Source organism: Schistocerca piceifrons, chromosome 2 (genome assembly GCF_021461385.2).
Source record: "Schistocerca piceifrons isolate TAMUIC-IGC-003096 chromosome 2, iqSchPice1.1, whole genome shotgun sequence".
NCBI lineage: Eukaryota > Metazoa > Arthropoda > Insecta > Orthoptera > Acrididae > Schistocerca > Schistocerca piceifrons.
Window position 1 is genome coordinate 91819210 of NC_060139.1, and position 72089 is coordinate 91891298.

Here is a 72089-nt window from a genome sequence, read left to right on the forward strand (position 1 = left end):
CCACCAGTGGGAAGACTGACGACCGACAGTGATGTAAGTGCCCACAATCAGCTGGTTGTAGGGCTTCACGACCCTCCTCAGTCACGGAGACTGACTCGGTGAAGCCCTCCCAGCCAGTTGAACCCAATGAGCAGAGTGAGAAATCAAAGAAGTAGAGCTCTAAGCCCAAGGAACTCGGGGTGGCAGCCACCCCACCGCAACCATCCAATTCTTCATCTGAGGACGAGGTGGAGATTCTGGCGTCCACTGAGGTTGTCGCCGGTCCCAGAGACACCATGGATAGCACTAGCACAGGTGCTCAATCGGAGGCAGCAGGTGACCGAGCGGCGTAATCCGCCTTCCCAGTCCCGTCACGCCTTTCTCAGCCATGGACAATAACATCCTCCAGTGGAACTGCAGCGGTTTCTTCCACCATCTGGCTGAGCTCCGCCAACTTATCAGCCTTCATCCTTTCCTTTGCAATGCGAACCCCCGCCCTCCGTGGCTATCGGGGTTATTATAGGAACCGAGCAGCTTATGAAAGGGTGTCTGGTGGCGTCTGTATCTATGTCCTTCCCTCTCTTCAAAGCGAGTCTGTCCCGCTACAAGCAGCTTTAGAGGCTGTCGGTTTTAGGGTGTGGACGCCGCAGGCTGTTAACGTCTGCAGTCTTTACCTTCCACTGGATGGTGATGTTGCGCAGCATGTCCTGGCTGCACTGATACCCCAATTGCCGCCTCCTTTCTTGTTACTGGGCGACTTCAACTCCCATAACCCTCTGTGGGGTGGGTCAATGGCGACAGGTCGAGGCGCCACCGTTGAGCACTTACTGGCGCATATCAATCTTCGAATTTTAAATGGTGGCGCATGGCACATACTCCGCGATTGACCTTTTGTTCAGCAGCCCTAGCCTCTTACCGTCTGTCCAATGGAGTGTGCATGACGTCCTGTGTGGTAGTGACCACTTTCCGATCTTTCTGTCATTGCCACAGCATCACTCTTCTGGGCGCCCCAGCAGATGTGTTATGAATAAGGCTGACTGGGACTTGTTCTACTCCATTGCCGCTTTTGCGCCTCTGTTAAATGACGACATTGATGCGGTGGTTCACTCGATCACCACCAGCATCGTAACTGCCACAGTATCAGCCATTCCACGTTCTTCTTTGTCCCTCGGCGGAGGACTTTGCCTTAGTGGTCGCCTGAGATCGCTGCAGCGATTAAAGATCGCCGGCGGGCGCTTCAGCGGCACAAGCGACATCGCTACATAGAACGCCTCTTCACCTTCAAACGGCTGCGTGCGCAGGCCCACCGCCTTATCCGCAAACGCAAGCAGGAGTGCTGGGAGCGGTGTGTTTCTACCATTGGCATCCATGTCTCTCCCTCGCAGGTCTGGGCCAAGATCCGACGCCTCTATGGCTATCGGACACCTGAGTGGAACAGTTTTTACAGACTCCGACGAAATTGTCAGCAGCGTGGCAGAGCATTTTGCTCTGGGTTCTGGTTCTTCCAATTACCCACTGGCCTTCCGCTCCATTAAAGAGCGGATGGAACATCGGAACCTTTCTTTTCGCGCCCACCATTCTGAATCCTACAATGCTCCATTCAGTGAGTGGGATTTCACAGTGCACTTGCCGCTTGCCCTGATACCGCTCCAAGGCCAGATGGCATCCAATGTCAGATGCTGAAACACCTTTCAGTGGACTGCAAGCGACGCCTCCTCGACCTTTACAACCGTCTCTGGGTCGAGGGTGAGTTTCTGTCGCAATGGCGGGAGAGCATTATCATCCCCGTTTTGAAACGGGGCAAGAGCTCTTTGGAGGTGGACAGCTACTGCCCCATTAGCCTCACCAACGTTGTTTGCAAGCTTCTGGAACGGATGCTGAGCCGGCGCTTGAATTGGGTACTGGAGTCTCTGGGCCTTCTGGCTCCGTCTCGGGGTGGGTTCCGTAAAGGCCGATCCACCACTGACAATATGGTGAGTCTGGAGTTGGCCATCCGTACTGCCTTAGCCCGCCGCCAGCACCTGATCGCTGTCTTTTTCGACATGCAGAAGGCGTACGATACGACATGGCGTCATCACATCCTTTCTACACTCCATGGATGGGGCCTTTCGGGGCACTCTGCCGATCTATATCCATCTATGTTGGTATCCCGGGCAATTAACGTGTTAACCGCCTGGCGGAAGAGGCCACCAGTAAATCATACCTGGAGATTGGCCTCCCAGTGACTGATTTGCGGGCAATCTTATGCCGCGAAGTTCTATCGCTTTGGGACACTGAATGGCGCAATCTGCCCACGCCCAACAAACTCCGTCCAATCAAGGCGGCGACGACTGTGTGGCTGTCGTCCATGCGGGTCTCCCACCAGGAGTCTGTTGTCCTTTGCCGGCTGCGCATGGGGCACACTCGGCTGACGCACGGCCACTTTTTGCGCCGTGAGGACCCACCCCTGTCACTGCGGCTCCGTTTTGACTGTGGACCGCATTTTATTGGAGTGTCTGCTTTTAGCTGTACTCAGGCAGACGTTCGCACTGCCTGACTCGCTCCCTGTCCTTTTAACAGATGACCCTGCTAGGCTGGCTTAGTTTTGCGTTTTATTCGGGCAGTGGTTTTTTATCATTTAATCTGAGTGTTTGTTTTCTAGTGTTGATTCTGGCTGAATTGAAACTGAGTTTTTAATGTGTTCTCGGTGGTTGGCTTTTCCTTTTCTTTTCTATGGTCGGCCAACCACCGTCACACTGTGTGATTTTGGTTTGCCCGATCTCTGTCGGAGTATTTCTTGACCTGTGTCGTCTGCCGTCTTTCCTGTTGTTCGTTTTTATTCTCTAGGGGTGGTTTTAATTTTTTTTGGAAAAAGGGACAGATGACCGTTGCAGTCTGGTCCCTTTAATCCCAACAACCAACCAAAATTCCCACTAAAGCTGCGTGACCTATCTGGCGATGCACAGTAAAAACGAAAATAATAGTGTTGTAAATAGCGAAAAGCGACTGAGATTTTAAATCGCTGGGTGTAGCTTCATCGAAATTGTGCGTGATCGCTGACAACATCGTGGATTACGCAGATACGATATGTACGGTGGGAGAATATTCCTTATTTTACCCCATAATTATGTCTTACTAACGGAGGAACGTGTGGTAAGTGTTAAACAAAGAGGCCTTCGGTGTGACGAGGCACTTAATAGTTTCACAAATCATAAAATTCCCCACAACATTTTTCACGGACCGGTAAAGCTGCATGTTCATACATGGTGGGGTAATGGAATGGCTTCCCCTTCAATTTCCATTTCGAAACAAGCAGCATTCTGATCGCGTGTGGTTCTATGCGAAGAGTCGGAAACAAAATGTAGGCAAGTGACTAGCCATCTGCAACTGGACGCGTCATTGTGAACGCAGCTGTACACCTTCAGAACATCAAAACTTAATTGGCTCACGTGTCACCTGTGCAGCAGCGTGATGATTCATTGTTGAGTCATACAGAGGAGACTGCGTGCCATACCTGGTCATGATCTCAGAACAACGTATATATGTATTTGATATGCATTTCCGAAAACAAAATTACATAATTATCCTCACTGTAATGCCAGAAAAGCTATTTAATACAATTTCTTTCTGAAAATTAGTCTTCAGTCCCTATTATTTATCAGTGAAAGATCTAATTAGCACAGGTCTTAAAATATGACTCGGTCCTTTTTAGATTCTATACGGTTAAAGTCTTCAAACTAGTGCTATTGATATCACTATCGGAGTAATATTGCCTCATTTATTACTTCATCAGCATTTTCCTCCTCTAAGGTAAGAAATGACACGCAAAATTCAGCATGTCTTACAGAACCGCATCACAGTAGATTCAGGCCGGAGACGCATTCTTTAAATTCAGTTTCCAAAATAGCCCAATCAGGAACTGTGTCAGTTATGCTTAGTATCGCAAATAGAGCTGATTCCTGAACAGTTTCTTTTTTTCGGCCATGGCACTGCCGGGATCAACTACTGCGGTAAAAATTGTCGTTGTCGACATTGGTGCGAATTGCATTTCAGTCAAGTCTTCCGGCTGCACTTCGATCTGACTGGTCCCGCCTTCAGAGGTTTATAAAATTCCGCCCTCGGCGCTGTCCATCAAATTGACGCTCTCTGGCGGCTGTTTCTACGATCTGAGTCTTGCAGTGGCCATGAGCGTAGTCTTGTTTCTTCTGGTGTGCAGTAGGGCGGAGTCGGCCTCTTAGAACGTAGATGGTGTTGTGGCGCATCACCATCTCGCCCCCATGTGGAGTCCAGTGGAGCTGCATACTGGTGAGGATTCTCCTAAGAACCAAAAGTGTTTATTTTACTCAGTAGTTCGGTGCGATGATTACTCAGTTGCACAGTGGTTGTGTTGGCGAGATGTGTTGAACTAGCTGCATTTACAAGAGGCAACATGCTGCAGGCGTGGTATCACCGTGATCCTGTTCTAAATGGTATCACGTATTAGGAAACTGGCTCGGGGTGCATTACGAATGGTTCCGCAATTATGTGTGGTTGCTGATTCGGCACCGTTACGTTTCGGTTTTTCTTCGCACGCAAATAGATGGGAGAGTCAGTTTTTATTCGTGTGTCTCACAGTTAGCAGTACGAATTGTCTTATGATGTTCTCGTGTTTTTTCTTTTTTTCGGGGTGCACTCAGCCTCGTGATGCCCATTGAGGAGCTACTCGACCGAATAGTAGCGGCTCCGGTGACAGCCAGAGCGAGAGCACCAGCAGCATCGAGTACTGTTTGTATAAAACGTTTATTTTGCATTTTGTTTACGACCTTCCACTAAGGAAGGGATTCTATTTGTGTTTATCTGCTCTGCATAGTAACTAACAGTTCTTGATAAAACTTTACGTAGTTTTCGTGTTAGATTTCTTAGTGTTTTCTTGATCGTTTAGAACAGAAAGCGCCCTAAAACCGTCTTTTGTTTGTTTCGCGGCCGTTAGCCACTAGTCACTTGAATCAGCAGTTGTCTTGTGACAGCCAGAGTGAGAGCACCAGCAGCAGCGAGTACTGTTTGTATAAAGCGTTTTTGTACTTACTTGCTGCGCTTAGCTTCTAAATAGTTTTTCTGGGAAAACCTAGCGTAGTTTTCGCGTCTCGTATTTCAGTGAGTGTTTCTTGATTATCAGAGTAGCTCATCAGAAGATTATCTTGGGAATTTGTCACCGTATAGAGTAGGGTAAACATAGTCATGTGGAGGGACTGTGGTTGTTGTGAGCGGACGCAAGGAGAATTGGCCACTCTTCGGGGGCAGGTGGAGGCTTTGTCTGTTAGGCTCATCGAGCTCGAGGCGCAGGCGTCGGCTCGTAGTGGCGTTGGGGCAACTGTGGTGAGACCTATGCCTACTTCGGTGGCCTTGGAATCACATGGAACCCCTGATGTCGCTGCGTCTTCCGGCAGTGAGCATCTTACCGGTCAGCCATCACTCCAGGGTGAATGGCGGACAGTGGTGGGCTCCCGCGTGCCTGGCCGAAAGGCGAAGGTGGGATCTGGCCGCGTGGCAGCTGCCTTACCCCTTTCCAACAGGTACGGGGTGCTTCCTAGTGGTGATGACATCGTTTCCGAGCCACCACAGGATGCCTCGCCTGTTGGGCCAGTGGCCGACTCTCCGGCAAGGTCCCGACAGTCACAGAGGGCGGGCCTATTAGTTATAGGGAGCTCCAACGTTAGGCGGGTTATGGAGCCCCTCAGGAAAATAGCGGGTAGGTCGGGGAAGAATGCCAGTGTGCACTCGGTGTGCTTGCCGGGGGGTCTCGTCCGTAATGTGGAGGAGGCCCTTCCGGCAGCTATTGAACGCACTGGGTGTGACCGGCTGCTGATAGTAGCACATGTCGGAACGAATGACGCCTGCCGCTTGGGTTCTGAGGCCATCCTTGGTTCCTTCCGGCGGCTGGCTGATTTGGTGAAGACAACCAGCATCGCACGCGGAGTGCAAGCTGAGCTTAATATCTGCAGCATGGTGCCCAGAGTCGATCGCGGTCCTCCGGTTTGGAGCCGTGTGGAGGGTCTAAACCAGAGGCTCAGACGACTCTGCGACTATAATGGTTGCAAATTCATCGACCTCCGTTATTGGGTGGAGAACTGTAGGGCCCCCCTAGACAGGTCAGGCGTGCACTACACACCGGAAGCAGCTACTAGGGTAGCAGAGTACGTGTGGCGTGCACACGGGGGTTTTTTAGGTTAGAGGGACCCCCCCTTGGGCGAAACGATAAAATACCTGACGGCTTACCAGAGAGGACATTATCATCGTTGATAAAGAACGTCCGTCCTCAGAGACCAAAAACAGGAAAAGTTAACGTAATATTGGTAAACTGCAGGAGTATCCAGGGCAAGGTTCCTGAATTAGTATCTCTTATTGAAGGAAATAGTGCGCATATAGTATTAGGAACGGAAAGTTGGTTGAAACCGGAAGTGAACAGTAACGAAATCCTAGACACAGAATGGAATATATGCCGCAAGGATAGGATAAACGCCAATGGTGGAGGAGTATTTATAGCAGTAAAGAATTCAATAATATCCAGTGAAGTTATTAGCGAATGCGAATGTGAAATAATCTGGGTTAAGTTAAGTATCAAAGGTGGGTCAGATATGATAGTCGGATGCTTCTATAGACCACCTGCATCAGCAACCGTAGTAGTTGAGCGCCTCAGAGAGAACCTGCAGAACGTCGTGAAGAAGTTTCGTGATCATACTATTGTAATAGGGGGAGACTTCAATCTACCAGGTATAGAATGGGATAGTCACACAATCAGAACTGGAGCCAGGGACAGAGACTCTTGTGACATTATCCTGACTGCCTTGTCCGAGAATTACTTCGAGCAGATAGTTAGAGAACCAACTCGTGAAGCTAACGTTTTAGACCTCATAGCAACAAATAGACCGGAACTTTTCGACTCCGTGAATGTAGAAGAGGGTATCAGTGATCATAAGTCAGTGGTTGCATCAATGACTACAAGTGTAATAAGAAATGCCAAGAAAGGAAGGAAAATATATTTGCTTAACAAGAGTGATAGGGCACAAATCGCAGAATATCTGAGTGACCACCATCAAACGTTCATTTTTGAGGAAGAGGATGTGGAACAAAAATGGAAGAAATTCAGAAACATCGTCCAGTACGCCTTAGATAAGTTCGTACCGACTAAGGTCCAAAGCGAGGGGAAAGATCCACCGTGGTATAACAATCATGTACGAAAGGTACTACGGAAACAAAGAAAGCTTCATCATAGGTTTAAGAGTAGTCGAATCATAGCTGATAAGGAAAAGCTGAACGAAGCGAAAAAGAGCGTAAAGAGAGCAATGAGAGAAGCATTCAACGAATTCGAACATAAAACATTGGCAAACAATCTAAACAAGAACCCTAAAAAGTTTTGGTGATACGTACAATCGGTAAGCGGATGTAAATCCCCTATTCAGTCACTCGTTGACCACGATGGCACCGAAACAGAGGACGACCGAAGAAAGGCAGAAATGCTGAATTCAGTGTTCCGAAACTGTTTCACTGCGGAAAATCGTAACACGGTCCCTGACTTCAGCCGTCGCACGGACGCCAAAATGGAAAATATTGAAATAAACGATATCGGAATTGAAAAACAACTGCTATCACTTAGTAGCGGAAAAGCATCCGGACCAGACGAGATACCCTTAAGATTCTACAGTGATTATGCTAAAGAACTTGCCCCCTTTCTATCAGCAATTTATCGTAGATCGCTGGAAGAACGTAAAGTACCTAGCGACTGGAAGAAAGCGCAGGTCGTTCCCATTTTCAAGAAGGGTCATAAATCAGATGCGAATAATTACAGGCCTATTTCGCTTACGTCAATCTGTTGTAGAATAATGGAACATGTTTTGTGTTCTCGTATTATGACGTTCTTAGATAATACAAATCTCCATCATAACCAACATGGATTCCGCAAACAGAGATCATGTGAAACTCAGCTCGCCCTATTTGCCCAAGAAATTCACAGTGCCGTAGACACTGGCGAGCAGATTGATGTCGTATTCCTGGACTTCAGGAAGGCATTTGATACGGTTCCGCACTTACGTTTAGTGAAAAAAATACGAGCTTACGGAATATCGGACCAGGTTGGTGATTGGATTCAGGATTTCCTAGAAGAAAGAACACAACATGTCATTCTTAACGGTTCAAAATCTGCAGATGTAGAGGTAATTTCGGGAGTACCGCAAGGAAGCGTGATAGGACCTTTATTGTTTACAATATACATAAATGACTTAGTTGACAACATCGGTAGCTCCGTGAGGCTATTTGCAGATGACACGGTTGTCTGCAAGAAAGTAGCAACATCAGAAGACTCGTACGTACTCCAGGAAGACCTGCAGAGGATTAATGCATGGTGCGACAGCTGGCAGCTTTCCCTAAACGTAGATAAATGTAATATAATGCGCATACATAGGGGCAGAAATCCATTCCAGTACGATTATGCCACAGGTGGTAAATCATTGGAAGCGGTAACGACCGTAAAATACTTAGGAGTTACTATCCGGAGCGATCTGAAGTGGAATGATCACATAAAACAAATAGTGGGAAAAGCAAGCACCAGGTTGAGATTCATAGGAAGAATTCTAAGAAAATGTGACTCATCGACGAAAGAAGCAGCTTACAAAACGCTTGTTCGTCCGATTCTTGAGTATTGCTCATCAGTATGGGACCCTTACCAGGTTGGATTAATAGAAGAGATAGACATGATCCAGCGAAAAGCAGCGCGATTCGACATGGGGACATTTAGTCAGCGCGAGAGCGTTACGGAGATGCTGAACAAGCTCCAGTGGCGGACACTTCAAGAAAGGCGTTACGCAATACGGAGAGGTTTATTATCGAAATTACGAGAGAGCACATTCCGGGAAGAGATGGGCAACATATTACTACCGCCCACATATCTCGCGTAATGATCACAACGCCCCCTGCGGGTTCGGGGGTTAGAATTGGCCCGCGGTATTCCTGCCTGTCGTAAGAGGCGACTAAAAGGAGTCTCAAACGTTTCGGCCTTATGTGATGGTCCCCTCTCGGGTTTGACCTCCATCTATCTAAATTATTCCGAAGAGCGAGCCAATTGGGGAAGGGCACCTTACATGGTGCACTGTATCCTTCGTGCAATTAGCCCTCTTGCCGTCTTTCTCGTCGTTGCGATGGTGTCCCGCTCGTTTTCGATCTCATGGGCGATTACCACGCTGCACTCTGCAGTGTTTCTTTTAACTGTGACGACGACCTTGGCCATTTTTGCACCTAAGATCCAGCACGGTAGCCAGTCCGTTGTGGTGGGGTCGCCATGTACCCTCTTGGTTGTAGCCCCCTGCCAACACAGGGATCGCTCTACTGATGCCTGCGCCGTTCACTCCCCACGTATGCCAAGGAGTAGATGCCCATCTCCCTGGGGCATCGGGACTCCCGGCAATGGCCATCCTGCCAGGTGGCCTTTGCTGTGGCTGGGTGGCGCCCGTGGGGAGGGCCCTTGGTCGGAGTAGGTGGCATCAGGGCGGATGACCCGCAATGAAGCGTGGTACATCATCTGTCGCTGGCGGCCAGCCGTCAGCAGTCTCTAAGCGTTCGAGAGCCCATTTTAAAGGTAACGTTTATGACCCCAAATCGTTCCCCTCCCTCGCCACACCATGGGAGGAACGACAGGCATTGCGTGACACTGAGACGTATTCGCCCAGATATCTTGTCTGTACCAGAGCTGATGGGGAATCTTTTCTATCCGTGAAGCCTCAGTTCTTTGTAGAGCATTTAGAGGACAAGTTTGGGGAGGTGGAGGGCTTGTCCAAGATGCGGTCCGGATCGGTGTTGATAAAAACGGCATCCTCCGCCCAGTCGCGGGCCTTGCTCGCTTGTACTAAGCTGGGGGATGTCTCCGTCACTATCACGCCCCATAAAAGTCTGAACAAGGTCCAGGGCATTATCTTTCACAGGGATCTGCTTTTACAGTCCGACGACGAGCTGCGCGCCAACTTGGAGCGCCGAGGTGTCCATTTCGTCCGGCGCGTCCACCGGGGTCCGAGGGATCGTCAAGTTTCCACCGGTGCCTTCATCTTGGCCTTCGAGGGTGACACGTTACCTGAGAAGGTCAAGGTGATGGTGTACCGTTGTGATGTCAAGCCGTATATCCCTCCCCCGATGCGGTGCTTCAAGTGTTGGAAGTTCGGCCACATGTCTTCCCGCTGTGCTTCCGACCTCGTCTGTCGCGATTGCGGTCGACGTTCCCATCCTGATCATCCCTGTGCGCCGCCTCCAATCTGTGTGAACTGTGGTGCGCACCATCCGCCTTGCTCGCCAGACTGTCCGATCCTGCAGAAGGAGCGGAAGATCATGGAAATAAAGACTATCGACCGCCTGACGTACACTGAGGCGAAGCGGAAATATGATCGGCTTCATCCGGTGCGCATGCCAGTTTCTTATGCCGCCACTGTCACTCCTTCTCCACTTCCATCCGCTCTGGTCACCTCTCAGAGTCGAAGTCCCACACCTGCCCCCTTGATGGTGGGGGGCACTAAACCTCCTGTTGCTCCTGCTCCATCTACTTCAGGAGCAACACCCCCCCAACCATCGGGGACATCAGTCCCCCCTTCCCAGCCGGAGAAGCGTAAGACTTCTTCGGCTCCTCTCGTAAGGAAGGGGTCCCTTGGGGACCTTCCTTCGCACGCTCCAACAGGTTCCAAAACCGACGGCCGCAAGTGGCTCAAACAACCGCCAGTCCCTGGTCGTCGGGACACACGATCATCGTCTGTCCCTGAGACTGACCCAGTGACGCCCTCCAAGCCTGAACCACCAAAGGCACAGCGCGCGAAGCAGCAGAAGAAGAAACTCCCCAAGGCTACCGACGTTGCGGTGGCACCCATTCCGCCGCTGCCTACAAGCTCTGCGTCTGAGGACGAGGTGGAGATCCTGGCGTCCGCTGAGGACCTCGATCTCGCCAGTCCCTCCGACGCCATGGAAAGCACTGGCACAGGTGCTCACTTGGAGGCAGCGGGTGACCCCGTGACGTAATCTGCCTTCCCTGTCCCGTCACGCCTTTCCCAGCAATGGCCAGTACCATCCTCCAGTGGAACTGCAGCGGTTTCTTCCACCATTTAGCTGAGCTCCGCCAACTTATCAGCCGTCATCCTTTCCTTTGCATTGCTCTGCAGGAAACTTGGTTTCCAGCAATGCGAACCCCCGCCCTCCGTGGCTATCGGGGTTATTTTAAGAACCGGGCAACTTACGAAAGGGTGTCTGGTGGCGTCTGCATATATGTCCTGAACTCTCTTCACAGCGAGTTTGTACCTCTACAAACAGCTTTAGAGGCTGTCGCTGTTCGGGTGTGGACGCCACAGGCTATCACCGTCTGCAGTATTTACCTTCCACCTGATGGTACTGTCGCGCAGCATGTGCTGGCTGCTCTGATAGCACAACTGCCGCCACCTTTTTTGCTGCTGGGCGATTTCAATGCCCACCACCCTCTATGGGGTAGGACTGTCTCCGATGATCGTGGTCGGGCCGTGGAGCATGTGTTGGCTCAGCTCGACCTTAGCCTCTTAAACACCGGTGCTCCCACGCATTTCAGTGTGGCCCATGGCTCGTTCTCGGCCATCGATCTCTCTATTTGTAGCCCTGGACTTGTCCCATCCCTCCACTGGAGGGTGCATCCTGACCTGTGTGGTAGTGACCATTTTCCCATCTATTTGTCACTGCCACAGTGTCATTCTTCTGGGCGCTTGCCCCGCTGGGCTTTCCACAGGGCTGACTGGCCAGCTTTTACTTCCGCTGTAACCATTGCGTCTCCCCCACAGGGTGACATTGACGAGGTGGTCCGTGTTTTAACCACGTCCATCGTTTCGGCGGCCGAGGCTACCGTCCCCCGTTCCTCTGGCCTCCCTCGGCGGAAGGCTGTCCCCTGGTGGTCGCCGGAGATTGCTGAGGCTATTCGCGACCGTAGGCGGGCTCTCCAGCGTCATAGGCGGCACCCGTCTCTGGAGACCCTCATCGCCTTTAAGAGGCTCCGTGCCTTCGCCCGTCGACTTATTGCACGGCGTAAGCAGGAGTGCTGGGAGAGGTACGTCTCCTCCCTGGGCTCCCGTGTCTCGTCCTCGCACGTGTGGTCCCGTATCCGGCGGATTTATGGCTCCCAGACCCCTGTGGGTGTCCCTGGGCTCTCCTTGGACGGCGCTGTCTGCACGGACGCTGCCGCCATTGCTGAACGGCTAGCCGCGCACTTTGCTCAGAGCTCTGCGACTGCATCCTATCCCCCCGCCTTTCGCTCTCTAAAGGAGCGAGCCGAGCGGACGCCGTTCTCCTTCCACACGCGTCATTATGAAACATACAATGCTCCTTTCAGCGAGAGGGAACTCCTCGCTGCCCTCGCCGATTGCCCTGATACAGCACCAGGACCGGACTGCATCCATGCGCAGATGCTGAAGCATCTCTCCAGGGACTGCCAGACACACATCCTCGCCATCTTTAACCGCATTTGGAACGAGGGCGTGTTCCCGTCGCAATGGCGAGAGGGTCTTATTGTCCCCATCGTGAAGCCCGGTGCGGACCCACTGGCGGTGGACAGCTATCGTCCCATTACCCTCACCAACGTTTTGTGCAAATTGCTCGAACGTATGGTGGGGCGGCGTTTGTGTTGGGTCCTTGAGTCGCGCGGTCTCCTCGCTCCATCCCAGGGTGGCTTCCGTCGGGGCCGGTCTGCAGTGGACAATTTGGTGCGGCTGGAATCTGCTGTCCGTACGGCTTTTGCCCGACGTCAGCACCTTGTTGCTGTATTTTTCGATCTGCGGAAGGCGTATGACACCACATGGAGGCATCACATCCTCGCCACGTTGCATGGGTGGGGTCTTCGTGGTCGGCTCCCGGCTTTTCTTCAAAGCTTTTTATTGCGCCGCTCTTTCCGGGTGCAAGTCGGTGCCACCTCTAGTTCCTCTTATATACAGGAAAATGAGGTCCCGCAGGGCTCGGTGTTGAGCGTCTCGTTATTTCTAGTGGCCATTAATGGTCTGGCTGCAGCAGTGGGGTCGTCGGTGTCTCCTTCTTTGTATGCCGACGACTTCTGCATCTCATTTCGCTCCACGACTACGGGAGTCGCCGAACGCAGGTTGCAAGTCGCCGTTCGCAAGGCAGCATCATGGGCTCTGGCTCATGGTTTTCAGTTCTCTGCTGCCAAGACTCGGGTTATGCACTTCTGCAGGCGTCGGACGGTCCACCCTCATTCTGAACTTTACCTCGACGGCCACCTGCTTGACGTGGTGGACACTTGCCGCTTCTTGGGACTCGTGTTTGATGCCCGGCTCACATGGGTTCCTCATGTTACTCAGCTGAAGCAAAAATGCTGGCGGCACCTCAACGCCCTCCGCTGCCTTAGCCACACGTCTTGGGGTGCAGATCGCTGCACGCTACTGCAATTGTACAGAGCCCTTGTGCAGTCCCGGCTTGATTATGGGAGCCTGGCCTATGGGTCTGCGTCACCCTCAGTGTTGAAGTTGTTAGACCCCATACACCACTGTGGGGTCCGGCTTGCAACTGGCGCTTTTCGTACGAGCCCCGTGGATAGTTTACTGGTGGAGGCCGGGGTTCCCCCGCTGCGGTTTCGCCGCCATCGACTGCTCGCCGACTATGCTGTCCACGTGCATTGCTCGCCAGGCCATCCCAATCGTCGCCTGCTTTTCCCTGCCATGGTCCTCCATCTGCCCGAACGGCGACCTAGGTCTGGGCTTTCCGTCGCTGTCCGAGTTCAGTCCCTGCTGTCGGACTTGGGTTCATTCCCTCTTCCGCCTCCCTTCCGGGTCCATGCACCTACGCCTCCCTGGTGTTTGTCCCGGCCGTCCGTCCGTCTGGACTTGGCACAGGGACCCAAGGACTCGGTTCCGCCTGTGGCCCTCCGTCGCCGATTTCTTGCTCTCCTCGCCTCATTTTCGGACTGTGAGACTGTCTACACTGATGGTTCCCTGGTTGATGGTCGCACTGCCTACGCCTTTGCTCACTCTGACCATGTTGAGCAACGCTCCTTGCCGGCTGGCTGCAGTATTTTTACTGCAGAGCTGGTGGCCATCTTGCGCGCTCTTGAGCACATGCGTTTCTGCTCAGGTAGGTCCGTTGTCATCTGCAGTGACTCCCTGAGCAGCCTTCAGGCCATCGACCGCTGCTATCCCTCCTCTCCTCTGGTGTCCTCCATTCAGGAGGCTGTTTCCGCCATTGCCCGTTCTGGTGGTTCAGTGGTCCTGGTTTGGACGCCCGGTCATGTTGGCATCCCAGGGAACGAACGTGTAGACAGGCTGGCCAAAGGGGCGATAGACGCCCCAGCTTTGGATATCGGCCTTACGGCTCGCGACCAGCAGCTGGTGTTGCGCCGTAAGGTACTTGGGATGTGGGCTGCTGAGTGGCGTGGCATGACAGCCCCGAATAAACTACGGGCTGTCAAGGGGACGACCGATGTGTGGCGTTCCTCCCTGCGGGCTTCTCGCAGGGACTCGGTAGTCCTATGTCGGCTGCGCATCGGCCATACCTACCTGACGCACGGCCATCTGTTGCGTCAGGAGGATCCCCCCTTGTGTCGGTGTGGGTCCCGGCTGACGGTCGGCCACATTTTGCTGGAGTGTCCTCGACTGCGCACACTCCGGCAATCTTTTAATCTCCCGGGCACTTTGGGTTTGGTTTTATCCGACGATGCCTCCATGGCTGATACCGTTTTAAATTTTATCCGTGGTAGTTCGTTTTATGGTTCGATTTAGGGAGGTCCTGCGCCTTTCCCTTTCTGTGTCTATTGTCCTTGTGTCTGTTGCTGTTCTGGTGTGCCGTGAGCTGGTTGACTCTTTCCCATTTTTGATCTCGTGGTCAGTCAACCAGTCTCCGGCCATCTTCCTTTCTTCTGTTTCTTTCTGTTTCTTTCTGTCTGGTGTTCCTATGTCCTGTCTTGTCTGTAGTGTTTGTTGCTGGATTTGTGTGCTTTTAGCGCCTGGGGGGACGTCTCCCCCCCCTTTGGTTTTTATCTGCTTCGTCGATTTCCGGCTCGCCTGATTTTGGAATGGGGGACTGATGACCTTCGCTGTTTAGTCCCCCTTAAACATCCAACAACCACCACCACCAATGATCACAACGAAAAGATCCGAGAAATTAGAGCAAATACGGAGACTTACAAGCAGTCGTTCTTCCCACGCACAATTCGTGAATGGAACAGGGAAGGGGGGATCAGATAGTGGTACAATAAGTACCCTCCGCCACACACCGTAAGGTGGCTCGCGGCGTATAGATGTAGATGTAGATGCGACGGAAATATCGCCGTGATCACCTAAAATACCATAATACGAGTGTATTGGTGAGACTATTGTTGGTCAGTGAAATTCTCGCGTCATTGTGGAGTTGAAAAAGATCGTCTCTCCCCTTAATGTGTACAATCTGACGAATATGGGAGAATGTCGTTGCCGTAGTAAAGACCGGCTGCCTCACTGTTCCTGGAATTACTCCTGGGTAGCATGCGTCTGTAGAGGTTACCGCAGTACATGTTTCGTTAAGGACGTGTTCGAGCAAGTGTACAGTCTGGCGCAAGCTTCGTGAACATGTAATTTTGTTGACTATGGGGATACATTGAAGGAAATTGAACGCATCTGGTTAGGTTGTTACCTACTGCTACCTAGTGCGAGCTTCATCACTTCCATCGTGTATTTGTAGTACTTCAGTATCGACCACAGTTCAGCATGTCTATTTTGTTGGAGTACGGCGTTGGCCACCGTCCGACTACAGCATTTCCATCGTTTTTTTTTTTTCTTACTTTATTGGTTGTGGCTAACGTAAGTTCGCCAACGTGTGTGTGTTAGGCTTGAGTTGTGGTGCTGTTATAGCTGGGTGCAAGAAACGATACTCCTGTCTGTTTTTCGGGAACTTCTCTTAGTCCTCTTCGTTCTGCTTATACATACACACATATGGCGTATTTAGTTAACGGTGTTCCTTTGTGTTACTTCTGAAAAAAAATGTTAGTGGGTTAGTTTCTAGATTGGCCGCTTATCTTGGTTTGCACCCTGTGATCACAGCAGGAAAAGCTTACAGGTTTCGATACGCTGCTAACCACCGCTTGCTTGTTGCAGTCAGCTTTTGTCGCGCTAGTGCTTGTTTAGTGGTAATATCGCTGCCAAAATAGTTATGACGTTGTCACTCAAACTGAGCACAAAGTAAGCCCACAAGCTCAGATATCACCTCGGGCGTATTTGCTGAGTGGCTACAAGTTGTATGACAGTGCGTCCCGTTCATTATTGCTAGTTTTTTTAACAAGTGGTGGAGCCCCTCCACCCCCACTCCGGCTTGATGGCCAACACAATAGGTCTACTGCCATCTCTGCGTAAGGGTTAGTATTCACTACAGTGAGGTGTCGCAGGATGCGGCTACTGCGATGTTTGCATATGTCTGGTTAGGGTTAAACTTTAATACGCGCTCATCTGGAGATAGATTGGGTCGAAATCGAACGAAGGGTAGCGGTTTGAAGGGCAGAGGAAAAAAGGTGCCAAGGCAAGAGCCAAGGGAAAAAACCTCTGCGATAGTTCGGTCGGGCGGATAAGAGCAGTAGCGGTTGTCTTGCTGCATGCGATAGGTCGTGCAAGGATAGGCTTTGTTAGTAGTAGGTGTTATGCATGTCGATACGTTGGCGTTCTGCGGTTGTGCTGCTCGGCGGCTGGCGCTGGGTGCTGGTACAAAGTTCTCGTTTAGCGTCAGCAACCTGCAATAGTTAGGTTTATTATCGATCTTGTTTACAATAGGTCGTATACCGGAAGCAGAGTGTGAGAGAATGTTCGCGGATTGTTTGTGCGTCTGTGGGCGAGCTCGTCGGTGTCCCTGTTGTGGCCTGTTGGTCGGCTGTAATAGTAGCTGGTAGTTACTAGTCAGTGTTGCTGATATACAGGGGATTGCCGACGTTTGTCGCTTGTTTGCGTATGTTAACCATAGGTGTCTTTGGCGGCTTGTCCTCCCATCTGTGGTTGTGATCGTAGTTTCCCAGAGTGAGGATGAAAGGATTGTTAGTGTCTCGAGTTCCTGTATAGTCGTGTGGCATGTTTTTTGAATACTTGCTTGAGGGTAACAAGGCGGTATTCATGGTGAAGATCGACGGTGCGTGTGTGGCGTGGAGCGTTGCTAATGATTTGTAGCACCTTGTTCTGTATGATCCGCAGCCGGCGAAGTCGTGTAGGAGCTGCATATCCCCAGACCTGAGCTGCGTACGTCATCAGAGGTCTAATCAGTGTAATGTATATGGACCTCGACACCCTCCTATTCAGTGTGCTTTCCCTGTTGAGCATTGGGTAGAGCTGCTTCAGCCTTGCGTCGCTCGGTTGTCAACGTATTCTATGTGGTCCCCCACGTACGTTTCCGGTCTAGCCAGACACCAAGGTATCTGACTATCTTTCGAAAACGTACTGATCGTGTATGTAGTGTTATTGGTCTACAGTGTTGTTGTTTGCGCAGTAGTTTCGGTCTGCGTGTGAACAAAACTGCTTCGCCCTTGTCGACGTTTACTTTAATACGCCACCGCTCCACCCAAGGCTCAGCTGTTTTGAGTGCTGTCTGTATTCGTGAATTGATGTTCGACGGTTTCCAGTCTTGGGCACGGATGGCGGTGTCATCCACTTAGACTGCTAACGTCGTGTTTGTGTTGCTGGGAAGTCATTAATGTGCAGGTTAAACAAGATGGGCCCTAGAGTGCTTCCTTGGGGTACTCCAACTTGGATACCGTGTTGTTGATTGTTTATCCTGCACCCTATTGTTGAAACATCTGTTCGTTTGATATGAGTGTATGAGAAGTACGAGTCCGTCTGGGAAACCACCTTCGCTTAGTTTGCGTGTAAGTCCGTTGTGCAGAGAAGGTAGAAAGCCTTTTCGATGTCCTGGAACACGGCCCCTGTGGCTTTGTCAAAGTTGTAGCCGTGTGTTATATGTTCGACAACGTGGAGGAGTAGTTGTGTTGTCGAGTGGTGATTCCAAGCCGAATTGCTCCGGTCTTAGGGTGTCATTGGTGATGCAATGCCTAGTGATACGTTTTAATATTACCTTCTCAACAATCTTGCTGAGCGAACACAGCAGACTGATGGGCCGGTAATTTTGTGGAAGGGAGTGGTCTTTCCATGGCTTCCTGAACATCAGGACCTCGCCCGCCTTTCAAAAGTGAGGGAGGTGTCGGTGTTTCAGGATGGCATTCGTTAAGTGTGTGAGGTATTCTACGGCTTTATCCGTGAACTCCTGGAGGACAAGGTTTTGAATGCCATCAGGCCCAGGGGCTTCTCTAGCGTTAGTATGCTTGATAGCCCATGTGATTTCATTTGTGCTTGTACGTCTAATTTCACTGCGCGAAGGCTGGGCTACAAGTCGTGTAACCTCATGGTCCGTTTCAAGTGTGAATACTGGGTCTGAAGAACCAGATTCTGCATGAAAGACGCTGCAAGTGTTGTGGCCATAAGCTCTGCCTTCTCCGTCGCGGAGTAGGCTGGGCCGTCTGGCCCTCGTAACGTGGACATGTAATGTTTCTCCCTGGTGAAGTGTCTGGCCAGCTGCCATACTCCAGGACGTGTGGTATCCAGCCAGCGAGCTCCCCATTGCTTGTTTCTGAATGTATTTTATCCCGTATTATGCCCTGGAGTCTGTTGACGTGCAGTTTATAGAACGGGCGCATGGTACGCTGCCAGTATCTCTTGAGGCGGTTCCTCATTGTGATAAGGCCCAGCATCTCCTGGGCAGGGCCGTCGAGTCTTGTCTTGGTGTTGTAAATGTGATGGCGTCAGTCATTGCGTCTTTGACGGCAGTTGTGAGAGCTTCCACAGCCCCATCGATTTGCTGTGTGTTGTTAATTTCGTGGGTGTCAGGAATGCGACTACCAATCGTTTCCTTGAACAGTGTCCAATTCGAGCGCTTGTAGTTAAGCATCCTGCGTGGTTCGATGTCCTGCAGCGTTTCTTCCATGTGCAGTATTACAGGCATGTGGTCTGAGTCCAGATCGTTTTCAACCGTGAGGTTGAGTGTGTATGTGATGCCGTTTGAGGGCTATGTCTAACACGTCTGGCCTATGTCGAGCCTGTGTAGGCACGAACGTGGGAACGTCAGGCCCAAGTATAATGTAGTTACAGCCTAGTGCGTCTTCGTACAGATTATTGCCGTTGAAGGTTCGTATTCGTGAATTCCAATCGGGGTATTTTGCGTTTAGGTCTCCAGCGGCGATTACCCGCTGTGCTATGTTGAGTACTGTGCTGATATCGCGTGTTACTATGTTCTTAGGAAGATGGTATATCGATACCAGTGAGGTGTTGGCTCCGTTGAACTTGACCCTTGACGGCCGTGGCCTCTAGTCTTTCAAGCGCTGGGAGCTCGATGTTCGTATGTTCAATGTCTTTGTGTATGATGCCGCCTCCCTTCCTGCCATCCTCTCGGTCGGTACGATAGACAAGATACCCTGGGATGTTGTTTTCGAGGCGTAACCAGTGTTTCGTTCACAAGAGCGATTCGGATACCCTTTCGCTCCACGAACGCGGCCATTTCGAGTTTTTGCTTGCGATCCCGTTGGCATTCCAAAACAGGATCTGTGAGTTTGTGTCAGCGTCTGCGTTTCGGGGCTGGTGTGGTGTATTATCCATGTAGTAGTGTAATAAGTGGTGTGATAGTGGCTTGGAAGCTAGTCCAGTTAAGCGTGCTTGACATGAACTGCATGCTGTGACACACACGACCTAACCTTCGTGACTATTTCCGCGGTCATGCGTCTGGGGAATAATGTTTCCATTATTCTCTGGAATATTGACATATTGTTGGTCATGTCGGCCTGTGTGTTGTTAATAGTGTTAGCGGCCGCTTGTTCCTGTGTTGGTGTCTCGTGAGGGCTGGCCTGTTGTCGGCTGTTCGTGTGACAATTGTGGGCCCTTTGTATTCTCTGTGGTGAGTGGGTGTGTTGTCTGGGTTGTCGAGTTGGTGTCCGGGTTGTGTTTGTGAGTGTTGGTGTCCTGTTTTCTGTGTACATGTTGTGGTGTGGTCGTGTTCCTCCTGTTGCGGCTGTTTCTCCTTCTTCTCTGCTGTCGTTGTGGTCGTCCCTGCATTGGTGCATCTTCTGTAGCCTGTGGTGGACTGCAGTCCGCGATCTCAGGGGGTGGTGTGGTGTGGTGTTGTTGTTGTTGCTGGTGTGGTGGTGGTGGTGGTGGTGGTGGTGGTGGTGGTGGTGGTGGTGGTGCTGCTGCTGGTGTGGTGTTGTTGTTGGTGGTGGTGTGGTTTGTGGAGCGTGTCCTGAGCTCTGGGGCTCGTCTGACCGTCCCGCACTGCTGGGGCTGCCAGTGACCACTCCAGCGAAGGATACTCCACTTCTTACTGGGAGCGGGGGTGGTTTCGGAACTGTGATGGCGGTAGGTTTAGCATGTTTGGCTATTCTGCGCCTCAGAGCTGCTTTATAAGCACTGCACCTCCCTGTAGTTTGCCGGATGGGCATCACACCAGTTGGCGCACTTGCGAGGTGCTGTATGGGGAGTTTGCAGTGTTGGTTTGTAAGACCGCCAGCGCAAATACAGCAGCGGGGAGCGAGACCGCATCTGGTACCCACGTGCACAAAGCGCTGGCAGTTATGGCATTGTTGGGGGGTGCGCGGCGTGTTGTAGATCTCTATATTGACGGCCATGTGAAGAAACAACAACAGGTCGCGGTACTTGGCCATGTCGGCCAATTCCGCCATGTAGTTATGCGACGGTTTTGCTGTGCCGAACTATGACATTCGGTTTACATGAATGCACTCCCACCCGAGAGTTGAGAGTTCTTTGTGTACCGTGTCGGTCGGGGTTCGTGAATGTATCCTCTTTATCACGTACTGCTGTGTTGTAACACTACCGCCCTTCTCGGACGTAGGTTAGCTATATAAAGCCTGTACTGTAATAAGTTCACGGGCTTCACCTTATAAACAAGGATTTTAGTACATTAGTTGACCGCGTGTACGTAATAGAAGCAAGATCGGACTTATATTCAGTCAATAACCACAGTGATGCATTAAGCAAATGTAAAGTATAATTATTCTTTCGCATGGACAAGAAGTACACACAGTAGATGCTACCTATATTTAACAATTCGGTCGCCAGCCTACTTAGGCAATTAGTGAGTTTTTCCTTGTACAAGTGGGTGCATGTACAAGCATAGTAACACGTAGTAATGATGCGTTATATGGCAAAGTTTGGAACCCGAAAAATCCACTGGACTAAAGTTTTCTCTTTTTGTATTAATTTGGACGAGCTACATTTACACAACACCACACAGTAATGATTACTACTAACTGCATTTTGTATGTTGAGTGGACTGAAATCGGGCATAGATTGCCCTAGCGTCGACAATCTTGAAAGTACACACACAATATCACTATGAATGATGGAAAAACACTAATACATTTAGGATTAATATAGAATTTAGCTTTACTGGTCAAATCTGATCAACACATTTCAAGGTATGAAAGAATGGACAAGAGAAAAGGGGGGGGGGGGCCCTGAAACTGTTATGGTCGTTATACTGAAACTATTAAGTACTGAAGGCAAATTAATGCTCAAAATTACCAATCTATGGATAACCATTCTCTTGTCTTACTTCTGAATAATTTAACTGTCATTATTTCTGTCTCAAATTAATTAAATAACATCGCTAACTCAATTCAAAAAAAAACTCTTTTGTTCTTTACCAACATTTGCAACAACACACAGAACTTTAGATCCCTTTATGGCATAGATTAATCTGCTGATAATTTTCATTAACATTAACCTTAAACTTTCAGTTTAGGATACTCGGATTGCACAATACGAGGTAAGGATCCTGTCTAGGTCAGTGATCAGGATAAGTCATGGCTAAAGCAATTCTGGTAAAAGTCACGTTATTATTGAACAGTTAGAAACCGTTTCGACACTGGTCCACACAGATACACTTCTAAAGATGAAATAAATGTTCGACCTGTGCAAGTCGGTGCGGCGGATGGCGGGCAGCGAAATAGTGGGCAGCACGGCACACATACAAGCACGGCTAAAGCTCTCACAACATCGGCACTTTCCATCTTCTTAGCGTCGTAATTTTTCCAATTTTGTGCCTCAGAATATAGCCATGCCAAGTAGTCGTCGGAATCGGTTCATCCGAGGCTCAATGGAATCCACTTTTCCTGGGTAGCCTCCTCGGTACAGTACGTGTACTTCCGACTATTGCTCGCCTCCGACTGTGTTACTGAGCCCGTCGTGCCGAACCGCGCCAGTGTGCGTTTTCCCGCCTCGCCTGCCTCCACCTTTTCCCGCTCCCCTACAGGTAGGGTATTCACCACAGTTTTTCTACTACACATATCCTAATGCATTACCTACGTATGGACCAAGTGTATAAATTACAATTTTCACATCTTACAATAGTTTTAACATTAAATACACTTCACTTTGATTACCACATTATTTGAAATCTAACATAAATAATATTCGTTTCAAAAGTTACTCACAGTTTCTTTAACATGACACGAAAAGAATCGAAAAAGAAATTCAACACATTGCTATTATTAATTTATCTAAATTCATAAAGAACAAAAATTATTATACGTATAATTCTCGTTACAGTGTCCTTTCAAGGACTGTTCTGTACGTGAAGTGCTCTACCTTCCTTTCTTTAAGAAAGTCCAGTAGATTCGAATAATCTGACTTGTACGCCACGTCCAGTGCGGCGTGTTCCCCAGTGAGCTTAGAGTAGTATGTTGTGGCGTTGTGTTTCTTATTAAATTCCTTGTTTCGGAGACTGAGGTCTCCGTAGTTGTGTATGATGACTGGTGGGAAGCCAGTCGCGGTATTGTTTGGGTTCTGCGTAGCACCGCGTGTGTGTGTGTGTGTGTGTGTGTGTGTGTGTGTGTGTGTGTGTGTGTGTGTGTGTGTGTGTGTGCTGCAGTCGCAGGGTTGTTCATGTTGGTCCCTGTGTTGCCTTTGTTGCTAATCTGCGGTGTGGCTGGAGTAGGCAACAGCACTCGGCCGTTGCCTCGTGAGTTTGTGGGCTCTCTTGTTTGTGTGTTTGCCGGCTGTTTGCGTCACGGACCGACCTGCTGTCACAGTCCGTCTTCTTCAGTGTTAGCTGTGTCCTCCGTCGGCTCTGGCTCCGGTTCCGTTGGTGCCTGGGCTACCAGAGGTGAAAGAGAGGGCATGTAATTCGACTTTTCAGCAGGCTCCTGTATGTGGTGAGGGTGCTGCTGCCTGCGTGTGTTCACTGCCTATCAGATCTGCGATCAGCTCTTGCTGTTCAGCAATCTGCTTGTCCTTCAAGGCAACCTGCTCTAGGAAGGTAGACAGTGGAACGGAAATGATGACGGGAGTAGCCGGCATATCCGCCTCTTGGGCGGCAGCTTTGCTGCGGGTAAGTGGTGGGGAAGTACGGGAAAGATCGGACATCTTTGCTGTTTGGAGGAATATTATTTGGATAGGGAACGATGTGCGACAATTTTGCTCATTCTACGAAACGACAATATTTGCTTTTTCGGCGAAAGTGCGGTGTATCGTGTCTTTACGGAAGAGGGGGAGTGCATGCGACGTATCTCCGCAGTGTGCAATGCGTGGCGAAAGAGCGCTGGTAGAAGAGAGCGGCTTCGGGGTTACCCGACGTGAACGGGCCCCTGACACTGAGACTACCCTAGCAAAGAACGGGAGATTCCCGCTGGGGAGATTTTCAACCGTAGTGTTAGGAAGTTAAGCCGAAACGCTTGCCACTTACCGCCCAGAAGCGTTAAGCGGCTTGCGCTAGCTCGTGCCGCTCAGGAGAGCATCACCGGCAGCTACGTCAGTTGCAGCTTATTTGTGACCACTCCGAAGAGCTATCAGACGGGTAGCTACACCAGGTGCAAAGAGCAGCGTTCCGCTCAGGTCGGCTGTCTGACTGCGGGTCACTCATTGTTGCTAGTGGGGACACATCGTAATATAATGCCATTATTTTCTGAAACACATACACGTCGTCAACATTTTGTAATCAGAAGTTCTAGACGAAATGATCATATTATGAGTTTCTAGGGAAGCGTTAATAGCAATGTTCCATTTAATGTTTCCCGGTGCGAGTTTTTGCATGTCGACAGCCAATAGTCCAATACTGACATTAGTGGGAATGAGACTGTTGATTATTCAGAAATTTCTGATCACTGTTTCCACCTTACTCTCAGCAGTTGCGGCATAGGCCCCATGGCCTCTTGGTGCAGCGAGAAGACGCAAGTGTCTGGTGTGTTTGTAAGTATTGTGATGAGTTCAACTTGTTCTTTAGATGTTTCAGGAGTAGTTCTGAAAGTGTTAATACGGTGACGGGTCCACCCAAGTTTTCTGTAAGTGTTCAGCCAGTTACGCTTCCCTGTGTCATTATTTTCTCTACGACAGATGGAGGTACTTCTGAATCCGATGTGAAGCACCATACAGTTTTTCTTACCTTCCGTTATGGCTAGTGAGATATTGAATGTGGGTCATGTTCGGAATGAGTGTTAGTTTGTCGTATTACTACACATTGTGACAATGTTTACTTATTTCATTCTCGTTAGTATGTTCTTAGATGTTTAAGGGCGTTAATAAATAACGTCGCCGCTGATTGCCCGTGAACTCCAACCACAAATACACATTGTCGAGGATTGTGGGGGTATACACGCAGAAAGCGATACCGAATACTTCCGTTATTAAATGAGTACTGGCATACTGGAACGGTGTGCGCACAGAAGTCCACTATTTGAGAGTTCAGCTCCTCTCACGGGATATATTGTGTTGCGGAGGCCCATGAGGTACCGGGTAGCAGCGTGATGGAAGACAGATTACCCGACTGGTCACGCACGTCCCTCTTTCGTAGGCGTGTAAACCTAAGGAGGACCACGTGATTGCACTCAGTGCACTACGTAAGGCGCATCTAAAAGGTGTTCCCCAAAGTTGTGTTGACTCTACAGTGCGCCTCATGAAACACTTGACTGACTCGACCTAGGGCGTTAGTTTTGAACAAAGTACAACAACATTACATGGAATCGCGTAAGGACAGAAACAACTAAAATATCTGTTCTGGAGCTGGGGGGCTTATTAAATAAACCTGCAGGAAATGTGCCACATTGAATGTACTTGAGTGACAAACGTTTTGTACGTAGTTGGAAGTTTCATCCTAGACCATCAGTGTCCTTAAAACGTAGATGCTACAGTGCGTGGCCTGTTTATTGATGCTGCGTGATAGTGGGTCTAAAATTGTTGGTGGTGCATAAAGAAGTGTTCATAGTTCCACGAATTCCCCCCTGCGGGTTCGGGGGTAAGAATAGGCCCGCGGTATTCCTGCCTGTCGTAAGAGGCGACTAAAATGAGTCTCAAATGTTTCGGCCTTATTTGATGGTCCCCTGTTTGGTTTGACCTCCATATCTCAATTTTTCCGAAGAGCGAGTCGATTGGGTAAGGGCGCCTTACTTGGTGCATTGTGTCCATCTTTAATTGAGACCTTTCGCCAGCTTATTCGTCGTGGGCATTGCAGTCCTGCCTGCTCTCCATCTCTGGGGCATGGATACGTTCGTGTGTGCACTTTCCGCCATGCAATGTGCAGTGCCAGTTTCTGCACTGACGGTGACCATAGACTATATGTCACCAAAAATCCACCATGGTAGCCAGTCCGTTGTGGTGGGACCGCTATGTACCCTGTTGGTTGTAACCCCCTGACAACACAGGGATCGCTCTACTGATGCCTGCGCCGTTAAATCCCCACGTATGCCAAGGAGTAGATGCCCATCTCTCTGGGGCATCTGGACTCCCGGCAGTGGCCATCCTGCCAGGTGGTCCTTGCTGAGGCTTGGTGGCGCCCGTGCGGAGGGCCCTTGGTCGGAGTAGGTGGCATCAGGGCGCATGACCCGCAATGAAGCGTGGTACATCATCTCTCGCCGGTGGCCAGCCACCAGCAGTGTCTAAGCGTTGTCGGGCACAATTTAATGCTCGGTAGTACGATCCGAAAACGTTCCAATCCCTGGCCACGCTGTGGGAGGAGCGTAAGTCTCAGGATGGCGGTAATAGTTCTTAGCCCCTATTCTTAGTTCGTTTCTGTAACCCCTCCTGCAGCGGATTTACGGCTTCACATCAAATCCCACTTCGCACAGTCATGGGCCAATTTTTGGGAGGCTACTCCCCTGTCTAATAAACTTCGTGCAATTAAGGTGACACGAGGCCCGTGGCGTTCCTCCTTTCACCTCTCCCAAAAGGACTCGACCGCACTGTGGCATCTCCGCATTGGCCATACCAGGCTGACCCATGGTTTTTTTTCGCGTGATAAGTCACCCCCACTTTGTGGTTGTTTAGCCTTCCATTCAGTATCCCACATTTTGGTTGAATGCCCCCTTCCTTTGGCTGTGTGCGCTAAGTACAGACTCCCCCACACTATACATTTGATGTTGGCTGACGATTCCCGGATGGTCTCTCTGGTTCTCTGGTTCTCGGTTTCCTCTGGGAAAGTGGTTTTTATTCTCAGTTTTAAGGTTTTTAATATCTCTGGTATTCAGGCAGGGCGGTGAGTGTTAGTGTCTCCCACTGTAAGCAGTGTTTGGAGATTCCCAATTCACCTCCCTGACCGAAATCCTCTTTTCTTCCTCTTTTACTCTGTTTTTACCGTTTCTTTTAAGGTTTGGTTAGTCTCCTTTTCCCATACGTACTTTCTACATTCGAGCGGTTGTACCTTTTAAGTCACAGGTGGTCTTGCCTATGCTGCTTCAGCATAGCGTAAGGTTCGTTCTCTTGCTGAATTCCCTCGTTTTGTTTTTACCATTGACAACATGAGTGCCCCTTTACGTTTTCAGCCTTTCCCCTTTTATTGTTCTGACTTTCCTGAGATGTCACATTAGCGGAATGGACTAAATTTGAAACGAGGGACTGACGACCTTGTTGTTTGGTCCCTAAACCCTCAAACAACCAACCTATTCTTAGTTCGTACGAGAGGTGATAGGGAGTATTTTCTATCCACAAAGCCTCAGTTCTTCGTCGAGCATTTAGAGGACAAAGTTGGGGAGGTGAAGGGTTTGCCCAAAATGCGCTCTGGGACAGTACTGATACAAACGAAATCCTCCGCCCTGTCACGCAGGTTACTTGCTTGTGACAAGTTCGGGGATGTTAACGTTACCTTCACACCACATGAGAGTTCAAATATGGTCCAGGTGTTATTTTTCATAGGGACCTGCTTATGCAGTTTGATGATAATCTGCATGCCAACTTAGAGCATAGATGTGTTTATTTCGTCCGGCGCATTCATCGGGGTCCAAGGGCCAATCGGGTTGCTACCGGTGCCTTCCTCTTGGCCTTTGAGGGTGATAAAATACCGAAGGAGGTCAAGGTGATGGTATACCGTTGTGGCGTCAAGCCCTATATCCCTCCCCCAATGCGGTGCTTTAAGTGCTGGAAGTTCGGCCATATGTCTTCCCACTGCCCTTCCAGCCTCACAGGTCGAGATTGCGGACGCCCATCACATCCCAATTCTCAATGCACCCAGCCTCCCATCTGTGTCATCTGTGGAGAGCATCATTCATCTTGCTCGCTAGACTGCAAAGTCTTTCAGAATATAAGACCCTGGACCGACTGACCTATACTGAGGCCAAACGGAAATATTATAGACTGCATCCTGTGAGAATGACACCTTCTTACGCCGCTGTTACAACAACTGTGCTAGCCCCATTAGTTTCGAGATTTCCACCCAGCTCGATGAGCAGTACAACTCATCCTGCACCCTTGCCTGTGGGGGGCTCTACCCACCCAATCGCTCCTGCACCACCTACCTCAGGAGCAACATCCTCCCACCCATCTGTCAGTCCATCCCCACCTCTCAGCTGGAGAAGCGTCTAACGTCGTCTGCTACTCCCGCTCGTAAGGGTTCCCTTGGATGCCTCCCTGGCCAAGCTTCCACCAGCGGGAAGGATAACGCCAGACAGTGGCATAACTCCCCACCAGCGACTGGTAGTAGGGCTTCGCGATCCTACACCGACCTGGAGAATCAATCGGTGAAGCCTTCCCAGCCAGTGAAACCCACAGTTCAGCAAGAGAAGTCCAAGCGAAAGACCTCTAAGGCCAAAGAACTTGGGGTGGCACCGACACCACCACACCCTTCGAGCTCTGCGTATGAGGATGAGGTGGAGATCCTGGTGTCCGCTGAGGACCTTGATCTCGCCCGTCGGTCAGACGCCATGGATGTCACTCGTGCAGGTACTGAAACACACGGCCTCCCCAGTCCCTTCATGTATTTCTCAGCCATGGACAATACCGTCCTCCAGTGGAACTGAAGCGGCTACTTTCATCATCTGAGTTCTGACAACATATCAGCCTTCACTCTTTCTTCTGAATTGCTCTTCAGGAAACTAGGTTTCCAGCAATGTGAAACCCGACCTCCGTGGCTATCAGGGTTATTACAAGAACCAGGCAGCTTATGAAAGGGTGTCTGGTGGCGTCTGCAGTCTTAACCTTCCACCGGATGGTGACGTCGCGCAACATATCCTGGCTGCGCTGATAGCCCAATTGGGGCCACCTTTCTTGTTACTGGGCGACTTCAACGCCCGTAACCCTCTGTGGGGTGGATCAGCGGCCACAGGTCGAGGCGCCACAATTGAGCGTTTATGTGTGGGGCTCTTTGTTTCGATTTTAAATGGCGGTGCCTCAACAAACTTCAGTGTCGCGCACAGAACGTACTCCGCCATCGACTTTTCGATCTGCAGCCCTAGCCGCTTATCTACTGTCCACTGGAGTGTGCATGACTACCTGTGTGGTAGTGACCACTTTCCGATCTTCCTGTCGTTGCCACAGCGTCACTCTCCTCGGCGCCCTTGTAGGTGGGCTATGAATAAGGCTGACTGAGACTTGTTCTCCTCCACTGCCGCTATTGTCCCTGTTTCTCATATAACCATTGATACGGTGGGTCACTCAGTCACTACCAGCGTCGTTAATAGCCAAAGAATCTGCAATTCCCCGTTCTTCTGGGTCCCCTTGGCGGAGGACAGTGCCTTAATGGTCGCCTCAGGTCGCAGACGCGATTATACAGGGTGTTTCAAAAATGACTGGTATATTTGAAAAGGCAATAAAAACTAAACGAGCAGCGATAGAAATACAGTTTGTTGCAATATGCTTGGGACAACAGTACATTTTCAGGCGGACAAACTTTCGAAATTACACTAGTTACAATTTTCAACAACAGATGGCGCTGCAAGTGATGGGAAAGATATAGAAGACAACGCAGTGCGCCATTCTTTACGTCGTCTTTCTGCTGTAAGCGTGTGCTGTTCACAACATCCAAGTGTGCTGTAGACAACATGGTTTATTCCTTAGAACAGAGGATTTTTCTGGTGTTGGAATTCCACCTCCTAGAACACAGTGTTGTTGCAACAAGACGAAGTTTTCAACGGAGGTTTAATGTAACCAAAGGACCGAAAGGCGATACAATAAAGGATCTGTTTGAAAAATTTCAACGGACTGGGAACGTGATGGATGAACGTGCTGGAAAGGTAGGGCGACCGCGTACGGCAACCACAGAGGGCAACACGCAGCTAGTGCAGCAGGTGAGCCAACAGCGGCCTCGGGTTTCCGTTCGCCGTGTTGCAGTTGCGGTCCAAATGACGCCAACTTCCACGTATCGTCTCATGCGCCAGAGTTTACACCTCTATCCATACAAAATTCAAACGCGGCAAACCCCTCAGCACCGCTACCATTGCTGCACGAGAGACATCCGCTAACGATATAGTGCACAGGATTGATGACGGTGATATGCATGTGGGCAGCATTTGGTTTACTGACGAAGCCTATTTTTACCTGGACGGCTTCGTCAATAAACAGAACTGGCGCATATGGGGAACCGAAAAGCCCCATGTTGCAGTCCCATCGTCCCTGCATCCTCAAAAAGTACTGGTCTGGGCCGCCATTTCTTCCAAAGGAGTCATTGGCACATTTTTCAGATCCGAAACGATTACTGCATCACGCTATCTGGACATTCTTCGTGAATTTGTGGCGGTACAAACTGCCTTAGACGACACTGCGAACACCTCGTGGTTTATGCAAGATGGTGCCCGGCCACATCGCACGGCCGACGTCTTTAATTTCCTGAATGAATATTTCGATGATCGTGTGATTGCTTTGGGCTATCCGAAACATACAGGAGGCGGCGTGGATTGGCCTCCCTATTCGCCAGACATGAACCCCTGTGACTTCTTTCTGTGGGGACACTTGAAAGACCAGGTGTACCGCCAGAATCAAGAATCAATTGAACAGCTGAAGCAGTACATCTCATCTGCATGTGAAGCCATTCCGCCACACACGTTGTCAAAGGTTTCGAGTAATTTCATTCAGAGACTACGCCATATTATTGCTACGCATAGTGGATATGTGGAAAATATGGTACTATAGTTTCCCAGACCGCAGCGCCATCTGTTGGTGAAAATTGTAACTACTGTAATTTCGAAAGTTTGTCTGCCTGAAAATGTACTGTTGTCCTAAGCATATTGCAACAAACGGTGTATTTCTATCGCTGTTCGTTTAGTTATTATTGCCGTTTCAAATATACCGGTCATTTTTGAAACACCCTGTATGTGGCTGGTGGGCACTCCAATGGCACAAGCGATATCCCTCCATAGAATACGTCATAGCCTTCAAACGGCTGCGTGCATGGGCCCGCCGCCTTACTCGCCAAAGCAAGCAGGAGTGCTGGGAGCGGTATATGTCCGCCATTGGCCACCATGTCACTCCCTCGCAGGTCTGGGCAAAGATTCCCTGCGCCTATGGCTTTCGGACCCCTGTCAGTGTCCCAGCGCCCTCACAGAATGGAGCAGTTTCTACTGACTCCGACGTAATTGCCAACCGCTTGGAAGAGCATTTTCCTACGCCGACACCCCCCGCCCCCACGCTACGCCGTCGGCACCCGCCCCCACGCTACGCCGTCGGCACCCGCCCCCACGCTACGCCGTCGGCACCCGCCCCCACGCTACGCCGTCGGCACCCGCCCCCACGCTACGCCGTCGGCACCCGCCCCCACGCTACGCCGTCGGCACCCGCCCCCACGCTACGCCGTCGGCACCCGCCCCCACGCTACGCCGTCGGCACCCGCCCCCACGCTACGCCGTCGGCACCCGCCCCCACGCTACGCCGTCGGCACCCGCCCCCACGCTACGCCGTCGGCACCCGCCCCCACGCTACGCCGTCGGCACCCGCCCCCACGCTACGCCGTCGGCACCCGCCCCCACGCTACGCCGTCGGCACCCGCCCCCACGCTACGCCGTCGGCACCCGCCCCCACGCTACGCCGTCGGCACCCGCCCCCACGCTACGCCGTCGGCACCCGCCCCCACGCTACGCCGTCGGCACCCGCCCCCACGCTACGCCGTCGGCACCCGCCCCCACGCTACGCCGTCGGCACCCGCCCCCACGCTACGCCGTCGGCACCCGCCCCCACGCTACGCCGTCGGCACCCGCCCCCACGCTACGCCGTCGGCACCCGCCCCCACGCTACGCCGTCGGCACCCGCCCCCACGCTACGCCGTCGGCACCCGCCCCCACGCTACGCCGTCGGCACCCGCCCCCACGCTACGCCGTCGGCACCCGCCCCCACGCTACGCCGTCGGCACCCGCCCCCACGCTACGCCGTCGGCACCCGCCCCCACGCTACGCCGTCGGCACCCGCCCCCACGCTACGCCGTCGGCACCCGCCCCCACGCTACGCCGTCGGCACCCGCCCCCACGCTACGCCGTCGGCACCCGCCCCCACGCTACGCCGTCGGCACCCGCCCCCACGCTACGCCGTCGGCACCCGCCCCCACGCTACGCCGTCGGCACCCGCCCCCACGCTACGCCGTCGGCACCCGCCCCCACGCTACGCCGTCGGCACCCGCCCCCACGCTACGCCGTCGGCACCCGCCCCCACGCTACGCCGTCGGCACCCGCCCCCACGCTACGCCGTCGGCACCCGCCCCCACGCTACGCCGTCGGCACCCGCCCCCACGCTACGCCGTCGGCACCCGCCCCCACGCTACGCCGTCGGCACCCGCCCCCACGCTACGCCGTCGGCACCCGCCCCCACGCTACGCCGTCGGCACCCGCCCCCCACGCTACGCCGTCGGCACCCGCCCCCCACGCTACGCCGTCGGCACCCGCCCCCCACGCTACGCCCTGTGGGTTCGGGAGTAAGAATAGGCCTGCTGTATTCCTGCCTGTCGTAAGAGGCGACTGAAAGGAGTCTCAAACGTTTTGGCTTTAATATGTTGGTCCCCTAAGAGGTTTGACCACTACTGTTCAAAATTTTCTGTTTGTGCGTACCATTTGGGGAAGGACGCCTTACGTGGTGTATTATATATCCATCTTGTCCTAAGATCTGGCACACCAGATTTTGTCATGAAGTTGGACTTCCATCGAGCCTCTGGCCACATTGGCTGCAGTGTGTTCTGGGTAGCATACATCCCCTCCTTTGTGCACTTCCATCTTTGCCCTCGTGATGTACATGGATATTTCGACACCTGACATCCAGCACGGTAGCCAGTCCGTTGTGGTGGGGTTGCCTTGTACCTTCTTGGTTGTAGCCCCCTGACAACATAGGGATTGCTCTACTGATGCCTGCGCTGTTCACTCCCCACGTATGCCAAGGAGTAGATGCCCATCTCCCTGGGGCATCGGGACTCCTAGCAATGGCCATCCTGCCAGGTGGCTATTGCTGCGGCTGGGTGGCGCCCGTGGGGAGGGCCATTGGTTGGAGTAGGTGGCATCAGGGTGGATGACACGCAATGAAGTGTGGCACATCTTCTCTTGCTGGTGGCCAGCCACCTGCAGTCTCTAAGCGTTCGAGGGCCCATTTTAAAGGTAACGTTTATGAACCCGAACCGTTCCCCTCCCTCGACACACCATGGGAGGAACGACAGGCATTGAATGAAAGTGAGACGTATTCGCCCAGATAACTTGTCTGTACCAGAGCTGATGGGGAATGTTTCATATCCGTGAAGCCTCAGTGCTTTGTAGAGCATTTAGAGGACGGGTTTGGGGAGGTGGATGGCTTGTCGAAGATGCAGTCTGGATCGGTGTTGATAAAAACGGCATCCTCCGCCCAGTCGCGGGCCTTGCTCGCTTGTACTAAGCTGGGGGATGTCTCCGTCACTATCATGCCCCATAAAAGTCTGAATATGGTACAGGGCATTATCTTCCACAGGGATCTCCTTTAACAGTCCGATGACGAGCTGCTCGCCAACTTGGAGCGCCGAGGTGTCCATTTCGTCCGGCGCGTCCACCGGGGTCCGAGGGATAGTCAAGTTGCCATCGGTGCCTTCATCTTGGCCTTCGCGGATGACACGTTACCTGAGAAGGTTAAGGTTAAGGTCATGGTGTACCATTGTGATGTCAAGCCATATATCCCTCCCCCCGATGCGGTGCTTCTGGTGTTGGAAGTTCGGCCATATGTCTTCACGCTGTGCTTCATCCAGTGCGCATGACAGCTTCTTATGCCGCAACTGTCACTCCTTCTACAATTCCATCCGCTCCAGTCAGCTCTGAGTCGAAGTCCCACACCTGCCCCCTTGATGGTGGGGGGCACTAAACCCACTGTTGCTCCTGCTCCATCTACTTCAGGAGCAACACCCCCCCCCCCCCCCAGCCATCGGGGACATCAGTTCCCCCTTCCCAGCCGGAGAAGCGTAAGACTTCTTCAGCTACTCTCGCAAGGAAAGGGTCCCTTGGAGACCTCCATTCACAAGTTCCGACCAGCGGCACAGTAGACACCCGCAAGTATCTGAAACAACCACCGGTCGCTGGTCGTACGACGTCGCGGTCGTCTTCAGTCCCTGAGACTGACCCGGTGCGGCCCTCCCAGCCCAAACCACCTAATGCACAGCGCGCAAAGCAGACCATGAAAAAGGCTACCAAGCATACTGACATTGCGGTGGCGCCTGTCCCACCGCAAACTTCTCACTCTGCGTCCGAAGATGAGGTGGAGATTCTGGTGTCCGCAGAGGTCCTGGATCTCGCCAGTCTCTCGGACGCAATGGATGGCTGATGTACAGGTGGTGACTCAGTGGCAGCAGGGGCCCCGGAGGCATAATCTGCCTTCCCAGTCCCTTCACGCCTTTCCCATCCATGGCCAATACCATCCTCCAGTGGAACTGCAGCGGTTTCTTTCACCATCTAGCTGAGCTCCGCCATCATCCTTTCCTTTGCATTGCTCTGCAGGAGCTTGGTTCCCAGCAATGCGAACCCCCGCCCTCCGTGGCTATCGGGGTTGTTATAGGAACCGAGCAGCTTATGAAAGGGTGGCGGGTGGCGTGTGGCGTCTGTCTCTATGGTCTTAACTCTCTTCACAGCGAGTCTGTCCCTCTACAAACAGCTTTAGAGGCTGTCGCTGTTACGGTGTGGACACTGCGGGCTATTACCATCTGCAGTCTTTATCTTCCACCGTATGGTGATGTCGCACTGCCTGTCCTGGCTGCACTGATAACCCAATTGCCGCCACCTTTCTTGTTGCTGGGCGATTTCAATGCCCACAACCCTCTATGTGGTGGGACTGTCTCTGATGACCGCGGTCGTACCGTGGAGCATTTGTTGGCTCAGTCCGACCTTACCCTCTTGAACACCGGTGCTCCCACGCATTTCAGTGTGGCCCACGGCTCCTTCTCGGCCATCAATCTCTCTCTTTGCAGCCCCGGACTTGTCCCATCCCTCCACTGGAGAGTGCATCCTGACATGTGTGGTAGTGACCATTTTCCCATCTATTTGTCACTGTCCCAGTGTCATTCTTCTGGGCGCCTGCCCCGCTGGGCTCTCCACAGGGCTGACTGGCCCGCTTTTACTTCTGCTGTAACCATTGAGTCTGCCCCACAGGGTAACACTGACGAGGTGGTCCGTGTCTTAACCACGTCAATCATTTCGGCGGCTGAGGCTGCCATCACCCGCTCTTCTGGGCTCCCTTGGAGGAAGTCTGTCCCCTCGCTCCATCCCAGGGTGGCTTCCGTCGGGGCCAGTCTGCAGCGGGCAATTTGGTGCAGCTGGAATCTGCTATCCTTACGGCCTTTAACCGACGTCAGCATCTCGTTGCTGTCTTTTTTGATATGTGGAAGGCATATGATACGACATGGAGGAATCACATCCTTGCTACGTTGCATGAGTGGGGTCTTCGTGGTCAGCTCCTGGCTTATCATCAAACCTTTTTATTGCGCCGCTCTTTCCGGGTGCAAGTGGGTGCCGCCTCTAGTTCATCTTATATGCAGGAAAACGGGGTCCCGCAGGGCTAGGTGTTGAGTGTCTCCTTATTTCTAGTGGCCATTAATGGTCTGGCTGCAGCCGTGGGGTCGTCGGTGTCTCCTTCTTTGTCTGCCGACGACTTCTAAATCTCATTTACCTCCACGACCACGGGAGTCGCCAAACGCAGGTTGCAAGTAGCCGTTCGCAAGTCAGCATCATGGGCTCTGACTAACGGTTTTCAGTTCTCTGCAGCCAAGACTCGAGTTATGCACTTCTGCATGCGTCGGACGGTCCACCCTCATCCTGAACTTTACCTCGACGGTCACCTTCTTGGAATGGTGGACACTTGTCGCTTTTCTTATGACTCGGGTTTGATGCCCAGCTCACATGGGTTCCTCATATTACTCAGCTGAAGCAAAAATGCTGGCGGCACCTCAACGCCCTCCGCTGCCTTAACCACACGTCTTGGGGTGCAGTTCGCTGCACGCTGCTGCGATTCTACAGAGCCCTTGTGCAGTCCCGGCTTGATTATGGGAGCCTGGCCTATGGGTCTGCATCGCCCTCAGTGTTGAAGTTGTTAGACCCCCTACACCACTGTGGGGTTCGGCTTGCAACTGGCGCTTTTCGTACGAGCCCCGTGGATAGTCTACTGGTGGAGGCCGGGGTTCCCCCGCTGCGGATTCGCCGCCATCGACTGCTCGCCGATTATGCTGTCCATGTGCATTGCTCGCCTGGCCATCCCAATCATCGCCCACTTTTCCCTGCCGTGGTCCTCCATCTGCCGGAACGGCGACCTAGGTCTGGGCTTACCATAGCTGTCGGCGTCCAGTCCCTGCTGTCGGAACTGGGCTCATTCCCTCTTCTGCCTCCCTTCCGGGTCCGTGCACCTACGCCTCCCTGGTGTTTGCCCCGGCCATCCGTCCGTCTGGACTTGGCACAGGGACCCAAGGACTCAGTTCCGCCTGTGGCCCTCCGTCGCCGTTTTCTTGCGCTCCTCGCCTCATTTCCGGGCTGTGAGCCTGTCTACACTGATGGTTCCCTGGTGATGGTCGCACTGCCTACGCTTTTGCTCACGCTGCCCATGTTGATCAGCGCTCCTTGCTCGCTGGCTGCAGTATTTTTACTGCAGTATTTTTACTGCAGAACTGGTGGCCATATGGCGCGCTCTGGAGCATATGCGTTCCTGTTCAGGTACGTCCATTGTCATCTGCAGTGACTCCCTGAGCAGCCTCCAGGCCATCGACCGCTGCTATCCCTCTTCTCCTCTTGTGTCCTCTATTCGGGAGTCTGTTTCCACCATTACCCACTCTGGTCGTTCGGTGGTCTTTGTTTGGACTCTGGGTCACGTTGACAGGCTGGCCAAAGGGGCGATCGACGCCCCAGCTTTGGAGATCGGTCTCCCAGCTCGTTGTCTGCAGTGGTGCAGATCTGCATGTGGAATGATGAGTGGCATGGCCTGACATCCCCAAATAAACTGCGGGCTGTTAAGGAGACGACTGATGTGTGGCGGTCCTCCCTGCGGGCTTCTCGCAGGGACTCAGTCGTCCTGTGTTGGCTCCACATCGGCCATATCTACCTGCGCACAGCCATCTTTTGCGTCAGGAGGATATCCCTGTGTCGGTGTGGGTCCCGGCTGACGGTCGCCCACATTTTGTAGGAGTGTCCCTGACTGTGCACCCTCCAGCAGTCTTTTAATCTCCCAGGCACTTTGCCGGTTTTATGCGACGATGCCTCCATGGCTGATGACGTTTTAAATTTTATCCGTGGTAGTCCTTTTTATGGTTCCATTTAGGGAGGTCCTGCTCCTTTCCCTTTGTGTGCCTCTTCTCCTCGAGTCTCTCGTATTTGGTTGCAGATTTTAGTGTGTAGTCGGATGGTTCACTCTTTCCCTTTTCTTTTTTTTTTTTTTTTTTTTTTTTGTTCTTGTGGTCAGTCAACTAGTCTCCGGCCATCTTCTTTTCTTCTGTTTCTTTCTGTCTGGTGTTCATCTATACTCTTCTTGTCTGTAGTGTTAGTTGCCGCATTTGTGTTCTTCCAGTGCCTGGGGGGAGTCTCCTTCCCCTTGGGGTTTTACCTGCTCCGCAAATTTTCGTCTCGCCTGTTTTTGAAATGGGGGACTGATGTCCTTAGCTGTTCAGTCCCCCTTAAACATCCCCCCCCCCCTTTTTACAGGCTGCCCACGCGTGACGAGCATCAGGCTTAAGCGAGTGCGTTAGTAGTTGCAGGCACAAGGCAGAACAACACTACACTGAAAGTGCCATCTAGTAGCCACAAATACGAACAGAATACTTAAAATTCAAAATATGGAAAGTCGAATGTTAACTTTAACATTATTTAGTGCGTGACGTAAAAGGCAATAATTTTTGACAGCAGCAGACACAACAACTTGCCTACATAAGGGCTTATAATAACAGTTTAAAGGCTGAAAACGCCATTACAGAAATACGAAGGGAGCTGAATAACTTGTAGGGAAGCAGCCTACTCACGCCATACTAAATTCACATCAGTCTTTCCATTGTGGGCCAGCCAGTCCGCTGTAACTAGCTCTGAAGTCATAAATATTGCGCAATACTTTCAAAATCAAGTAAATAACCTAAAATGTTTCTAGCATGTCTGGAGTAATACTAAATTAATGTGTTGAAAATTAGTTCGATAACTTTAACAATTTTCGAAATTTGGACGTTTTTCTATAAAAATCATTGCTGCAACAGAAAAGAGCTAGAGACTTCAAAATTTATATTTAGATACCTTTTGCATAATTTAGTAAAAACAGTATTCTGGATCTCACAAATTAAGATTTTAGTTGAAATTCGTGATTTTCTGATTTTTGTCTTAAAAAGTAAGGAAGCAAGGTAGATTTAGTAGGCAAATAAATAAGGCTAGGATGTTTATATTTAAGTAGAATGCAGATCCGCTATTACCATAAAGATGTGAGAAGTTTCATTTGCATAACTATAAAACTATAGCGATAGCGTATTTCCAAAGGGCAAGTTCAGAGCTCGTCGACTGCGTGCAGTGTAATTAAATAAATTCTCTCGCCCAAAATATTCAACTTAGCCACGTCAAACTTTTATTATGATTACTTACCTGTGTGCTGAATGCACGTTCAAATTGAGAGCTTCATCGGCCGTCAGCAAAAGAAGCTATGATCTATTCAATAACTTAATGTGGTGCATTACTAGCCCAGCGGCTAGTCGGGACAGCCGATTTGGTCAGGCGTTCCCTTAGCCGTCCGCACCGCGGCTTTATATATAAGAACACTGCGCGAGGAAGCAGGGCCCCAGTTCTCTCCAGACGCTGAATAGCACGCCATCTGTGTCGGGAGTCGCGTCGCGTCGGTATGATTGCTATAAACAGCCTCGGATGCCGTATTAAGTTACTCGGGATACGCGTAACCATGAAATCATTTTCGAGTGATATGTTAATTCTGGGATGACTTTAATTATCTATCTTCAGTTTGCGTATGTCGTATTTTCACGTGCCGCCACGGGACATTCTACCATTATTTAGCGTGGCGTTTGATGAACATTATCATCAAATTATGGCGAGCATTCATTTAAACATTTAATGTGGACGGTTATAGTTGCATCAGCGCATTACACTCTTAACTGCTTTGTTAGTCAGATTGTGTGGATTCTTCTTTTTTCTCATCTGTGACTTTCAGAATATACTGAACTATTTTTAATCAAAATCGTTTTTGAATGTCTGGGATTCATAATCTCCTAATTTCTCAGAGCTATAAGTTGTAGCTATAAGTGTATTTCTCAGATGAAGTGGGCACTAGGAATTCTAATAACAGGCTTAACGTTTTGCTAATCACTTTCTGGTTGCCAATATTGTAGTTAGAGAGCCAGTGTTGAGAACGGCAAAAGACAGCATCAATAATAGGAGCTGGTTTGGCATTCGGAACATTTATATAAAGAATTCATTTCACCCGCCGCCCCACATATGGTGCATCGGCCGTGAAGTGTTTCAACATTCAAACATTTTATACAACAGCAACTAAATATTCCTATTCGCCGCCCCACAAACTCTGCGAGCAGAAAAATGGTGGTAAATGAAATGTAGTTAAAAAAATTTTTTCTTAATCAAATGGTTGATATGAACTACGTTTCATGTTACACCATTTATCTTCTCACGGATTTATTCACCTCCCTTTCTATTTCTATACTGGCGTTCTCAGCCTTTAAACTGCAATTATAAGGTCTAATGTAGACAATTCATTACCATGTGTGTTGCTGTCAGATAAGAGAATATTGCCTTTTGCTTCATGTACTAAGTAATGTTCACCATAACATTCGTCTTCCTTATTTTTAATGTTGTCTGCCTGAGCGGAGTCAAGAGCGGACAGTCCGTTTGCGAGGCTTGATACGCTTTTTCCACTTTCGCCAGATGACATTGCGATGGCTAATTTAGTTTTGATTTTTATTCGTGCAGGGGTTTTTTATCGCTTGATCTGAGGATTTGTCCTTTCTTCGTGTTGAGTCTTGCCTTTGGCCTTAGATTTTAGAATGAGGTTTTTAGTGCGTTCCTTGGTGGATGGCTTTTCCGTTTTTGTTTCTATGGTCGGCCAACCACTTTCACAATCGGTGTCGTTTTAATTCACTGCCTGTGTCTTCCTTGTCCTGTGTCGTCTCTCATCTCCTTTATTCTTTCAGTGTTTCAGGTTCGTGGAAAACGGACCGATGGTCCTAGTAGTCTGGTCCGTTCAATCCCACAAACCCATCCAACCAAGAAATGCGACCGTTCAGGAACAAATGTCGCTAAGCTGGCAGGTTACGCCGTTCCGCCATAGACGATCGGAGGCCTTCGTGATGTCTAGAAACACAAACATTGCAGCTTCGTTGGCATTTCAGGAGCTGCATAAGATGTTAATCTACGTGGACTAGTTGTTGAGTTGTGGGGTGATGATTCCTTATCCTCATTGCTCTGGTCTGTATTGCAGTGATGCAGTGCTAGTGAGACGTTTCAGAATCACCTTCGTAACAATAATGCTGAGCGAGCACAGAAGACCTATTGGTCAGTAATTTTGTGCCATTGAGTGGTCTTCCCCTGGCTTCGTGAACTGGAGGACTTCGGCTGTCTTCCAAAACGTAGGGAAGTGCTGATGCCAGCAGAACCAGGAGCTTTGCTATTTGTGGTGTGCTTAATAATTCAGGAACTTTCATGTGTACTAAGACTTCCCTTATCCTCCTGGCCTGGTCCTAGTGCGAATGCTGTGTCGGAAGCTGTCACATTCGATGCGAATGTCGCTGGTAGTATTGGGGCTTTCCCTTCTGAGGAATAAGTAGTTAAGTAACGTCCATTTAAATCAGGTGTGTAGTGTTAATCCTTAGTGAAGTGGCGGAGTAGCTTCCACTCTGCAGGTCAATCCATGACGGCAAGTGGTAGATCCCACTGCGAGGTTTTAAATGTTCGTATTATTCTCATACGGTTCTCTGGGGCCTTAGACGTGCGTATTATACAACGGGAGCATTGAGCGCTGCCAATATTTGGGATGTTTTCTCACATAGATAAATCCCTGGACCTCAGGAAGCAGGGCAGCAGAGCGTTGTCGAAGTGAGAGTATTAGGATGGTGCCGATTCCTACATTCCTGTACCACAGTGTTCAGCGGCCCTAGAACTTCATCAGTTTAAGCGGTTTGCGTAGTTTCGTTTATATCTCATACTATTAACACCCTACCTGAAAGGTGTCCAGTTCACGTCTTTCTAGTGTAGTTAGGTCCTGTGAAAAGAATTATGAACGAATGTGTGGTGTTGTGAGAGATCGTTCAGAGTTTTATTGGAGAGTGTGAAAGTTACCTCTGAGGGCTTTGGTCGTTACACCTGGCATGTGTTCCCTGTGATACGGTATCAGTATCAGTGTCAGCTCGGTCGGCACTAGGTCAATGTAGTTTCTGCCTAGTGCATGTTCGCATAGTTTTTCGGCATTGGAGGTTCGTCTTCCCGAGCTCCATTCGGGATGCTCAGCGTTAACATTTCGAGCGGGGATGACTCGCGGTTCTGTGTTGATAATGGTGCTGGTACCACTTGTTGATATGATGCCAGGTTGGTTATGTATCGATATCCATGTTGTGTTGGCTACGTTCAGGTTAACCCTGACGGCTGAGGATTATAATCATTCAAACTGAGGAGGCTCGAAGTTTCTGTGTTCTGTCTCTTGGTGTATGATTATTGCTGTTGCACACGCAGTCATCTGGAATGCCTGGTTGGAGTTAAATTTCCTTCACGAGAGCGATCTGGTTATCTTCTAGTTCAGTGAACGCCGCAAATTCAGCCCTTTTCATGGCGATCTCGTCCGCATTCCAGAGCAGCATCGAAGACAGAATCGTTTCGGAATATGGGGCAGTGCAGGTATTTCAGTGATGGCTTGTTATGTAACAGTCGCTTGGTGTGCGCCTTCTGCAAAGAAAACTTCAAAGATTCTCAAGATATCTCAATCCACGTCGGACATATTTGTGCATTCGCATTGAAGAAAGTTAATCCAATGCCAACCGTTGTCAAGCTATTACTTGAATGCATAGTGTCAGTACCTCCTTAGCGAATGGGAGTATAATGGACAGGGACTGCGGGCAGGTGGCTCATGGTGGGAGTGTGGTTCGGCCGTTAGGTGTATCGAGATGGTCCGTGCAGTTGAGTTAAAGCTGCATACTAGGTGGCGTAGTGGTCAACGCACCAGCCTGGTCAGCACGAGATCCCTGGTTCGAATCCCAATCCGATACAGATCTCCGCTCATTGCCGCTGATTCCGCTTAACATCCCCCTGCAGCTGATGGTTACCACTGTTTCCATTAGGAGATCACGGTCCGTGAATTCGCATTAATCGATAATGAAAACCAGAGGCTACTGATACATAACCGCAGAAACTAAAAAGAAATGGCAGTCCATACTACTGCTTTAACACCATCTTGGTCTGTATTACGATACGATCTGCTCGACCAATCTGAATGTGACGTGTATAACTGGCAGATGAGCCAATCTCCCTTCTACCGATATGTTCAGAACGTCACTTTGCATAATTTACTTAATCTTTGGAATGACGGAATAACATTGGTATTAGATTGTTAAAATGTGTTGTCGGATGTGGAGTTCAAGCCATCAGCTGCTTTCTAGATCCTAGAACCTTCATTTGGTATTTCCTTTTTTTATTGCTTCCCAGGGCGTACTTCGGATTAATCACTGATGGAACAGTAGTACTTGAAGTCACAGTACGAAAACAATTTACAGGACAGTAAAAAATTTCCTTCCAATTTACGGATTAGTGGACGTAACATTTTACGGCAAGCTGTTTTACTGCAGATAATACAATTAACATTCTCATCCAGGTTCCTAAGTAACATAATACGTTATGAACATAGATTTTTATTTTACGGCTCTAGAATTGAAATTTTTTTCTGAACTGCATCATCCATTCTCATTGCATGATACAATCTGCCACGACATCATCAGGGAAATATTTTAGGCAGTGAGTAACTTGGATTTTTCAGTGAGACGTTGAGCAGGATCGAATACTACTTACTTCGCTTATATTCGCACGAACGCAATGCAGCATTAGTCCACCACAAATTTTATTATTTGTTAAAAAGTGTATGATGAATAATAAAGTAACGCATCAAAATATTTGTGTCAAATTAGATTGCAACGCAATGAAAACATTTACATTCTCCTTCCTGACCTCTTAGCTTCAAGCCGTCCTTTGTGGCCGAGCGGTTCTAGCCGCTTCAGCCTTGGACTACGCGACCGCTACGATCGCAGGTTCGAATCCTGCATCGGGCATGGATGTGTGTGATGTCCTCAGGTTAGTTAGGAATAAGTAGTTCTAAGTTCTAGGGGACTGAAGACCTCTCATGTTAAGCCCCATAGGGCTCAGAGCCATTTTCTTAGCTTCAGAATGCAACATACATGTATCTATTAATTCTTTTTCGCCACTGTTTCTACAGTTACGTCACACAAACACCAAATATCCTGTCTTAGGCAACCAAACAGAACCAGAGGCAAGTTGTACGAGTTTTTCTACCTCTCCCCACTCCTGTATTCATTAGTTGCGCCAAGTAGAAGCCACTGACTTACGTAACAGTGGCAAACGGTTCAAAGTGGGAATACTGAAATGTGATACTCACTTATTCAAAAAAATATATATATTTGACTACTACACATTGAAGAATCACTAACATGCCTTGATTACACACCTACAAACTACAGTTTGCGGTTGAAGATCCATGTTGTTGTGAGTTCATTTTGATTCCATTCAGTGATATGAATATGCCTTGTGTGAGCTTTGATCCAAAAAGAGTAGTTTCACTTCCTGGGTCTACCTGATGCATGTTGCAGAACTTAATGGATATTCACCTTCCTAATGTGATTGTAGGTACGAAAGGACTGATGTTTAATCACACTTCTTCATGCATAAACAAATTTTCTCTAATGTAAGATTTCTCCTAAGAGTTTCTTGGTTCTTGTTTGATTCAGTATGCCTTTCGTCGTTACTCCCCGACATCAAACAGCTATAAACCACATGATCATCTCTTCGATAAATACTTTCTCACACGATCTCATTAATATAGCACGTCACGTCGCTATTCTTGCTGGAATTCGCAGCACTTGTATACAAGTTGACTATCAATCAGAGCTTGATCCAAATGCTGGCTGTACGTTGAGAGAGCTCTTAGCATTGATTCAGTCAATTAATTACCCTAGGAGAGGTCAGAATGGTTCAATTAGTCACTCTCGTTAATCTTAACTACTAATTATCACAAGGTTCTTTCTGGTGTGTCACGAAACACTGGTGGTCCCAGCACGTGCTCTTCCGCCCAATTCAATTCTTGCAGTTCCTCATTCAAGTTCACGCACTCTCCTGACATCTTATTTATTGTGTGTGGTATATTGCCACTAAGATACATCTTTTATTGTATTTGATAAGGATCCACTTCTTGGTAAACTATGCCACACGTCTGATGTGAACTGTTCCTTCGTCATACTCTTGGCTCAACTCAGAGGCGGCCGTTGAATGGGGCATCTCCCTAGAAAATGTACCCTCCCATACGGGTACGCAATGTTCCATATGGAATTCTTTGGTGGAATGTGTACATCGTGGGGCAGTTATTATCGGAAAATACTGTGAATTACTGACGGTTGGCTACAGTACAGATTTATCCCAGGTGGTATTTGATGACTTCCCAGTTAGAAAGCATAGTGAAACCACCTGCTTCTTGATGACGTGACACGTCATTTTACTCATTCGTTTAATGGTGCTGCTTTGGTACCGAGCGCCGCGGGTTTTGAATTGGCGCCAGACGGCATGGACCTCGATTACCACTAAAGGTCACAATAGCCGTCGCGCCGTAATTTTCTGGCTCGCGAATAACGTGAGGGCGCCACGGTGGAGCACGTGATCCCAGCTGCCAACAGCGGCGTAACTTACCCTGTATATAAGCGCCTTCCTCTCCCTCACTTAGGCAGTTTGAATTTCGTGGAGTCTATCGACCTCGTTCGTCCGTCCGTCGTTCTTCGTGTCCGTCTTTTCCGTTCGTTTATTCGCGCGCCTCTCTGTTTGGTCCCGCCGCGCTTAGTTACCGGCCACTTCTGGACAGATTCGGTCTGGGTTACAACTGCTTCCATACTGATAGTTACATTCGAAGGTAGTCGTTTGATTCTTTGACTCCAAAATGATTGTGCATGTTTGCGTATTTGTCACAAGATTTTGAACGTTTCTTCCTCCATGTCACACATCATGTATCTCTCACTGACAGCAGACGTATGCTTACGGCTTTTCTGCGATATTCCTCTGGTGACTAGTTTATTCTCCATTGCCCTTTGCAGGAATTGAAGTCTCCTGGTGGTATGACATTCTCTTTTGGGGAATTCTCAGGTCCATTGATGATACCTGTGAGAAGATTTGTCTGAATTCGGCTGTTAGCTGGTAGTTTGAAGCCTTGGACGTGAATTGTTCTCTGCGTCCTAATGCGTGGAGACAATGTCGGTCGTTCAGTTGGTACTTCATGAAGTCATCACGTCTCACTGACCTCACACATTTAGGTTATTTATGCCTCAAACTGTAATGTACATGGTCTCCTACCCATACTGTCAGCTTATGATCCGCGTCTTTCCTCTTTTTTTTTTTTTTTCTTTCCAACTTCGATCGTCTGCGTATCTTCTGAGTTCTGATACTCGTAAACGCAAGTTACATGAAGAAAAAGCCTTTTACTCAGAATCAGATGACGGTGGAACTAGCTAATTTTCGGGGGAGCCTACCATTTCCTGGAACTTCTGTTACGTAGCGGCCGCAATAATCTTCGAATTCGATTGAATCTGCTGAAAGCAAGCTTCAGTCTAAATATTCTCTCGCTGCCATTATGATCCAATATAGTAATTACCTGGTTTCGTATCGTGGTATGATGGTGGATACTAACAACGTCCTTGGCTTCATGGTGGTTTATTCATGGTGTTGAAAAACAGTGCTAGGCAAGCACGCCAAGCGTATGATCTTCTTTTAAAAGATCGGTTGCTAACTGTTCTGATGACAGCAACTGGTGTGAATAAAAAGATGACGGCATCTGATGCTGCTTTCAACCTCCATGATAGTGATTGTTGTTGTGCATTTTTACTGTTTGCTCATTTGAGCGAACAGAGGGTGTAATATTCGCACACACAGCCAGAATGTCAAGTTGAAAGTCTGGAGCTTTTCGTATTCCATCAGATTATGATGTTCTTGTGTTGGTGTCGATTCCTCAAAAGATGTTAGGTGACAGTCAAAACATTCACTAGAAAGCCTTTGTGTCTGCCATCAAATACTAAAAAGAGCGGACAATTACGGCTTCACCATGTAGGTTCATATGGTGGGGTAGTGACAGTTAATGCTACTCCAGGCTTCTTGCAACATTCAGGATCCGTAATTGTCTTAGCTCCTAAAAACCTTGGTTCAGGAATATTTGTTTCCTGTCCTCGTTTACGTCACAGGACAGTGACTCCAATTCCACCATAGGCATTGCTGGCACATCCTCTTCCACCTTTGCTATGATCATAGTCGACACCTTTTACACATCATCTCCAGTGCTTGAGTGTAGGGGGCAATAACTGATCCATCTCTGGAGTTACATACACACATTAAATGAGGTGTCTGCTACCTGAGGTTCTGGGTGCCGGCGGTTGTCACTAATTGCTGTCGGGCTTTATTCAAAGAAGAGTACATGTCCTGCTCCCTTAGCCACTCTTCCAAATTGACGTTGTCCCCTCTCACAAATTTACTGTTGCTGACAATAATGTTTCTTAATTTTCACCAATTTACCTACAAAGATTTTTCACCGCTAAATACATTCATCAGTTGCTACGTCACAACTTGCTTCTGCACCACTGCTTCTTTCAGCAAGGAGCAGTGCTGTGAATGTAACATGTTTAGAGCAGGCTCATTTCATCAACAGAGAAACTGATCACACATAGCGCTAAAACTAACAGTATCACTGTTGTTCCTCAATTTAGGTTACGATCTCTTCCTTTGAAATACCGGAATTTGTGAGGGGACGGAATGCGTGCATTTTCCAGCAGCCGTTACTGAGAACGACTGTCGACTGCAGCTCGTCTTGTGCAGTACTGATGTCCCTTTTTTGCCACTTGAAATAGCTTGACTTCTAGGGAAGTAGGTATATTTAACGCATTATCTTCTTTTGGATAAGGACACTCCTAGTCCGATAGCCTTATGGAGCTTTTCCTACTGATACAATTCCTTCGTATGGTAAACGCCAATTTGATATTAACCTCTTACCGCGTGATTTTTCGTGCTGTATGCGTCACAAAACGTTGAACGTCGTTGCCACCATGTTACACGAAGTGCTCGTTTGATGAATCGCGCCATACGCCTTTTCATTTCCTGCGATGTTCTATAAGTGAGTGACTTCTTTTCAATCGATCAGAGCGCTCTGTAGGAAACGGCTTTCGTAAGATGGCTCTGGGTGTTCTGTAGAAGAGGGCCCATTTGCAATGCGCTGGTGATAGCTGTGAGAAGGTTTGTTTGAATCCAACTGTTAGCAACTACCCAGCTTTCTCGTGTGCTGACCATAGAGATGTTCGACTGCATATTTCATCATTCTGTACCTTACTAATAATATGATGGTCACACATTTCGACGCATAAAGTATATACGCCTGCACTATCAGCTGACGTTCAGCGTGATGCACTTGTTCATATAATACTTAATAGGTACGGGTCACTTTTCATTGAGTCTTCTGCCACTTCTAACACAACGTAATAAACCCACAGGCATCTCATGATAATAAAAGAATTCAATTTCTTGGGCATCCTATTGATTTCTCAACTTTCTAGTATATAACAGGCACAATAATATCTTGCTTTTTCCTCTGTTTTAGATAGATGAAGAAACCACTCCGTCAACGTCATCCTATTATTCTGTATTAGTCCACCTGTGAGCAGGCTTAACAAAATTACCTGGTGGCAGTATGTTCCAATGTCTAATAGCAATGTTGCTTAAATGAGTTTAGCTATAATTGCAATATTCACTAGGATCTAAAAATGTCTGGGGTGAAAGTACTTCACACAAGAGGCAGTTCAGAGCTTCACCACGTTATGATAGTTACGCTTTATCCGGTTGTTTCGTCACATCCAGATTGTTTGGCTATAACTCCTCAGAACCTTAAACGTGAAAATGCGTTTGCTTCCTGTCCTCACTCAGAGCACAGGGTCTTGTTTACTCCTCCTTCACAAGCATATCGGTCCTGTCTTCCTTACCTTTGCTTCTTGTTTCTTAGCTGTTCTTGCTCAACATGTTACATTATGGAGTTGTTGGGCTTACGAAAGTAAGAGCACATGCGTGACTACAAATCCTTTCACATGTTGATTTAAGTCAGGTTTCTGCACCTCTGCTACTTCATGTTGGGGGTTTTCAGTAACTGCTGCTTCGTTGTTTCATAAGTGACAACCAGAAACTGTTCCTCTACGTTTCCTTTAAAGTCTTCACCGGATCACGCAGTGCTCTCATCGTTCAATGTGTCGAATGTATTTGCATGCGAAAATAACTTCCACTAAAGCTGCGTGTCCTATCTGTCGATGTGCAGTAAATACGAAAATAATTTTGTTGTAAATTGCGAAAAGTGTTGTAATCTGAGGTATAGCATGAAACTAATTGCTTGAATTTAACCATGTGAGCGTGCACCTTCTCAGTCAGTAGCTTTCCAGATAGCATTCATTCGTAGGATAGATCACCTTATCCTTCGAGCCGATCAGCCAGGGATTTGACCCACAACATAATGGACATTACATATGGTTGTCAGATAATTTGTAACAGTCCCGGAGTAAAACAGGAAAACGACTGAGATTTTAAATCGATGGGTGTAGCTGTTTTGAAATGTTGCGTAATCGCTGACAATTTCGCGGATTACGCAGATACGATATGTACCATTGGAGAATTTTCTTTACTTTGGCCCATAATTGTCTTACTAACGGAGAAACGTGAGAGAACAGCTAAACAGGGAGGCCTTCAGTGTCACGAGGCGTTACCTTGTTTAGCGAATCATAAACATTCCCACAACATTTTTCACAGGCCGCTATAGCTGCAAGTTCATACATGATGGAATGGCTTCCCCTCAAATTTCCATTTCGAAACACAGTATTCTGGTCGCGTGTCGTTCGATGCGAAGAGTCTGAGACAAAATGTAGACAGGTGACCAGCTGCCTGCAACTGGGCGCGTCATTGTGAACGCAGCTGTACACCTACCGAACATCAAAACTTAATAGGCTCACGTGTCACCTGTGCAGCAGCGTGATGATTTGTTGTTGAGTCATTCAGAGGTGTGACTGCGTGCCATACCTGGTCATGATTTCAGAACAACGTATATATTTATTTGATATGCATTTTAGAAAACAAAATTACGTCATTGATTGTTGTTGTGGTCTTCAGTCCGGAGACTGGTTTGATGCAGCTCTCCATGCTACTCTATCTTGTGCAAGCTTCATCTCCCAGTACCTACTGCAGCCTACATCCTTCTGAATCTGCATCGTGTATTCATCTCTTGGTCTCCCTCTACGATTTTTACCCTCCAAGGTGCCCTCCAGTGCTAAATTTGTGATCCCTTGACGCCTTAGAACATGTCCTACCAACCGATCCCTTCTTCTAGTCAAGTTGTGCCACAAACTTCTCTTCTCCCCAATTCTGTTCAATACCTTCTCATAAGTTACGTGATCTACCCACCTTATCTTCAGCATTCTTCTGTAGCACCACATTTCGAAAGCTTCAATTCTCTTCTTGTCCAAACTAGTTACCGTCCATGTTTCACTTCCATACATGGCTACACTCCATACAAATACTTTCAGAAACGACTTCCTGGCACTTAAATCTATACTCGATGTTAACAAATTTCTCTTCTTGAGAAACGCTTTCCTTGCCATTGTCAGTTTACATTTTATATCCTCTCTACTTCGACCTTCATCAGTTATTTTACTCCCTAAATAGCAAAACTCCTTTACTACTTTGTGTCTCATTTCCTAATCTAATTCCCTCAGCATCACCCAACTTAATTCGACTACATTCCATTATCCTCGTTTTGCATTTGTTGATGTTCATCTTATATCCTCCTCTCAAGACACTGTCCATTCCGTTCAACTGCTCTTCCAAGTCCTTCGCTGTCTCTGACAGAATTACAATGTCATTGGCAAACCTCAAAGTTTTTACTTCCTGTCCATGAATTTTAATACCTACTCCGAATTTTTCTTTTGTTTCCTTTACTGCTTGCTCAATATACAGATCGAACAACATCGGGGAGAGGCTACAACCCTGTCTTACTCCCTTGCCCCCCGCTGCTTCCCTTTCATGCCGCTCGACTCTTGCAACTGCCATCTGGTTTCTGTACAAATTGTAAATAGCCTTTCGCTCCCTGTATTTCACCCCTGCCACCTTCAGAATTTGAAAGAGTATTCCAGTTAACATTGTCAAAAGCTTTCTCTAAGTCTGCAAATGCTAGAAACGTAGGTTTGCCTTTTCTTAGAAGAAAGATTAAGATAAGTCGTAAGGTCAGTATTGCCTCACGTGTTCCAACATTTCTACGGAATCCAAACTGATCTTGGCCGAGGTCGGCTTCTACCAGTTTTTCCATTCGTCTGTAAAGAATTCGCGTTAGTATTTTGCAGCTGTGACTTATTAAACTGATAGTTCAGTAATTTTCACATCTGTCAACACCTGCCTTCTTCGGGATTGGAATTATTATATTCTTCTCGAAGTCTGAGGGTATTTCGCCTGTCTCATACATCGTGCTCACCAGATGGTAGTTTTTTGTCATGACTGGCTCTCCTGAGGCCATCAGTAGTTCTAATGGAATGTTGTCTACTCCCGGGGCCTTGTTCCGACTCAGGTCTTTCAGTGCTCTGTCAAACTCTTCACGCAGTATCTTATCTCCCATTTCGTCCTCATCTACATCCTCTTCCATTTCCATAATATTGTCCTCAAGTACATCGCCCTTGTATAAACCCTCTATATACCCCTTCCACCTTTCTGCCTTCCCTTCTTTGCTCAGAACTGGGTTGCCATCTAAGCTCTTGATATTCATACAAGTGGTTCTCTTCTCTCCAAAGGTCTCTCTAATTTTCCCGAAGGCAGTTTCTATCTTACCCCTAGTGAGACAAGCCTCTACATCCTTACATTTGTCCTCTAGCCATCCCTGCTTAGCCATTTTACACTTCCTGTCGATCTCATTTTTGAGACGTTTGTATTCCTTTTTGCCTGCTTAATTTATTGCATTTTTATATTTTCTCTTTTCATCAATTAAATTCAATATTTCTTCTGTTACCCAAGGATTTCTATTAGCCTTCGTCTTTTTACCTACTTGATCGTCTGCTGCCTTCACTACTTCATCCCTCAAAGCTACCCATTCTTCTTCTACTGTACGTTGATGCAGTTGTGACGCATCACCATCTCGCCTAGTGGAGCTGCAGACTACTTATTATTCTTCTAAGAACCAGGAGTGTTAATTTCGCTGAATGATCAGGTGGGATGTTTACCACTGTTCATCTGAGTAGTATTGGCAAGATATGTTTCGTTCAACTAGCTGCTTTTACAAGAGGCAACATGATACCGGCGTGGTGTCGCCGTGGCATTTGCGTGATCTTGTTCTAAATGGTATTACGTATTTGAAAATTGGTTCGGCGTTCTTTACGAGTAGTTCCGCAACGATGTGTGGTTGCAGATTCGGTACCGTTGCGTCTCGGTTTTTCTTCGAAGGCAAATAGATAGGAGAGTCGGGTATTATTCGTGTGTCTCACAGTTAGCAGTAGGAATTGTGTTGTGATATTCTCGTGTTGGCGGAATGCTACGGAAATATAGCCGTGATCACCAAAAACACCACAGTATGAGTGTAGTGTTGAGTGGTGGTGGTGGTTGTTGGGATGTTTAAGGGGGACTAAACAGCGAAGGTCATCAGTCCCCCATTCCAAAATCAGGCGAGCCCAAAATCGACGGAGAAGGTAAAAACCAAAGGGGGAGGAGACGTCCCCCCAGGCGCTAAAAGAACACAAATGCAGCAACAAACACTACAAACAAGAACAGGACAGAGGCACACCAGACAGAAAGAAACAGAAGAAAGGAAGATGGCCGGAGACTGGTTGACTGACCACGAGAACAAAAAGGGGAAAGAGTCAACCATCTCACGGCACACCAGAACAGCAACAGACACAAGGACAAAAGACACAGAAAGGGAAAGGTGCAGGACCTCCCTAAATCGAACCATAAAACGGACTACCACGGATAAAATTTAAAACGTCATCAGCCCTGGAGGCATCGTCAGATAAAACCAAAGCCAAAGTGCCCGGGAGATTAAAAGATTGCCGGAGTGTGCGCAGTCGAGGACACTCCAGCAAAATGTGGCCGACCGTCAGCCGGGACCCACACTGACACAGGGGGGGATCCTCCTGACGCAAGAGATGGCCGTGCGTCAGGTACGTATGGCCGATGCGCAGCCGACACAGGACTACCGAGTCCCTGCGAGAAGCCCGCAGGGAGGAACGCCACACGGCGGTCGTCTCCTTGACAGCCCGCAGTTTATTCGGGGCTGTCATGCCACGCCACTCAGCAGCCCACATCCCAGTCAGCTTACGGCGCAACAGTAGTGTTGAGTCTATTGTTCGTCAATGTAATTTTCGCGTTATTGTGGAGAAGGAAAAGATTCTCTCTCGACTTTTCAGTATGTACAATCTGTTGACAATGAGAGAATGTGGTTGCCATAGTAAAGACCAGCTGCCTCAGTGTTGCTGGAATTACACCCATGTAGCGTGTCTGTAAGAGTTACCGGATAACATGCTTCGTGAAGGACGTGTTCGAGCGAGCGTGCAGTCTGCCGCGTGTTTTGTGAACGTCATAATTTTGTTGGCTATGGATACATTCAGGGAAATGGTACGCATCCGGTTACGTCGTTACCTGCTGCTACTTAGTGCGTCTTAACCACTTTCATCGTGTATTTGTACTACTTCAGTAGCGACCACAGGTCAGCATGTCTATTTTGTTGGGGTACGGCGTTGACCCCCGTCGGACTACAAAATTTTCATCATGGTTTTCTTCTTACTTTGTTGGTTGTGTCTAATGCACGTTTGGCATCATGCGTGTGTTTAGCTTGAGTTCTGCTGTTACATCCGTGTGCATGAAACGACACTGCTCACCCCCTGCGGGTTCGGGGGTAAGAATAGGCCCGCGGTATTCCTGCCTGTCGTAAGATGCGACTAAAGGGAGTCTCAAACGTTTCGGCCTTATGTGATAGTCCCCTGTCGGGTTTGACCTCCTAATCTCAAAATTACTCCGAAGAGCGAGCCGATTGGGCAAGGGCGCCTTACTTGGTGCATTGTGTCCATATTGCGGTCAGAACTCTCGCCAGCTTACTCGTCGTTGCATTGCAGTCCTGCTTGCTCTCCATCTCTAGGGCATGAATACGTTCCTGCATGCACTTTGCGCCATATGATGTGCAGTGCCACTTCCTGCACTGACGACGATCATGGACTACATGTCACCTAAAATCCAGCACGGTAGCCAGTCCGTTGTGGTTGAGCCGCCATGTACCCTTTTGGTTGTAGCCCCCTGACTACACAGGGATCGCTCTCCTCATGCCTGCGCCGTTTACTCTTCATGTGTGCCAAGAAGTAGATGCCCATTCCCCTGGGGCATCAGGACTCCAGGCAATGGCCATCCTGCCAGGTGACCCTTGCTGTGGATGGGTGGCACCCATGCAGAAGGCCCTTGGTCAGAATAGGTGGCATCAGGCGGTTGACACGCAATGGAGCGTTGTATTTCATCTCTTGCTGGTGGCCAGCCACCAGCAGTCTCTAAGCCATCGAGGGCTCATTTTAAAGCTAACGTTTATGACCGCAAATCGTTGCCCTCCCTGGCCACACCATGGGAGGAACGAAAGGCTATGAATGACAGCGAAAGGTATTCGCCCCAGTATCTCGTCTGTACCAGAGCTGACGGGGGATCCTTTGTGTCCGTGAAATCTCAGTTCTTTGTACAACATATAGAGGACAAGTTTGAGGAGGTGGATGGCTTGTCTAAAATGCGGTCAAGGTAAGTCTTAACAAGAACATTATCCTCTGCCCAGTCACGAGAGTTGCTCGCTTGTAGGAAGCTAGGGGATGTTTCTGTTACTATTACCACATATAAAAGCTTAAATATGGTCCAGGGCGTTATTTTCCACAGAGATCTTCTTTTACAATCCGATGACGAGCTGCGCGCCAGCTTACAGCGACGAGGTGGGCATTTCGTCCGTCGCGTCCATCGGGGTCAGAGGGATCAAGTTGCCACCGGTGCTTTCATCTTTGCCTTCGGGGGTGACAAATTACCCGAGAAAGTTAAGGTGAATGTCTACCGTTGTGATGTGAAGTCATATATCCCTCCTCTGATGCGGTGCTTCAAGTGTTGGAAGTTCGCAATATGTCTTCTCGCTGTGCTTCCAGCCTCATATGTCGCGATTGTGGTCGACCATCCCATCCTGTTACTCCATGTGCCACACCTCACATCTGTCAACTGTAGAGAGCACAATCCCCCTTGCTCGCCAGACTGTAAGGTTCTACAGAAGGAACGGAAAACAATGGAATAAAAGACCATAAACCTCCTGACCTACACTAAGGCTAAGTGGAAATGTGAACAGATACATCCTGTGCGCATTATGTCTTTTTACGCCACCACTGTCACTCCTGCTCCAGTTCTGTCAGCTGCACCACATACGGTCAGCTCTCAGAGCCAGAGGACCTACCTGCCACCTTGATGGTGGGGGGCGCTCCACTCCCTGTTGCTCCCGCTCCATGTACTTCAGGAGCAACACTCCCCCAACCATTGGGGACATCAGTTCCCCCTTCACAGCTGGAGAAGCGTAAGTCTTCTTCTGATTCCCTTGCTCGGAAGGAATCCCTTGGGTCACTCCCTTCCCAGGTTCCTACCAGCAGCATAGCAGAAAAACACCAGTGGCTGAAGAAGTTGCAGGTCGCAGGTCGTCGAGATTTGCGATAATCTTTGGTCCCAGAGACTGACTGAAATATTACTTCCCACCAACGGCAACCAAAGGAACAGCGAGAGAAAGCGACTTTGAAGACCCATAAGACCAAGGCACTTACGGTGGCACCTACTCCACCGCTACCTACAAGCTCTGCATCTGAGGATGAGGTGGAGATTCTGGCGTCCGCTGAAGACTTGGATCTCGCCCGACCGTCGGACGCAATGGATGTCGCTCACACTTGTCCTGAACTGGTGGCAGTATGTGACTCAGCGGCGTAAACTGACTCTCCAGTCCCTTCACACCTTTCTCAGCCATGGACAATATAATTCTCCAGTGCCCCCTGCGGGTCCGGGGATTAGAATAGGCCCGAGGTATTCCTGCCTGTCGTAAGAGGCGACTAAAAGGAGTCCCACCCCCTCAAGGGGGTCGTTAGCGCCTGCGTTCGGAGACGGACGGTTCCACGACCTCTATTTGCGGTCATTTTGCTTTTTCACTTCTCGTTTCTTCCTTCCTTTGGTTGGTTCCTTTCTTTGCTCTTTTCCACCTCACTGTCTTCCTTACTCTTTCCCTCGTCTTCTTCTCCTTGCCTTCTCATTGCCTTCTTCACCTTGCCTTCTCATTACCTTCTTCTCCTTGCCTTCTCTGGTCTCCGCCTCGGCGTTTGAGACAGTCTGCCCTCTCTCTCTCTCTCTCTCTCTCTCTCTCTCTCTCTCTCTCTCTCTCTCTCTCCCTCTCTTTTTTCCTCTTCTTCCTTCCTCCCTGTGCGTGCCTGAAGGCCGACCCACGCGTTCGCACGTGTAGCCGGTGACGGGGTAACGCGTAATTCCCCGCCCTGGGTAGACATGTAAGGCACGCACGTACCCCCTGGTAAAGGCCAGGCCCAGGGAGGGGTGATTGCCTGAGCTGATACCTTCTGACCATGCCGATTGGTTCCTCCGTCTGTTTCTCGGGAGGTGTGACCTGAGGTGTAAACATTCACTAAGGCGGGAGTGCCCTCTGAGAGGGTCCCCAGAAGGAAGGAGCGCGCCATCGAAGACGATGGCAATCATGGGGGATTCCTCCGCAATGAATTTCACTCCATCTGTCTCGACTTCTGCCCAAAAACTGAAACGTGACCAGCCACCAGTGACAAAAGTACTACCGCCTACCCCACAGTTCCTGGTCGTTTCTCGATCTGGGGACAGAAAGGATTTTTCCTCAGTCAACCCTTTCGTTATCCAGAAGGGTGTAGATGCTATAGCCGGATCTGTCAAATCTTGTACCAGGTTGCGTAACGGTACCTCATTACTAGAAACTAAGAGCGCCTTTCAGGCACAAAAACTGCTTTGGGCCACACTCCTGTACACGTTCCCTGTCCGGGTGGAGGCTCACCGAACTTTGAATTCGTCTCGTGGTGTGGTCTATACTGGCTTCCTCGACGGATTGACTGACGAGGAGATTCAATCATTCCTCGCTGAACAGAGCGTGACGGATGTCCATAGGGTCATGAAAAAGGTCAACAATGACCTTGTACCGACCTGGACAATTTTCTTGACTTTCGATAGTGTTAAGCTGCCATCGTGCATCAAGGCGGGCTACGAGGTTATTTCTGTTCGCCCCTATGTCCCGACACCTACGCGCTGCTACTAGTGTCAGCGTTTCAATCACACTCGACAGTCTTGTTCCAATGCGGCTAAATGTGTCACTTGTGGCAGGGATGCCCATGAGGGTGACTGTCCACCTCCGTCTCCTCATTGTGTGAACTGTCAGGGTGACCATGCCGCATCCTCCCGCGACTGTCCTGTCTATAAGGAAGAACGCTGTATCCAAGAAATTCGGGTCAAAGAGAAAGTGTCCACCTCGGCTGCTCGCAAGCTATTGGCTAGTAGGAAGCCCACGCTGCGCCCAGCGGGGAAATACAGTACTGTCCTCTCCTCTCCTCGGACTACCAGGGAGGTGGCAACCCAGATATGCGATCTGACCTTCAGCACCACGTCGTCCGTTCGGCCAGTGCTAAGATCGCCCGGTCAACGTCTCCTCTTCCTCCCGTCACCCCTCAGACACAAGCACCTTCATCAGCTTCTGTCAAGACGAAGACCCAGAAGTCCGATGCACGGGCCTTCAAGAAGGAACCGTCCCGTGCCGACTTCCTACGTACCTCGACCTCCCAGCCTTCGACCGGTACTTCCACCAAACGTCCTTCCAAGAAGGCTCATAGGAAGCACAGTTCTCCTTCTCCGCCACGGCGCATTTCTTCTCCTGCGCCACCCAGCGGTTGCCGCCCCAGGCCGTCATCCGTTTCGCCCGGCCGCACCGCTGGTAGCCGAACATCTGGCCGTTCACCAGCGGAGGAATCTCCCCCTCCCGGCCATCTTCCCAAGATGGCCGATGAACCTATAGACCCCATGGACGATGACTGTGCGCCTACTGATAGCGGCGGAAGTGCTCGCTCGAAGCCGGGCCTTCAGCGGCCTTCGAGGTGACCCCTTCTTTCGTCTTCCTTTTCTTCTTACGATGGCACTTATTCACTGGAATATTCGCAGCATTCGCTCCAACCGAGAGGACTTGAAGTTGCTGCTCCGCTCGTCGTAGCCCTCCAGGAAACGAAGCTACGCCCATGCGATCAAATTGCCTTGGCACACTACACCTCTGTGCGTTTTGACCTACCCCCTGTGGTAGGTATCCCGGCTCATGGAGGGGTTATGTTGCTAGTCCAGGATGATATTTACTACGATCCCATCACGTTGCACACCGGCCTGCAGGCAGTTGCCATCCGCATTGCTCTCCCCACTTTTACATTTTCCATTTGTACCGTTTACACTCCATCGTCATCTGCCGTTACCAGGGCAGACATGATGCAACTTATTGCTCAGCTACCAGCACCATTTTTGTTAACTGGAGACTTCAATGCCCACCATCCCCTTTGGGGCTCTCCAGCTTCCTGCCCGAGGGGCTCCCTGTTAGCAGACCTTTTCAACCAGCTCAATCTTGTGTGCCTCAAAACTGGCGCCCCTACTTTTCTTTCGGACACATCTCACACCTATTCCCATTTAGACCTCTCTATATGTACTCCCCAACTTTCACGCCGGTTTGAGTGGTATGCACTTTCTCATACATATTCGAGCGACCACTTCCCGTGTGTTATCCATTTCCCGCAGCATACCCCCTCTCCGTGCTCCTCTAGTTGGACCATCTCCAAGGCAGACTGGGGGCTTTTCTCTTCCAGGGCGACCTTTCAGGATCAAACCTTCACAAGCTGCGAACGTCAGGTCGCACACCTCAAGTAAGTCAATCTCGCTGCTGCTGAATATTCCATCCCTCACCCTACTTCTTCTCCATGTCGCGTACCGGTCCCCTGGTGGACTGCAGCATGTAGAGACGCTTTACGTGCTCGTCGACGTGCTTTACGCACCTTTAAACGCCACCCTACAATTGCGAATTGTATCAATTATAAACGATTACGTGCTGAGTATCGTCGTATTATTAAAGAAAGCAAGAAAGCCAGCTGGGATGCTTTCACAAGCTCCTTCAACAGTTTTACTCCTTCTTCTGTTGTCTGGGGTAGCCTGCGCCGGCTATCCCCCCTGCGGGTCCGGGGATTAGAATAGGCCCGCGGTATTCCTGCCTCTCGTACGAGGCGACTAAAAGGAGTTTCAACCGTTTCGGCCTTCTATGTGATTGTCCCCCTTGGGGTTTGACCTCCATTTTTCAAAATTCTACAGAAGTACGAGCCTTTTGGGGAAGGACACCTTACATGGTGTACCACTGGTCCTACGTGCACTAAGACCTTGGCACTCAGCATTGCACTGGCGTTGTAACCATACCCACTATTCCTCAAATTGGGCCTCAACGCGTGATGGGTTGTCCAAGTTACGCCCATAGTGCATCTCCATCTGCACCAGCGATCATGATGGACTTTCCATGGCACCAGAAATCCAGCACGGTAGCCAGCCCGTTGTGGTGGGGTCGTCATGTACCCTCTAGGTTGTAGCCCCTTGACAACACAGGGATCGTACTGCTGATACCTGAGCTGCACCCTCCCCACATCGGCCAAGGTGTAGATGCCCGTCTCCTTGGGGCATCAGGACTCCCGGCAATGGTCATCCTGCCAGGTGGCCCTTGCTGCGGCTGGGTGGCGCCCATGGGGAGAGCCCCTGGTCGGAGTGGGTGGTATCGGGGCGGACGTTTCGCAGATGAAACGTCAACATGTATCAGGTCGCTCTGCGGCCGAGTCTTTCAAAAGAAAAGGTACCGTTTCTAGTTCTGGTTCTCCTGCCCTTTCCCCCTTGGCCACTCTGTAGGAGGAGGGACAGGCCCGCCGGCTTGGGGCGAAGTACTTCCCCCGCTATTTGGTCTGTTCTCGAACTGATGGGGGGACGTTCGCCACCTCCAAGCCCATGTTCTTTGTTCAGCAAATAGAGGACATCTTTGGGGAAATAAAGTCTCTCAGTAAGATGCGTTCGGGGTCCGTTCTTCTCAAGACCACCTCCGCCACACAGTCGGCGGCGCTCCAGGCGTGCGACCGCCTAGGGGACAACCCAGTATCCATTGTCCCACATCTGGCACTAAATAGGACGCAGGGGGTTATTTTTCATCGTGGCCTCCTGCTACAATCTGATGAGGAGCTCAGGGCCAACCTGGAGCTTCGAGGCGTGCATTTCGTCCGGCGAGTCCAGCGCGGCCCCAAAGACCGTCGCATCGACACCGGGGCCTTTATCCTCGCCTTCGAGGGGGACGTTCTCCCGGAGAAGGTAAAGGTGATGTGCTACCGGTGTGACGTGCGACCTTACGTCCCGCCTCCTATGCGCTGTTTTAGGTGTTTGCGCGTTGGGCACATGTCCTCACGGTGTGAGGCTGAGCCCCTTTGTGGCGATTGTGGACGTCCTCTTCGTGAGGAACATACATGCACCCCACCACCTCGGTGCGTTAATTGCCCTGGCGTCCACTCGCCTAGATCCTCAGACTGCCCCGCATATCAGAAGGAGAAGAAGATACAAGAAATCAAAACTTTGGATCGGCTCTCTTATTCTGAGGCCCGGAAGAAGTACGACCGCCTCCATCCCGTGCCGTTTACCACTTCGTTCGCCTCAGTTGTGTCCACTCCTTCCGCGGTATCCTCACCCCTATCCTGTCCCCCCTCCGCCTCCTCCGCCCATCATGGGGCTCTGCCTCCACCTCCCAAATCCCTCCCTTCCAAATCCTCCTCCCCCGTGGCCCCCACCCCCTCTGCCCCAGGGGCCACCCTTCCTCCTCCTCCTCCCCCCCCCCACGCCACCTGAGAAGCGATCCTCTTCTCAGGCGTCCATCGGGGCAGCGTTCCGGACCCCAGCTTCCGAGGTCCGGTGTTCCAAGACGGACCCCGCGCGTGAGGACCTTCTTCGGGTCCAGCCCACCATCCCTGTGCCTCCTCGGCCTTCCAAGAAGGCCTCCAAGAAGAAATCTCTATCCCCCTCTCCACCCCAGCGCGTTTCGTCTGACGCTCTACCCGTGCGTCGCTGCTCCCGGCCGTCCTCAGTTTCGCTGGGACGCTCTGCTGCCAGGCACTCCGCCGGCCTTTCGTCGGCAAATGATGCGGCCTCTCCTACACAACCAGGGACAGCGGCCGCGGCTGGCGACGAGTCGATGGAACCGGATCCGCCTCCCGTCGGTTGTAGCGTTGTTCCCTCGCAACCTGGCCCTCTGCGACCGTCGAGGTGACCAGCTCTTCCCCCGTCTCGTTCCCCCAACCTTTTGACTAACCATGGCGTTGTTTCATTGGAACATAAGAGGTATTCGATCTAATCGGGAGGAATTACAACTGCTCCTCCGCCTGCACTGTCCGCTCGTCCTTGGTCTCCTGGAAACCAAGTTGCGCCCGACTGACCGTATTGCCTTTACCCACTATAACTTGGAGCGGTATGACCTCACCCCTGTGGACGGTATCCCAGCTCATGGTGGGGTCATGTTGCTCGTTCGGGACGATGTTTATTACCATCCAATCCCATTGACCACCCCACTCCAAGCAATAGCTGTCTGCATTACTCTTTCTGCTTTTACTTTTTCAGTTTGTACCATCTACACGTCATCTGCTGTTAGTTGGGCTGACATGATGAACCTGATCGTTCAATGCCCATCATCCCCTTTGGGGCTCTCCTGCATCCTGTCCAAGAGGCTCACTCTTGGCGGATGTCTTCAACCATCTCAATCTTGTCTGCCTCAATACCGGCGCCCCGACTTTCCTCTCGGACTCTACTCATATCTACTCCCACTTGGATCTCTCGATCTGTTCAACCACTCTTGCCCGTCGGTTCGAGTGGTATGTCCTTTCTGACACCTATTCGAGCGACCACTTCTCCTGTGTCGTTCGTCTCCTGCACCACACCCCATCCCCACGTCCTTCGAGCTGGAACATACTGAATGCTGACTGGGGACTTTACTCCTCCCTGGCGACCGTTCCGGACCACGATTTTCCAAGTTGTGACAGTCAGGTCGAATACCTCACGGCTGTTATCATCAATGCTGCCGAACGTTCCATTCCTCGTACTACTACTACTTCTTCTTCACGTCGCGTTTCAGTCCCCTGGTGGAACGAGGCTTGTAGGGACGCTATCCGTGCTCGACGACGTGCTTTACGCACCTTTCGCCGCCATCCTACGTTGGCGAATTGTATTGAATACAAACGACTCCGAGCGCAATGCCGTAGAGTCATCAATGACAGCAAAAAGCTTGCTGGGCCTCTTTCACGAGCTCCTTTACCAGTTTTACTCCCTCTTCCGTTGTTTGGGGTAGCCTGCGCCGGCTGTCGGGCATTAAGGCCCACTCCTCAGTACCTGGCCTGACCTCAGGTAATGAGGTCCTTGTTGATCCTGTGGCTGTCTCCAACGCCTTTGGCCGCTTTTTCGCGGAGGTTTCAAGCTCCGCCCATTACCATCCTGCCTTCCTTCCCAGGAAAGAGGCAGACGAGGCTCGGCGACCTTCCTTCCACTCGCTGAATCTGGAAACTTATAATGCCCCCTTTACTATGCGGGAACTCGAACGTGCGCTTGCACTGTCCCGGTCCTCTGCTCCGGGGCCAGATGCCATTCACGTTCAGATGCTGGCACACCTTTCTCCGGCGGGCAAAAGCTTCCTTCTTCGTACCTACAATGCGTTGGCGTGACGCCGTTGTTGTTCCTATACCCAAACCCGGGAAGGATAGACACCTTCCTTCTAGTTACCGCCCCATTTCTCTTACAAGCTGTCTCTGTAAGGTGATGGAGCGCATGGTTAATGCTCGGTTAGTCTGGATTCTTGAATCTCGACGACTACTTACTAATGTCGAATGCGGCTTTCGTCGCCGCCGCTCCGCTGTTGACCACTTTGTGACCTTGTCGACATTCATCATGAACAACTTTTTGCGAAGGCGCCAAACGGTAGCCGTGTTCTTCGACTTGGAGAAGGCTTATGATACCTGTTGGAGAGGAGGTATCCTCCGCACTATGCACAGGTGGGGCCTACGCGGTCGCCTGCCCCTTTTTATTGATTCCTTTTTAACGGAACGAAAGTTTAGGGTATGTGTGGGTTCCGTATTGTCCGACGTCTTCCTCCAGGAGAACGGAGTGCCTCAGGGCTCCGTCTTGAGCGTAGCCCTTTTTGCCATAGCGATCAATCCAATTATGGATTGCATTCTACCTAATGTCTCAGGCTCTCTCTTTGTCGATGACTTCGCGATCTACTGCAGTGCCCAGAGAACATGCCTCCTGGAGCGCTGCCTTCAGCGTTGTCTAGAAAGCCTCTACTCTCGGAGCGTGGCAAATGGCTTCCGGTTCTCTGAAGAGAAGACGGTTTGTATCAACTTCTGGCGATATAAAGCGTTCCTTCCGTCATCCTTGCATCTCGGTCCCGTTGTTCTCCCATTCGTGGACACAACTAAGTTTCTAGGGCTCACGTTGGACAGGAAACTGTGTTGGTCTCCACATGTCTCTTACTTGGCGGCCCGTTGTACACGTTCCCTTAATGTCCTTGGAGTTCTTAGCGGTTCATCTTGGGGAGCGGATCGCACTGTCCTACTTCGCTTGTATCGGTCCATAGTTCGATCGAAGCTGGATTATGGGAGCTTCGTCTACTCGTCCGCTCGGCCATCCCTCTTACGCTGGCTCAACTCCATCCACCATCGGGGGATACGTCTTGCGACCGGAGCCTTCTACACTAGTCCTGTCGAGAGTCTTTATGCTGAAGCTGCCGGCTTACCATTGACCTACCGGCGCGACGTACTGCTGTGTCGGTATGCCTGCCGGCTGTTTTCTATGCCCGACCATCCCTCTTACGAGTCCTTCTTCGTCGATTCTCTCGACCGTCAGTACGGGTTGTATGTGTCTGCCCTGCTGCCCCCCGGAATCCGCTTCCGTCACCTGCTTCGACAATTGGATTTTGCCCACCCTACCACCTTCAGAGAGGGTGAGAGCCCGACACCACCTTGGCTCCAGGCTCCGGTTCCTATTTATCTCGACCTCAGCTCACTCCCGAAGGAGGGTACTCCGGCTGCAGTGTATTGCTCACGGTTTGTCGAACTTCGTGCTCGACTTGCCGGTCACACCTCTATTTACACCGATGGCTCCAAAACTGACGACGGTGTCGGCTGTGCCTTTGTCGTCGGGGCCGCCACCTTTAAATACCAGCTCCTCGACCAATGTTCCAGCTTTACGGCCGAGCTTTTTGCTCTCCATCAGGCCGTTCAGTATGCCCGCCGCCACCGCCATTCATCGTATGTACTCTGCTCTGACTCACTCAGTGCTCTTCAGAGCCTTGGAGCTCCAAATCTGGTCCATCCCTTGATTCAACGGATACAGCAGTCCCTCCATTCTTTCGCTGATAATGGTGGTTCTGTCAGCTTTCTGTTGGTTCCCGGACATGTAAGAGTGCCTGGGAATGAGGCTGCGGATGCTGCAGCCAAGGCTGCAGTCCTCCTGCCTCGGCCAGCCTCCCATTGTGTCCCGTCATCTGACGTTCGTGGGGATGTATGTAAGAGGCTTGTGTCGTTGTGGTGGGATGCTTGGTCATCCCTCCAAGGAAACAAGCTCCGGGCAGTAAAACCGCTCCCAACTGCTTGGACAACATCCTCCCGACCATCTCGGCGCGAGGAGGTCCTTCTGACCAGGTTGCGGATTGGGCATTGCCGGTTTAGCCACCGCTACCTGCTCTCCGGTGACCCAGCCCCGCAGTGCCCTTGTGGTCAGGCATTAACAGTGCGCCATGTTTTATTGTCGTGTCCCCGTTTTAGTCAATTTCGTGTTATCCTGTCCCTGCCATCTACTTTACCGGATGTTTTAGCTGATGACGCTCGAGCAGCTGCTCGTATTCTGCGTTTTATAACTTTAACTGGCTTGTCCAAAGACATTTAACCTTTTTACTTATTTTATCTGCATCTTTGTCAGGTCCTTCTGGTGTCCCCCATCCCCTTGAGTTTTAGCAGATTCCGTGTGCTCTAACACCAGTGACTGGGCGCTAATGACCTCAGCAGTTGAGCGCCCTTAAACCCTACCCAAAAAAAAAAAAAATGCGCCGGCTATCTGGCACTAAGGTCCACTCACCAGTTTCTGGCTTGACGGTCGCGAATGATGTCCTTGTGGCCCCTGAGGATGTCTCCAATGCCTTCGGCCGCTTTTTCGCCGAGGTTTCGAGCTCCGCTCATTACCACCCTGCCTTCCTCCCACGCAAACAGGCAGAGGTTAGGCCACCTAACTTCCGCTCCTCGAATCGTGAAAGTTATAATGCCCCATTCACCATGCGGGAACTCGAAAACGCACTTGGGCGATCACGGTCCTCCGCTCCAGGGCCTGATTCTATTCATATTCAGATGCTGAAGAACCTTTCTCCTGTGGGTAAAGGTTTTCTTCTTCGTACTTACAATCGCATCTGGATTGAGGGACATGTTCCCGCATGCTTGCGCGAGTCTATTTCTGTCCCGATTCCTAAGCCGGGGAAGGACAAGCACTTGCCTTCCAGTTATCGACCCATCTCGCTTACCAGCTGTGTCTGTGAAGTGATGGAGCGAATGGTTAACTCTCGATTGGTTTGGCTGCTCGAGTCTCGACGCCTACTTACCAATGTACAATGTGGATTTCGTAGGCGCCGCTCTGCTGTTGACCATCTGGTTACCTTGTCGAACTTCATTATGAATAACTTCTTGCGGAAGCGCCCGACCGCGGCTGTGTTCTTTGATTTGGAGAAGGCTTACGACACCTGTTGGAGGGCGGGCATTCTCCGCACCATGCATACATGGGGCCTTCGCGGTCTCCTCCCTCTTTTTATTCCATTCTTTTTTAATGGATCGACAGTTCAGGGTACGTGTGGGTTCTGTCCTGTCAGACACCTTTCGCCAGGAGAATGGGGTGCCACAGGGCTCAGTTTTGAGCGTCGCTCTCTTCGCCATAGCGATCAATCCAAGAATGAATTGCCTTCCAGCTGATGTATCAGGCTCCCTTTTCGTGGACGATTTTACCATCTATTGCAGTGCGCAGTGTACACGTGTCCTGGAGCGCTGTCTTCAGCGTTCTCTTGACCGTCTTTACTCCTGGAGTGTCGCCAATGGCTTCCGTTTTTCTGCCGAGAAGACGGTCTGTATTAACTTCTGGCGCTACGAAGAGGTTCTCCCACCGTCCTTACGACTCGGTCCCGTTGCTCTCCCAATCGTGGAGACAACAAAATCTTTAGGTCTTACATTTGACAGGTAACTTAGCTGGTCTCCACATGTGTCATATTTGGCTGCCCGTTGTACCCGTTCTTTAAAAGTCCTCCGTGTTCTCAGTGGTATGTCGTGGGGAGCGGATCGAACCGTCCTGCTTCTTCTATATCGGTCGATCGTCCGCTCCAAGCTGGATTAGGGGAGCTTCGTATACTCCTCTGCACGGCCATCCATCTTACGCCGCCTCAACGCCATACAACATAGGGGTTTACGACCTGCGATCGGAGCATTTTATACCAGTCCCGTAGAGAGTCTTCATGCTGACGCTGGCGAATTGCCACTCACCTACCGGCGCGATATACTGCTTTGTCGGTATGCCTGTCGGCTACTGTCAATGCCCGACCACCCGTCTTATCGCTCCTTTTTTGACGACTCTCTCGACCGTCAATACGGGTTGTATGTCTCTGCCCTGCTACCCCCTGGAGTTCGCTTTCGTCGCCTCGTTCAACACCTTAATTTTTCACTCCCTGCCACCTTTCGAGTGGGCGACAGCCACACGCCACCTTGGCTCCAGGCTCAGGTCCTCGTTCACCTTGACCTTAGCTCGCTCCCAAAAGAGGTTACCCCCGGTTCGGTCTACCACTCCCGTTTTGTTGAACTTCGTTCGAAGTTCATCAATATGACCTTCATTTATACAGATGGCTCAAAGACCAATGACGGGGTCAGGTGTTCTTTTATTGTCGGGGCACAAAGTTTCAAATACCGGCTCCATGGCCATTGTTCGGTCTTCACAGCTGAGCTCTTTGCCGTCCACCAGGCTGTTCTTTACATCAGCCGCCACCGACATTCTGCTCATGTCATCTGCTCCGATTCACTGAGCGCCATCCAGAGCCTCAGTGATCCGTATCCGGTTCACCCTTTCGTGCACCGGATCCAACGCTCTCTTCAGCAGCTTTTGGACGTCGGTTCTCCGGTTAGCTTTATGTGGGTCCCTGGCCGTGTCGGTAACCCTGGGAACGAAGCTGCAGATGCCACGGCCAAGGCTGCGGTCCTCCAGCCTTGGACAGCTTCTTGTTGTGTCCCTTCATCAGATTGTAGCAGGGTAATTTGTCGGCGCATTTTATCGTTGTGGCATGCCGATTGGGCTGCACTTACAGACAACAAGCTTCGGGCCTTGAAACCTCTGCCCGAGAAGGGCGGGAGGAGGTCGTTTTGGTCTGGTTACGCATTGGTCACTGCCGGTTCAGGCATCGCCATTTGCTGACGGCTGCGCCGGCGCCGTTCTGCCCATGTGGGCAATTGCTGACGGTCCACCACATTTTAATGTCGTGTCCGGATTTTAACATACTGCGTCTAGATCTTAACCTGCCATGTACTTTAGATGCCATTTTAGCGGATGACCCACGAGCAGCTGCTCGTGTTCTTCGTTTTATCAATTTGACACACCTCTCTAAGGACATTTGATGATGCTGTTTTTTAATCCTATGCCTGTCAGTCTGTCCTTTATCGTGTTTTCCCTTTTAGTTGTTGTTTTAAACTTGTGCCTCGCGGTGCATTCTTAACGTAGTCAGGGCGCTAATGACCATTGAAGTTGTGCGCCCTAAAAAAAAAAAAAAAAATTCTCCAGTGGAACTGCAGTGGTTTCTTCCACCATCTTGCTGAGCTCTGACAACTTAGCAGCCTTCACCCTTACCTCTGCATTGCTCTTCAAGATACTCACTTTCCGGCAATGCGAACCACAGCCCTCTGCGGCTATCGCGATTATTATAGGAACCAGGCTGCTTATGAACGGGTATCTGGTGGTGTCTGCATCTACGTCCTTCACTCCCTTCACAGCGAGTCATTCCATCTACACACACTTTTAGAGGCTATCGCTGTTCGGGTGTGTACGCCACAGGCTGTTACTATCTGCAGTCCTTATCTTCCACCGGATGGTGATGTCCTACAGCATGTCCTGGCTGCGCTGATAGCTCAATTGCGGCTACCTTTCCTGTTATTGAGTGACTTAAACGCCCATAACCCTCTGTGGGATGGGTCAGTGTAGAGAGGTTGAGTCGTCACCATTGAGCATTTATTGGTGCAGCTCGATCTTGGCTTTTAAATGATGGTTCCTTCACACACTTCGGCATGGCGCATGGCACGTACTCCGCCATCGCCCTTTCGCTTTGCAGCCCTAGCCTCTTACCGTCCATCCAATGGAGAAGACGACCTGTGTGGTAGTGACCACTTTCTGATCTCTCTCTCACTGCCACAGCGTCAGTCTTCTCTGCGCTCTTGCAGGTGGGCTATGAATAAGGCTGACTGGGACTTGTTTTCCTCCACTGCCGCTATTGAGCCTCTCTCTAGTGATGACATTGATGCGGTGGTTAAATCGGTCACCACCGGCATCGTCACTGCCGCCGAATCTGCCATTCCCCATTCTATTGGGTCCCCTCGGTAGCGGACTGTGCCTTCGTGGTCGCCTGAGATCGCTGAAGCGATTAAAGATCACGGGCGGGCGCTCCAGCGTCACAAGCGACATTCCTGCATTGAACACCTCATCACCTTCAAACGGCTGCGTGAGCGGGCCCACCGCCTTCTCCGCCAAAGCAAGCAGGAGTGCTGGGAGCGGTATGTGTCTACCATTGGCCTCCATGTCTACCCATCGCAGGTCTGGGCCAAGATCCGACGCCTCTATGGCTATCTAACCCCTGTCATCGACCCTGCGCTCTCACTGAATGGAGCAGTTTCTACAGACTCCGACGAAATTGCCAACTGCTTGGCAGAGCATTTTGCTCTTAGTTCCGCTTCTTCCAATTAGCCACTGGCCTTCCGCTTCATTAAAGAGCGGATGGAATGTCGGAGCCTTTCTTTTCGTGCCCACCATTCTGAATCCTACAGTGCTCCATTCAGTGAGTGGGAATTTCACAGTGCCCTTGCCGCTTGCCCTGATACCGCTCCCGGGTCAGATCGCATCCACTGCCAGATGCTGAAACACCTTTCAGTGGACTGCAGGCGACGCCTCCTCGACCTTTACAACCATCTCTGGGTCGAGGGTGAGTTTCTGCCGCAATGGCGGGAAAGCATTGTCATCCCCATTTTGAAACTGGGCAAGAGCTCTTTGGAGGTGGACAGCTCCCGCTCCATTAGCCTCACCAACGTTCTTTGCAAGCTTCTCGAAGGGATGGTGAGCCGGCGCTTGAATTGGGTACTGGAGTCTCGGGGCCCTCTGGCTCCATCTCAGGGTGGGTTCCGTAAAGGCCGCTCCGCCACCGACAATCTGGTGAGCGTGGAGTCGGCCATCTGTACTGCCTTTTCCCGCCGCCAGCACCTGATCGCTGTCTTTTTCGACATGCAGAAGGCGTACGATACGAAATGGCGTCATCACATCCTTTCTACACTCCATGGATGGGGTCTTTCGGGGCACTCTGCCGATCTTTATCCGCAATTTCCTGTCGTATCGTACCTTCCGCGTGCAAGTCGCAGCCTGCCGTAGTCCCTCCGGAGTCCAGGAGAACGGGGTACCACAGGGATCTGTCCTTAGTGTCTGCCTGTTTTTAATTGCCATAAACCGGCTCGCTGCAGCGGTGGGATATATTGTCTCCGCTTCCTTGTATGCTGACGACTTCTGCCTTTACTATAGCTCAATTGGTATTGCAGCTTCTGAACGTCAGCTATAGGGCGCAATCCGCGTAGTCTTGGGCTGTAGCGCATGGTTTTCAGTTTTCGGCTGCCAAGACCCGCATTATGCATTTGTGCCGGCGCCGAACGGTCCATCCAGACGCGGCTTTATCTTGACGGCGAACTTCTTGCTATGGTGGATACCCACAGGTTTTTGGGTGTACTATTTGATGCCCGGTTTACTTGGCTGCCTCATATTCGGCAGCTTAAACAGGCATGTTGGCGGCATCTAAATGCTCTGTGATGCTTGAGCCACACCAGCTGGGGCGCCGACCGATCTACCCTGTTACGGCTCTACCAGGCATTAATCCGGTCTCGTCTGGATTATAGGAGCCTGGCTTATGGCTCAGCATCCCCATCTGCATTGCGGGTGCTGGACCCAATGTTACACAGCGGAATACGACTTGCCACTGTTGCCTTCTGGACCAGCCCTGTGGACAGCGTACTTGTGGAGGCAGGTGTCCTTCCACTGCGTTTTCGGCGCCAACATTTATTGGCCGCTTATGGTACGCATGTTTGTAGCTTCCCCGGGCATCCTTATTATCGTCTCCTGTTTCCGCCGTCGGTCGTCCGTCTCCCAGATCGTCGGCCCCGGTCGGGTTGTACGATCGCGGTCCACGTCGGAGAGCTTCGGTCTGGGCTTGGGGTTTTCCCCCTTCCACCTCCTTCTCGGGCCCCTCTGCGTACAGCCCCATTGTGTGTGCCCCGCCCTTGCCTTCGGCTCGGCTCGACTTGGCTCAGGGCCCAAAAGACTCAGTCCCTCCGGAGGCCTTCCGCCGTCGCTTTCTACCCATCCTAGCCCTGTATCAGGAGCAGTATGGTCCCTTTAATCCCACAGAACAAACCAAACCTGTATCAGGGCTCTGGGGTTTTTTACACTGACGGTTCGATGGTTGCTGGTCGTGTTGGTTAAGCGCTCACTGTAGGGGTCTATTATGAACAACGATCCTTGGCAGCTGGCTGCAGCGTTTTCACTGCTGAGCTGGTCGCCCCATTTCGTGCCCTACAGTACATCCGATCCTGCTCAGGTGAGTCCTTCGTTCTCTGTAGCGATTCCCTGAGTGGGCTACGAGCTGACGACCAGTGTTACCCTCGTTCCCGTCTGGTGATGGCTGTCCAGGAGTCCCAGCATACTCTTTCTCGTTGCAGCCTCTCTGTGGTCTTCGTGTGGACCCCACGCCATGTTGGGATACCCGGCAATGAAACTGTTGACTGCCTGGCGATAGAGGCCGCCATTGAACTATCTGTGGACATTGGACTCCCGGAGACTGACTTGCGAACTGTCTTACGCCGTAAAGTTTCCGCGTTTGGGACGTTTTATGGCGCGATCTGAGTGCGCCCAGTAAATTCAGCGCTATCAAGGAGACGACGACTGTGTGGAGCTCCTCCTTGCGAGTCTGTCACAAGAAGTCTGTCGTTTTCTGTCGACTGCGCATTGGGGACACACGGATGACGCACAGCCACTTCTTACGCTGAGGACCCCATTGTATGTCGCTGTGGGTCGGCATTGACAGTGGTCCACATTTTGTTGGCCTGTCCACTTGTAACTGTGCTCAGGCAGACGTTTGCGCTGCCTGACACGCTCCCTGCCCTTTTAACTGATGACAATGCTATGGCGGGCTTACTATTGAGTTTTATTCGGGCAGGGGGCTTTTATCACTCAATTTCAGTGTTTTTCCTTTTGTATTGACTCTGGCCTTTGGCCAACGATTTTAGTCAGAGTTTTTAGTGTTTTTTTTATTCTGTGGTAGACATTCCCTTTTTTGTATCTCTATGGCAAGCCAACCACCGTAACTCTGTGTGATTTTAATTCGTTTTGTCTGGTCTTCGTCTCAGTTTCTCTTGTCCTGTGTCGTCTGTCATGTTTTCCTTGTTTGCTTTTATTCTATGTGGCTGTTATTAAGCATTGGAAAAAGGGACCGATGATCGTAGCAGTGTGGTCCCTTTCATCCCACAAACCAACCAAACAACCAAACATAATACCTCACCAGACGCTCCAATATCTAGGTTTAACATTGGGCATCAGATTGTCAGACTCTTGGTGCTGACAGCCGCTCTGTCTCAGGCAGTGATATATGTTCCTCGACATAAATATCTGCTATATGCTCTTTTATCTTCGAATTTACCTCCTCGATTACCTCAGCTGACAGCAGTTGGGCTGTGACACGAAGATACCAACCGATGGGTCACTGGAATTCCTTTCTCATCTTTGTTTGATGGTTTCTACTAATCAGTTGTTACGGCTGCCGATTATCATAATTGCTGCACTATTTCATTCACAGGGAAAAGAGGTTCCCTCATCCTTCTGAATCCTTCCAAATCCTTATTTACTTGATCTATTCCCTCAATCTAAGAAGCTTTGTGGAAGAATCAGGAACATTTCAAACCTAAAACAATAAACTGGCAGCCAAGATCGCAGGAATTATTTTTATTCCTTAATTACAGGTTTCGGCGAAACTAATGACGCCATCATCGAATCTTACGACAAATTCAGGTCACAACATCAAGGCAAACAATGTTGATATTAATAGTTTCCTATAACACGCAGGCCTTACAAAATTATTGTAAGTAGCACACAGGCGTCAGAGAGAGAAATGACTGTTAATACGGCAGGATTGGCCGGGAGGGGAAATCAGTAGGCACCTGTTGAGGTGAAGAATAAAATATATTTCAAACTGTATGATGTTTCAATGCCGCAATGAAGAGCAGGCCTGTTAAAGCCGCCGAGACTGAATGAGTAGCCGCCCAAGACAGCAGGTGAAGAGGGCGTCTGGTCGGTTTGGAAGCTGTCAGCAGAAGAGAGCGAACGGCGTGTCCGCACCGTGCAGCTGGTCACGGTTCCACCCCCACTTGACCACCTCTAAGCCTCCCTATTGGTCGATCAGATCGTAAGACGCGTAGTTACGTAGCCTCACCTCGTTATCAACACGTGAAATAAGCTGCTGATGGTTTACACGTGAGTTTTAGGGTGGTTATGTCCAGTTCTTGGCAACGTGACTGAGACGCTGCAACATACTGCCAGACTGAAGCCCCTGACGAACATGAAGTGAAAAAACGTAAGTCAAACTTTCTACCAATAAATCCATTTAATATCGGCCATCACTGTACATGACATTATAAACGTTAAGTGTCTCCATGACATACAAAAGCAAGCTAGAAATATCACCATCCTTTGCCTTGATGTTGTAACCTGTATGTGTCCTAAGATCCGATGA

At 50.2% G+C, this 72089-nt stretch overlaps 1 protein-coding gene across 1 annotated transcript; it reads left to right on the top strand.

Moving 5' to 3' along the window:
* The first annotated feature begins 24134 nt into the window (after positions 1-24134).
* Positions 24135-32092, top strand: LOC124775170 (extensin-2-like). The gene is made up of 2 exons (XM_047250010.1): positions 24135-24179; positions 30782-32092. Exons 1-2 carry the CDS (start codon positions 24135-24137, stop codon positions 32090-32092), a joined length of 1356 nt encoding a protein of 451 aa, XP_047105966.1.
* Positions 32093-72089: the final 39997 nt, after the last annotated feature.

Coding starts and splice junctions, on each gene's coding strand:
- LOC124775170 (XM_047250010.1), top strand. CDS start 24,135: ATGGCCTCTTGGTGCAGCGAGAAGACGCAAGTGTCTGGTGTGTTT. Junction 24,180..30,781: donor CGCAAGTGTCTGGTGTGTTT/GTAAGTATTGTG, acceptor ACCGCTTGGAAG/AGCATTTTCCTACGCCGACA.